This window comes from Phaethon aethereus, assembly GCF_964289735.1.
Source record: "Phaethon aethereus genome assembly, chromosome: 19".
Taxonomy (NCBI): domain Eukaryota; kingdom Metazoa; phylum Chordata; class Aves; order Phaethontiformes; family Phaethontidae; genus Phaethon; species Phaethon aethereus.
In genome coordinates this window covers 2,850,046-2,922,134 of record NC_138595.1, presented here as the reverse complement: position 1 = coordinate 2,922,134, position 72,089 = coordinate 2,850,046, and the positions used below count along the sequence as shown (strand labels likewise).

The 72,089-nt window shown below is 39.2% G+C and overlaps 2 protein-coding genes across 4 annotated transcripts in view; both read right to left on the bottom strand.

Moving 5' to 3' along the window:
• Positions 1-32,597, bottom strand: part of BCAS3 (BCAS3 microtubule associated cell migration factor) — a gene marked incomplete at both ends in the record, with an annotated part of 366,916 nt that extends 334,319 nt beyond the window's left edge. For all 3 annotated transcript variants that reach the window (XM_082008615.1, XM_082008616.1, XM_082008617.1), the window contains 6 exons: positions 6,057-6,129; positions 15,508-15,589; positions 25,546-25,652; positions 27,584-27,659; positions 29,606-29,660; positions 32,527-32,597. In XM_082008615.1, the coding sequence (XP_081864741.1) occupies positions 6,057-6,129; positions 15,508-15,589; positions 25,546-25,652; positions 27,584-27,659; positions 29,606-29,660; positions 32,527-32,597 (464 nt within the window). The remainder of the gene's footprint in view (positions 1-6,056; positions 6,130-15,507; positions 15,590-25,545; positions 25,653-27,583; positions 27,660-29,605; positions 29,661-32,526) is intronic.
• A 4,731-nt stretch (positions 32,598-37,328) lies between these two features.
• PPM1D (protein phosphatase, Mg2+/Mn2+ dependent 1D) lies at positions 37,329-64,066 on the bottom strand (the record flags this gene model as incomplete). Its single annotated transcript, XM_082008521.1, has 6 exons — positions 37,329-37,883; positions 42,825-43,067; positions 43,842-44,032; positions 54,395-54,519; positions 56,999-57,227; positions 63,634-64,066. 6 exons carry the CDS (start codon positions 64,064-64,066, stop codon positions 37,329-37,331), a joined length of 1,776 nt encoding a protein of 591 aa, XP_081864647.1.
• Between the last annotated feature and the right edge of the window lie 8,023 nt (positions 64,067-72,089).

Sequence of the window (72,089 nt, the reverse complement as noted above, 5' to 3'; positions counted from 1 at the left end):
AGGAGATCTTCAAGATTTTTTTTCCCCATCTCCTGTTAATGAATCATTCAGCAGAAGATGAGATACTGCTATCCAGAAACATGGTTGCTGGGACAAATCCCTTACAGGATTTCTACCTTCTTTGTTTTACTGTTAAAAGTGGGATGGACAACAGAATAAACCATTATAGCAAGCGAGTGAGACCAGAGTTCATAGCTAACGAGCTTTAACAGCAAAACTAAAGAAAATCAACCCTCTGTGCTCATTCTTACCTTCATGCTACAACTGACTACGTTCTCAGTTGCACCTTGCAATTTTGCATGCAAATGTTCATAAACCAGGTCACTTAAATAATCTGTAACATTAAAAAATAAAATTGGAGCATTATTTTTTACTTGGATTATTTCTGTCATCTCCTTTACTGTATGGTTCTACAACCAGATGAAGTGACACAGCCCAGGGATGCAGAAAACAGCAGCGCAGGGGCAGCAGCACAAGCAGACGAGTTGAGCAGGAATTTTCAGTTGTCTTTGCTGCTAGTCAGTGAATCACAGAACTGGTTTAAAGCCTACTCTGCTGTAAGCCCACAGCAGGACTGATACAATCCTTCAGCTAGACTGGTATGCATTTCATTACAAGAATTTTGTCCCCTGTGTATGATAAACTGCTTAGCTAATGAGAAAAACAACAAGAAAAACAAAAGAAAATATCTTTAGAATAGAACCTAAGTTTGGTAACTTATAATTAAGCATGATGGGGCAAACACTTGAGTCATCAGAACACTTGGCATTTGAGGAAAGGTAGATACTACGGTTTAAAGTATTTAAAACGTTCTGTACTCAGGAGAGGTGGTTTCATAGATGAGACACTGCAATTACTCATCCGTCCTCCCTGCCCCCTTCTCCCCTTCCTGCACCTACACACACACTTTTTTTTTCCCTCTTGGCATGGTCACTTCTATTTTGTTAGCTGTCTTGTTACCTGTATCACCTACTGAAGGGCAGATTTGCAATCACTCTCAAAATCATGATTCCTTTCTTAATAACCTAATATAAAACAAAATTACACTGGTCAATTTCCCCTTAAACTTCTCCATTAGATAAAATGAATCATTTACTTAAATTAAAGATATCGGTATGCTTTACACTTCAGCAGAACGAAAAGCATGTTGCGTGTATTTTGGACCTCTCTGGTGTATTTGAAGGTGTTCTACAGATACTGTAACTTCCAAACTATGGTTTCAACAACCCATATGGGGAAAACAGGAATGTATTTCCATTTAACCTAACTGGTCTTATCTAGTCATCTTTAAACTGAGTAGCTCCGAACAGCATACGCTGACTAGTTCTGCCATGCAGTTTTGTGGCTACCACTACTACTTTTTTTGACGGGGGAAAAAATTCTCTATTCACTTTACAGATTACTAACTTTGATGTTTTACCATGTAAAAATTCATTAATATGTACCAAAACCCATCAATTCATTTTGTGTATGTATAAGGATTTGTTTATCTTATCACCAAGAATGGTAAGATAAGTAAGCATGCCTCTACAAAACTCCACAAAAACAAAATTTATACAGATGTTCTTTCTTTTTTGGTTTTCCCTTAATTTGCAAATCATGTAATCTAAGACTGAAGTTGACTGAACCAACATCTCAACCAGCATAGTAGTATCAGCCAAAAAACACAATCTGTTTCCCATTTATGTGTCAAGACTGCATCCTTTTTGGGGGCTGAGAAAACTATTGTTTTGAAAAGATTATATAGTGAAACCATGCTAGACCTTTCAGTCATTTTACTAGATGGAAAATTTTACTTTTAAAATACAAAAATGTGTGTACCAAAAGCTAGTCAGAAACTCCGATACAAGACAGAAGTTTAGAAAAAACAAATTTCATCTTCTCTGGTAAAATACTCATTGTGGGGAATACAAGGATTGAGATTAGTGGCAAATTGCTTTCTACAGAACTTTTACATAAAGCAACTGCCAGAAATTAATTTCAAAGTGCAAACTTTAAAATTTTAGATACACTAAAATAAATTTTTTCAAAGGAAGTTCTAACCATGACTGTTGCAAAGAAATTAAGATTTAGAAGTAACAAATATTAAACTGAATGTTAAGACCTTAATACTGATATTCAAAGGAACTTAAGTTTTATCAGCATATATCACAATGACCACGTGTATTAAGTTACATTACAAAAGAGATGCAACCCACATGCCAAGTTATCGAGAAGCTGACTTCTAAGTTAATACATTGTTAAATCTAAATACTAAAACTGAACAAGATACTTTTAGACCTGTCAAAACCCTGTAATTCAATTACAGGATCTCTGGGGTAAACTACTGTATTTCTAAGTTACCAAAGAGATCTTTCACTGTCTAAGTGACAATGAAAAAAAAAAAATCGGGATTGAAAAAAAAAAAACGGGATTGAAACATAAACCTAGACATTGATTTTAGGCAAACATTATTTTGCATGAAGTACTTTTATACCCATCTTTGTTTCATAATGAAGGAAAGAAGTCCTAGCATATTAACACAGACAAAATTATTCATTAATTCCATTCCATTAAAGTACATGGCACATTACAGGGATAGAAAAAATACTTAAGTTATATTAATATAAGTGACATTCTTGAAGGTATTAATTCATTACTACTTGAAAATTCTTCGGATTCATGATTGACAAATGCTGTACATTAGAAAGAGTACTATTTTATCATATTTCCCTCATTATAGTGTATTTACGTTGCAGTTAAAGGAAAAGAGAAGAATTTCCTGATGGTAACCACTAATGCAGACTAGTGGTCAGAACCAGGAAATCCCAGCTCCTAACTTGAACGTGTCAATATCTCATTGATATAGTCCTAAAAGATAACATACCATTAAATGTCAGTGCAGTAGATCTAGATAAAAACTATATTCTATCAGATTTGTTTTACTTTAATGGTTTAGCAGCTTTAACACTTAAAACTTGCTCATGTAATTTTTGTACATGCTGAACTCAAATTCCTCTCAGAATTTTATGCATTTGAACGTATGTACGAGTCCATAAAATCAGAAAAGGTGTCAACCCATTTGTAACCTCTAGCATGCAAAACTGTTTACACACAGTATCAACAGCTCTAACATATGTGTTTTCTTAAGGTCAAGAACAGCATGCGATAATTTACAGCAACTCTTAAACTGTAATGAAGAGTTAATAATCTACTGAGGTTTTATCACAAGTCAGGTGTAAAATGCATTTATTCTTCACCTTCCATCCAAAAAGTTAACAACTTCAAAGCACTTTCCAGAAGAGCTACTGAAAATGGATTCTATATAAAGGATTGCCATGGAAAAGAATTTAAATTGGAGTATTGCCTCCAGGTATAGCAGGGTTCAAAATATTCTTCAACAATAAGTCATGGTGCCAGCCACCAACTCTTCCAAAATGTTAAACATGTCCCTTATTTATTAATAACAGGTAACAACAAAAACTTATTTGGAAACGTCAAAATTAGCAGGGATGTTCCAGGCAAAGAGTAACAATAGTTACAAATCTGAGCAGAGCAACCAGAAGTCAGAAGTTCTGAAGAACTGCTAGGGAGAATCCAAAGGATGATCATGGCTGAAGAGGTCAAACTTTTTCCCCCCAGAATCACTCTCCTTGGTAAATGTTTCTGACAAATTTTAGACAATAACCTGGGTAACATTTGAATGGGAGCAAGCCAGAGGACTGTTGGAAGTAGCAGAATCACTTTAGGAGGTCACACACTTCTCCTTTAAGAAAGAAACAACCTGGTGTCCTAGTGAAGAGGAGGATAAGGGGGGGGGGGCGTTGCTGGGAGAATTGCTTTGGACATTGGCCCCATTGTCAGAACCATGTTCAATCTCATTCAGTTTATATTAAAGAACAACGATGTACTTTAATGTATCAGCATCACAGATTGTGTGCTGGAAGACTCGGATTTCACTTCTGGATCTGCTTTGGACTAGTTGCCTTTGAGAAAATCATTCAGTCTTTTAGACACTCTGTTTAACTTTCTGTTGAATGGGAAATATTTTAGTGTTGGTGCTACATCATTTCACTGATTATTTTACCTGCCATTGCAGTAGACAGACTAGGCATCCTGTTCCCTGCGCGTTTTCAGTAGTGCGCTGACAGCTGCAGTATTTCATGCCATAGCCAGCATAATCTCCCAAGTAGGTGAGGAGATGACTATAGTGAAAATGTGCTTTGGAATAAATCCTCTACAATAAATGTAGTATTTTCTTCAGATATATGATTAAACAAGGTGTTTTATCTGTCCACAACCAGGAAATGATGTTGAGCACAAAACCAAGCACAAAACCTCAAGTGAAGAACAGAACTAAAACTGCAGTTCAGGTTTAGAGGCCATTCGTGACACAGCTATTTTAGTGTTCTACACAAATTCTTCGTTATGCATAACAATCATTTTAGAAATGTAATCAAACGATCCATGAATGTAACAGAAGAAAAAATCAAGTGCGACACTTGAGCCCATTTAAAAGGAGTGCGACTCCAGTTGAGGGCAAACTATCAAAGAACTCTTAATCTGAGAGTTATTGGCAAAACAGGTAATTTGCAGGGACTTTTAAAAAAATAACTTGCAATGAACAGTAAATGTAGAAAAGTTTTTCAGAATTTTCGATTGAAGATTTACCACCATGAGCATACTGTTTCTTTATTAAATGGGTAAACAAGAGCCCGTAGCACAGTTTCCTTTTTTTAATGATGTGTTAGTCTTCTGGTCACAGCAGAAAGCCTGACTTAAAATCTTCTGTTGCAGATATTTATCTAGTGGTAAGTAATAACAGAAACCTATCCATTCATTTTAAAAACATATGAGCTTTTTTTCTTTTGTAGAGAAGCAGAAACTACTAATAATCTTTGAATTATTTCCCATTAACTGAGGAATACAGTAACAGTGAAAATAACAATCCTTATTATTTGTTCATTTCTCAGATACCTCATCTCTAAAGCAAAGGTATGAAGAAAAGTTTTTTCCATCCAACATATCCTTTACGTATATAAATACAGTCTTTGGATTAAGACAGAAAGTCCTACAAGCACAGTATTTGCATCACTGGTTAAATGCACTCTTATTTAGGAAAAGTTATTCATGAGATTACATAACATTACGGGAGGAGGAAGGAGAAAACTCACTATCAACAGTTTTGCAAGTTGTAAACACATCAATAGAGAGACATTTCACTTCTCTACCCTGCATGGTTTTTGTTTTAAACATTTAAGACAGGTAACATTAATATTCTACTTTAACACAGTAATAATAGAGACACGTATACAGAGACTTGATAGACTTCCTCCACACCCCGAGTGATTAAATTCTTAATTGAAAAAGGTATGGCACAGAATTAGTCTTACTACCATAAGAAGATTTACTTCAACTGTTTAGTCTTTGAATCGCTGTGTAGAGGATTACCCTTGAAAAGCAAATATTTTCCTGTAGTTATACATATAAATTCTTTACATCATCTGAATCCACATTATCAAACAGACATAAAATATCTTGAGGCCCACTTTTGTAAGAGGAATGATACAACAATACTGTCCCGGGAGCACAAGACAAGACTATTAACTTATTTTTCTAACTCAAAGAAGTAGATTTAACATATATTTTGCTAAAAGTGAGTGGCTGTAACAGTGAAACTGCTTGGTGCTTCTAATTCATTTGGTATATGACTGCTGCTTGAAAGCATCTTTTAATTACGTTTTAAGACACAGATATTACTTTAGACACTTCTCAATAATAATTCTGACCAGGATTAATATCAGAAAAGGCTAATCATAAAATTGTGATTACACTGAGAACAAAATAAAGTCAAAATACTTCTTCATCTATTTTATATCAAGAGTGTCTATTTTTTATTCCTTCTAAAAAGATTAAGTCATAGGTGCTGACACACTGAAAAAAAAAACTTTAAAAGCACGTCACAGTGTTATCCTAGTAGCAAAAAATGAATAGAGCTTTAAAGATGTAATCTACTGGGGTTTTTAAGATGATATTACAATCTTATATAAGACTTCATTCACGAAAAATATTCTTACCCAGACGATCCAATGCTTTTGCACACGCCAAGAAGAGGCCGCTTCTCAGAAAAATTATCACATTTCTGAGCACCTAATAAGATGGAAAGCAGAAAAGAAAAAGCAAATCACTACGTACCGTTTGTGTTACTTTTCAAAGTACAGGTGTGCATATTGCAGGGGCCCAATATATTGGAAGGATATTGAATATATAATACAAAACTCACAGCCTGTACAAGATTAGTGATAGAAATACAAATAGCAGACAGAGTCAGTGGACGCTGGAAAAACTGTTCTCGAAAGAGACGGCAATGAGTAACAAAACAAGTAGCAAAATCTGGCCAGGATTCTGGAGTTATTGTCTCTTCATTTCAGTTGGGGTTAAGGATTCTGTAACTGTAACAAGTAACACTTGCTCATTTTTCATTGTTTTATAAAAGTTGTCTGTAATAAGGCTGTCACCAGCTCTGCGTGGGTTTCACACATTGGTTTCCAATTTATTCTACTGAGGTAGAAGTGGAATATAAGAGTGTTAACCATAAGAACATAGCGTAAGAGCAGCCACTCTCTTTAGCACATGACAAGCTGGGCTGCCAGCGTTTGCCCAAAGCACAGCCATGCTTACAGCCCATGCCTCGTGCCTAAGAAAATACAAGATTAAATTCAAAACAGCCTTCAGTAAGTTCCGCCACCAAGCGACTTAAGCCTTTAAGAACGCAACCTCCAACAGCTGCCAGCAAGACTCAGGCTGTGCCTGCTGTTCACTCAAAGTGAAAACACGACCCTAACAACAGATCCAATCGCCTTTTAGGATTAGCTTCACCAGGTAACACCAGCGTAGCCCCACAGGCAGAGTATGGCATGGGCTTGTCCTCTGCTCTACTTCAGCTGCGGAGACAGTCCTGCCGGCCCTGGGATCCATGCATGCCGCCACCGCTGGCACCAGAGCCAGGCAACTGAAACCAGACTGCAGTCACACCTTCACTCCGGAGGTGTTAAATATGCCACACTTCTTAAAATGGCATTGTAAAAGTTTTGAAAACTTTACCTTATTGCTACGTAAACAGAAATAAAACTAAAATTGGGTCAAAAAACAAAAATAAAATCTCTTCTACTTGTGAACAATGTTTACTAAATTCAAGGCATGTTTCTACCCAACATATATAACACAATAACAGCCAACAACACCACTACTAAATTCACTCCATTTTCTCTCAACCTTTGCCTTTTTAAGTATCTATCTATAGGTATGCATGTGTGATGAATAATGGAATTTTTTTTTCTTTCTTCCATCATACACCAAACCCTTTGATCTATAAAGAATATTAGTGATATAGTCTGTTCAAAATCTAATTCACAAATACTGGTGTACTGCACTAAATCAATTATTCAGAAAGGCACAACAATTAACAATATACATTTTCACATAACAGTCTCTGTTAATTATTAATAACTCAGGTACATGCAATTAATTTGTAACAAAAACTGTTCAGTACTCTCATCTGTACAAGGATAAGTCTTCCCTCCTACACATTTGGGTATTTACAAAGTCAAATGGGTCACATCAATAACTTCACCATCAACAATAGCTTTACAAGTAACTTAGAACAGCCAAATGTATTTTCCTTTTATTCCTTTTATTTCAAGGGCTTTTATGAGTCATACCTGTACTGTATGTACTGACCTGTAAATTGATAAATGAAACATATAGTCTTCTTAAGAATCTGGCAACCAATTTGTTTGCTTCAGTACAAGTAACAGATGAACCCATTTGTTTCTGTTCACTTAGCTAGTCTCTCAGCATTAAGGGTGAAATGCTGACTACCAGGAGTTCTGACATTGATTTAAGTGGAGCCAGGATTTTACCTTAAGTATTTAATTATACTTTTTTCTTTTTTTAAACTAGGATATATTATAGACATGAATTCATGTGTTTCTTTTGGTCTAGTTGTAAGTCTAACGACAAGGAAGGGGGAGCAAGGGGAAGAAAGGTGGTGGGGAGTGCAACTGCACAAAATCAAAAGGAATACCAGTGTTAAATACCTACAATACAGATCTGCAAAATTTGTACAATAGGTGCTTAACTTCTGATTTCAGTCTGTAATGACCGAGGCACTCATTTAAAAAAAAAAAAAATCTACTTCAAGTATACACTTTCAGAATGTAAATATTAATACTGTAGAAAAGGATCATTATTTTGAGGACTCTGCAGAGCATTAAATCAGGTTAATAGCAGTCCCATTCATGAGATTGCAAAAAGCGACATGTGTTGTTCTCCGCAATGCTTAATGGAGTCAGCAACCCTTTCTAGTTCAGCAGTGGGTTTTAATCTTCCAAGTTACGGTGGATTAATTTTTATTTGTGAAATTGTGTTTATTTGCATGTGCGATATACTGACGTTGTACACACCTGCTCCAAACACAGTGTTTAACAAAATGCAGCAGGATGATTGAAATGAAAAACAGCTAGCTAAATCCCTCAAATGCAAAAAGTATTGAAATCCTGTTGCAAAGTCTTTTTCTTAAACTCCTTTTATTCTAAATCCTTTTAATTCTGTCATATAACACTACAGCATTTATAAAAAGCTGAAAATCCTGACAAATCACACAATTAAAGTAATGAAAACTGTCCTTCCTGCCAACAAGGCACCACCTTATATACAGCTCCATTTAGCTAAATGATACATGTTTTGGTTTGGGTTTTTTTTTTTTAAATCTAACTTCAGTTAGTATACTTAAAACTGAAAACAAATATCTGTGGCTAAATTAAATTTCATACAAATCAACATTTAGAACTTTATGAAGTCAAAAGGTTATCCACACATAAGCTCAAAGCAGCTTATGTACTGTACTTCTGCTGAAGCTGTGAATAGATATCTCTTGGGCCTACTAAGGCCTCTGAATAACGCCAATAATACTGGTAACAACAACAGCAGCACATCTCTTTGAAGAATAAAAATGAAATCCCAGTGATTTTCACAGGAACTCAAAAGCTACTCAAAACTATGAAAAGTATCCTCGTTTCCCTTGAGTAAGAAATGCACTGTATAAATGTTAAATTCTGACCTATTTAGCACGAGCATATATGCATGATGGAGTATATTCTTCTGGTATGTAATTCCACTGATCAAGTTCCATCACAGCCATTTAATAATGCAGTGCATCTCCTGGTCAACTAAACCCCTCTTATTTCTATCTGTTACTTGAAAATTATGTTGTATTTGTGGTCCTGCCCCACATCAGTGTAGTAGCTGACCAGTATTTGGAATGGTTGGTGTTCACTACATACGGTTTTCACTCCTTATTTTGCTTTGTCCTTTCAGGGGAAAAACAAAAGAAACAAAAAAAACCCCACACAACACAAAAAAAATCTTTCTTTACATTTCTTAATCACTACCATTTTGTGTCTGCTTTCTTATTGAACACAAATGCAAAAAGCGTATGTGCTACTTGAAACAGGAGTGAAAAGGCTCGGGTCAGTCCTAAATATAGCGTGCGAATTCTTTCCTCAGCTTCAGGGTAGCATCTATAAATGCTCCATCTCCTGCACAGATAAGCTCTAACTGCATTACTCAATACCACACTTGATCAATGGCGCTGCAACTGCTGTCCTCATCCCAGACCTTCACGTCCTCCTTTAGGATTAACGTTCTAGTCCATGAGCATCTCCCTAACTCCGAGCATCTCCCTAACTCACAGCATCTCCCAGACCGAAGTCACCCTCCAATACCTGCATCATCGCCATACCCGTTTCTTACATTCCCCTAAAGCTATCACCCTAGAACGCCCTCCAACTCCAGCTGATTCCCATATCTACTGCGTTCTCAGCCCACTCCACCCTCCCGTTCCTGAAATAAGACAGCAATGTTGCAAGATGCAATGATGGCTGGAGAACATTATCTTGCATGTTTATAGGAAGTTGTTTTTGCTTCTGCACAGCACCATAGTTTTATTCTCCGATAACTATGTAGCTTCTATATGAAAAAAATGAAACTACGCCTTTAAACATTTGCTAGAAAACAACGTTCCTAGAGTCACACATCAATTGAAGACAGAAATATTTTATTTTGATTGAATCTTGTTCAAAAAACTTAGAAAGACAGTATAGTGGTTGAATATATACAAAATTCACATCTGCCTTCCTTTAGAAGGAAAGCAACCTAAGTATTATAGTTCTTTTAAGTATACCTGCACATAGAGCTGTGTCAGCTTTGAGGTTCAAATTTTATTTTACCAAAATCAAAGATGTAAGCAATAAAGTACAGAGATAAATCTGCTGCAAAATTTAAACTTTTAACAGTTTTACATTGCAAAACTACTCTGTGTCCCAATTAAGTTTAGCTTTTCATGTTAACTCCAGCTTTCAACCTTCATCCATAAGGTTCCCTTGGTTCATAGTTGTTTTAAACATAGTACCTCTGATTTCTTTCTTTTATTTCCTTTCTTATTTGCTTTTTTTTCTTATCAGTCTAGTATGATGGAAGTTTGAGGTGTAATAGTCTAAAGCATTGACGTGATGTGGCCAGAATTGAAATGGTGGCATACCGGTCAGTGCACACAGCTTCAAAGAAATTAGTATTTTAAAATGTCATGCTCCAAAATTCTTCCCTATAGTATCTATAAAAGGCTTACTTGCTATGATTGAGAATTCTGTTCTGTAATTTCTATAATCCACACACATTAACATTCATTATACCTTAACAACCCACATAACAGTTACAAAACACCAAAACTTCAATGCACACCTGACCCACTTACACCAATCCAAATCTAGCTACCAACTGCTACTGCTTGTTCAGCTTGTAGGGCTAGTTCCTCTACTACACATACTATGTAATTATTTTGGCCTTCAGGGACTTAAAACCACTAAGCCACCCAAGTGGTTGAATATATACAAAATTCACATCTGCCTTCCTTTAGAAGGAAAGCAACCTAAGTATTATAGTTCTTTTAAGTATACCTGCACATAGAGCTGTGTCAGCTTTGAGGTTCAAATTTTATTTTACCAAAATCAAAGATGTAAGCAATAAAGTACAGAGATAAATCTGCTGCAAAATTTAAACTTTTAACAGTTTTACATTGCAAAACTACTCTGTGTCCCAATTAAGTTTAGCTTTTCATGTTAACTCCAGCTTTCAACCTTCATCCATAAGGTTCCCTTGGTTCATAGTTGTTTTAAACATAGTACCTCTGATTTCTTTCTTTTATTTCCTTTCTTATTTGCTTTTTTTTCTTATCAGTCAATTTGACTAAGCAGCTGAATTCACTGAGAGATGTAGGACTATTATATCATCTTTTCTGCAAGAAGCATAATCTAGAAAATAGCAATAAATTAATTCAGTTCACTGGAGGAATTTATTTTCATAATGTTGAGACATGGAAATACGTTTTACAGACAATAATTGATCTAAACTTCAACACACAAGCCTGTCATCATGTACCCTTTAGCCATGAATTACCACACATAATGCTATTCCTGTAGCTATTCCTAGTTGCTTGATTGACTTTTAAACTATGCAGGCGTAATAAATGGGATAGCACAAGGCAGAAAGCAGGTATTTGGCCAGGGTTTTGTAAAATAACCTGGGATAAGTAATGAAAAATGGGAGATTGTAGCACTAATTCATTTCAGAAAGCAGCAATATTCTGATTTTGTAGGAAAAAGAATAGCAAAGCTACCTGAAGTAAATGCATTATTCCCTTAGCTCTGATTTCAGCAGTATATATGCAATGCACCTCAAAATGAAGTCAAAACACAACTTTTAAAAAATACTAGAAGAGTTCTGAATCTGTTTTATTAGTGACTTCATAGGTCAAAGAACATACAACTACTACAGAAAACCTAAATAAGTAATATTTTTAATGTTTCCATAAATATGATGGAAATGCTAGTCAAAAGAGAAAAAGCACAGGACAAATGTAGGAATATCCAAGACAGAATACTTAATAAAACTCAGTATCATTTCAATTCTACAAGTATGTATTCATGTAGTCAGTTACCTCAGAAAAACTAGAAAGGCATCATGGAGAGGAAGTGGTGAAAAATTAGAAAACATGTTGAACAAAGAATATGAATAATTAGGGTAGTGTGGCTAGAGCTGCTAGGTGTTGTGTGAGGCGAAGCCTAATACAAAGTAACCTGAGTAGCAGTGAGGACATGACAAATTTGAATCCTATAAAATGTAGGAAGGAGTTAATACACCCTGATTTTTGCTTAGTTCTCTCACTATCATTAGCTACAATGATGTTACCAACTGCAGTTTCCTCTTCACAAAGATGGTAGCTAAATTTAACTGGTAGAGTTCCAGCTTTGTTTTGTATCTATCACTTAATATATTCTCCCTTCTAATAATCACGAAGTCACATCAATTTTTCTTCAAACACATCTTTGTATGCTTGTTTTATCTCAAGAGGCAGAGAAATCCTGAGCCCAGCAAACCAGGCACCTGTATACATATAAATAAGTACTAAACTCAATCACAGCATACAAATTTGAAAGCGAAGAACTAGGTGAGTTAGAAAGCCGTGCCAACCAGATGGCTCAGCAGATAATGCAGCATGTGGCACGCCAAGTGCCAGGACTTCGTATTCTTGTTTCTAAGACTGACAGCATCCAGAGATGTTCTCATATTCTGAATATTAGCTATGAAACTTCATCTCCTCTCTTAAGCCCAAAATTTGGTCACAGTCTAAACCTTCAGTCTCCAAAAAAGGCCATTTATATTGCAAGCTGTAGACAATAATTAAAAGCCGTATCTACAGTTGAAGGCATCGGCAGATATTGTCTGTCCGCAGAGAAGAGTAAGTGTCTAAATTTTTCAGTGTCGTTCACAGAAATCACTCGATTCTTTACAGACATCTTACCCAGGCTGCAGATCAACCATGCCACAGACACAGGGACATCAAAGCGCTGCAGTGCTGGGCCAGGTCAGGTCTTGCCTGCTTTGTTAGCCCAGACAAAACCCTGCACGAACACTGCAGTATAGCTGCCAGGTCAGAACAGTTCCAGGAGCCATTTAACTGCTCTAGCATGGCACAGAGCCCGAACTAATAAACCTCACCGGATCCGAGTTGGCAGCGTGCGAGGCCAGCTCCAGATACCGCACCACGTTCCTGCTACCAGGACCACTTACAACCTGCTAAATCAGATTTGAGGAGGCCTCCTTTGCAAAAAGGCTGCATGAAATAAGTCTGTATGAAATAACCCTTTTGAAACAATGCTTTATTATGTACTGAAGCACATGACACAGCAGAAGATCTAACATCAAAGGACTCTAAGTATTTTAACAAAATAGTTGACAAACTATTAAGTTCTGCTACTGTAAAGTCACCAAGTTAAAACCATGAGCTTTCCTTTCACACCTGGGAATGAGCTTCTTATCACAAACCAAAATCTGTTTCTAGGAACGTGCCAAATCCATCCACCAAGAGAGTCCTATTTTCAATAATTCCCTTTTTACAGCTTTACAGTAAAATAGTGTTTGAGCCTACTGATGGTAATCAGCTTCTCCTTTACAAATTCCCTTTTATTTTGTTCAGAATCATTAAAGCTCATGTGTTAGTTATCTAAGGCCTCTTATTACAGCTTTACTTTTATCTGATTCCAGATACTGGTCAATGATACATTCATGTACTTTTAATCAAAGATTTATTTAAACCAAGCCATGTAAAAAGAGACCAAAACATGTTTTTAAAAGGTTTGGCTTAATTTAATATGAGTTAATTTCAATAGTTTTCTAATGTAACAACTATCATTGTCAGATGCTAAATATATGCAATTTAGAGAGAGAAAGAGAGTAACTGCTTGAAGAAATTCATAAGCAGTGTAACCTACTAGATTGAAAAATCAGAAAATGCTTGTGAATTATTTTGCTTTAAATTACTTTAACCTATAATAGAATCACATTTACTCATATTTTGTATACTCCTCTGCTCAGGACATCACTGAGACAATACGTGTCCATTAAATCTTTAACTTTCTTCATTCACTTTCACTGTAATTTTTAATATTAATTCTTTACTATTTATTATAGTAATAGAATTATAATGTGTATTTTATATAATATATCAATTATTATAATTTACTATTTTTGTAATTGAAAGTTACACAATTAGATCTTAGGCTATATTTTTTTAGTTCACTAATTAATTCATAATATACGAGTAAAATTTGTAATCCAGCAGAATCCCAAAAAAAACTTGGTCATACCAGAAGTACATTCTTTTCATCCACAAAGTAAAACATGGCAATCAATTTAAACTAGAAACACTACTCAGCAGCTGTGCAAAATACCTTGCCCAGTTGAAGTTACAGGGAGAGTGGATAAGCAAAACATTGCCAAAACCAAAAACGAGCCAGGACACCAACAGACCTTAGGCCTTTGAGAAGTCTACAATCAGATTTTGCGTTTAGATTGAACGCTGCCATTTTTTAAAGGGATTTGCTTGTTTATGCATAGTTGCTTAAGTTTTGCAGCAAGCCCTTCCAGGGGGTTAACTCAGAATTTCTGAAACAACCCTGTTGAACAAACTAAGCAGCTTGTTTCAGAACTTGATACAAAACAGTATTTAAGCGCTAAAAAAGAAAAGGTGCCTATCAGCACTCAAGGCATCATGATAAAAGTTCAACCACTAAAAAGATCAAACTGTTTGAATAACATTTACCTAAAATAAGCAGAAAGGGAACAAATCAGAAGGTAGTACCACCGCAAAGAATAAATTCCACTTTTTCCTTCCTTTTATTGAAGTGGAAAAGCAGCCTATTTTAAAAACAACATAAAAAGCTGCAATTGCTAAACTTAATGCATGCACTAGTAGACTATTTAGATAATTTCACAGCCTAGAAAATTATTAATAAAATAAAATATTTAAATAATGAAAAAAGGATATTTTCTCTTTGTACAAACTATATTACTTAGATCAACTACTTCTTGCATTATCTTACTTACATTGTTTCAGTTTCAGCTCCTGAATGGGTAACAAAAAAAAAGACATACTATCCTTCTTCTAAAGAGTTTAGAAGGGCATCACATTATGATTAGACTTCACAATGCATATAACAAGAGTTTTTAATAAATGTTAATAATTTCTAGATCTACTGCTATGAGCCACTGCCTTGCTATAAAAAAGCAATTTCAATATAATTTAACAGTAATAAAATATTAATAATAAATATTTCTAAATAGAATCGTTAGCATCTCTGGTTTGATCTCTGAGCACAGATACACTTAGATATCCTCTAAGCTAAACAGGAAGCTGCATCAAAACTAAAATCTGAAGATGAAACTGGAGAAAGCACTGGATTACTGAGTAGGAGGAAAAAAGTAGTAAGTAATACTTGTAGAAAGCTATTACGAAGCTGACAGTTTAAAATGCATGGAAAAATCTACATATCGGGTTATAGCAATGATTTGGACAAAGATCTGTAAAAAAAGAGTTATGTTTAATTATGAACCATATAAATATATACTTACTGATTTGTGGAGCTGGTAAAATCCGTGCAGCTCGAACTGGACCATGGCGGACAGAAAAGAGTTCCTGAGCTTCACCACTGATCTGCAAAAAAAGAAAGTTGGTAAGACATTATCATTCTAACCAACCACCCACAATTTCTCCAAATGAGAATATCTTAAAGTCTTGAATAACACAAACTATAGCAACAAAGATGGCCTGCCTCTAGAAACGCGGGCCTTAGACTGCGCGAATGAGTTACTAACACTATCTACTATTAATGACTATACAGGTCTTAAAAGAAACAAGACTTGAAAGTTGACCGCTGATTAAAATTAGCAAAAAATTCAAGGAATATGAAGCACAGGCATTTATTCTACACAGCACATTTTAAAAAAAAAAAAAGCTAACTAACCGATGATCAAGAGTGGCAAACATTGGCGGTAAAAGATCAGAGAATTTGATATAGCGGTACATTCCACATTCTCCAGGTGTGAAAATTATGTTTAAAAATAGGGAGTCAAACTAATTAAGTTTGTCACTAATGGTAATCTTGAAAAAAGATTAAATCCAGAGCAGTTAAGAATTTCCAGACTTCCTTTAAATCGTCAGTCAGAATGCGTTTTCATAACTGCCTGGTAACGGATCCATACGCTGGTTTTGGCTGGGATAGAGTTAATTCTCTTCACAGTAGCTGGTACGGGGCTGTGTTTTGGATTTGTGCTGAAAGCAGTGTCCATAATAGAGAGATGTTTTTGTTATCGCTGAGCAGGGCTTACACGGAGCCAAGGCCTTTTCTGCTCCTCACGCCGCCCCACCAGCGAGAGGCTGGGGGGGCACAGGAGGCTGGGAGGGGGCACAGCCGGGCAGCTGCCCCCAGGGATATTCCGCGCCGCGTGCGGCGTGCTCAGCGTGTAACAGCTGGGGGAAGAAGGAAGGGGGGGACGTTCAGAGTTATGCCATTTGTCTTCCCAAATAACCATTACGCACGTCGGAGCCCGGCTTTCCTGGAGATGGCTGATCACCTGCCTGCTGGTGGGAAGCGGTGAATCAATTCCTTGTTTCGCTTTGCTCACATGCACGGCTTTTGCTTTATCTATTAAACTGTCTTTATCTCAACCCACGAGTTTTCCCACTTTTCCTCTTCCAATTCTCTCCCCCATCCCATCGGCAGCGAGTGAGTGAGCGGCTGCATGGGGCTTAGCTGCCAGCTGGGGTTAAACCACGACAATCCAATATGGAATGTCAAACCAGGAAAATGGCAAACACTATGAAGCTCATTTCCAAATAACCAACAACTTAAAACAGATGTAATGAGACTAAAAATGTAGTACGTCGGCATACAGTTTTGCCAAACAAGCAGTTTACAGTATCAGAAGTGAACGCGTTTTGGAACAAGTTTCTGATGAATCAATAAACTATAAATCCAAGTTAGTTTTTGAAGTGTCATTTTATAGTTGTTCCCATTTCTTTCTGCACTTCAGATCACACGTTCAAAAAGTTGAAATACTACTACTGTTTGACTAACAAATCATAAGTATACTACTTCAGACTCTTAGCTTCCTTCCAATCTTAACCCCGAGCCTCATTATTTATTATCACTGCTTTAGATAACGTGGGCAGAACGAAACCTACCCCACTGAAGCACAAGTCTTTCATAAGGTTACTTTGAAAACACTGGTTACTATAGATGTAGCCCATCATTCTGTAAACAGTAAGTAAACCCAGAATGTAGTGAACTACTGCTTTTCCATATTATGCCTCAATAACATTCAAGCTACACAAATTTGGGGAAATAACATTCTTAGCCATTTTAGTTTTGCAGACAGCTACTAGTTCCACATTGGTATGAATCAACATTACTATCAATGATGTGATCAGAATTATTCCTGATGGACACAACAGTTTTAAAACTGTAATCAATATGAGAATTAATCCCTTAGTCTACCCTGCTCTTATTTTATTAGGCAGATGTTCTAATCACAGCGGATTCTCCTCTTCCAGCTAGCAGCAGCATCTGAACAACAGACAACACTGTAATACTCCAGCTCTTGCAAAACAAGTTGAATTCTCCCTGTGGGACAGCTAGAGGCCTCTGCTCTGAAGAGCTTGCTGACCAGATTCTATACAAGACAAAAGAATGATGATCAGAAATCAACTCAGTAAAGGTTTGCCGATTGTTTTTAACAGATCACGAGTGGAGGACGGGGGCGGGGGAAGCACACAGATAACATCTGCATCCAGAAAAGACAGCTTAGAAAAGTAGAGCACAGCAGCACAGCTAAGCAGAAAATGAGAAAAACTAAAGAAAGAGAGAGTAATAAAGAGATTAAAAGAGATGAGGACTGCAGCACGTTTTCTATCCATCGGAACACACCAGCTCTGTGAAAAGGGAAAGGAGGAAATGGAGAAGAAGAAAAATATAAGGCTTTGGAACTATTATTATTGGCAATTAAAGATTTTTTCCCCAAAATCATGAAAATGCTGTTTCATATGTGTATGCACGTCAATGTCTATGAATGAAAACAAGAGGGAAAAGAACTAACATAACAAAAGTATGGAAGAAGTGATTCACATAAAATAATCCAACCCAATTCAGTCACCTCCTTTTTAACTATGCCAGCACATCAGCTCTAACTCCAATCTACTTCAAATAAAGTTACAGTCCCAAAAGTAAGATACACTAAGAAGGCCAAACCTTCTTAATGCAGTTTCTGCTCTTAAATATACTGAACTCCAGAGAGCATGTTTATTTAGCCTGTGATGCCAAGACCTTGTTGAGCTTAAAGCTGAGATTTCCAAAGAAAAGCCTAAAATGTACAAACACAAATGAAGTTTATTTGTAATTCAGCACCTAACCTGAAAATCCCAGCCCAGCTCTTTTCATCCATATAATGCTTTTACTTTTTAATAATTAATATTCATTACTTGAAAGATAACTATTTTATCATTCATACTGGGGGAAGTTACAGAAAGAAAGGTTAAATGGACTAACCAAAGCCAGAGCATCAGACAAAGACAAGATTATAGGTAGTTAGCTCCTGTTTTGAGACCACTGTAACATGTAATATTGTAGTGCAACGTGTCCTTTCCTCTCAGTCTGTGTAGGATTTTTTTTTCCCTGGAAAAGTGAAACTGTGTAGAACTAAGAAAAAAAGCAAGTAAATATTCAGATAACTTCAGCCATCTGTACAGCTCATGTACTTAGCAGGTTATATGTTGGTAACTCCTGGGAGCCAAAAAAGGAGCAAATTTTAAGATACACCTCCACTGCAGATTTTGTAATGAAAATACAAGATCCCACGCAACCACTGGCATCTCATTTGTAAAGAAAAAGTCAAATTCAGTAAAAAGCACCAAAAAGTACCAAAATGTTTACAATAAATGTGGACATGACTCTACAACATGGATCAGATAAAAACACCAATACTTAATAGAATCATAGCACCATAAACTAACAGGCTTTTTAAGGGTTGGTTGGTTTTTTGTTTTTTTTTTTTAAGTTGTATGTCCTTAACTGTTCTATAGAAACATGAAATCACAGAATACATTGGACTTTGTTGTATACCCTGAATTAGTGAGAGCTTGGTTGTTCCTCTAGTTTGCTTGGCATTGAAAAATGCATCAGGGCTTCAGAGTTCAAGATTTGCTTTTGCTTATAATTAGCTGTTTTTTAAACACTACGACCAGTAGAAGCTTCTGCTATTTGCAGTCATAAAATTCTGAATTAACTGTGGTTAATGTTAATGTCCTTCATTTATCTATATAAAACATAAAACTTTATTACCGTTGCTGAGGCCACATGCATCAATTTTGACTGAAAGCACCATCTTCAAGGCAGAGAGATTATGTAGTCTGATCTTCCTGCCAGTTCAGACCTTATCTCACTCCTGAGACAGCCAACATAGACAGCCAATCTTTCCTGTGAATGGGACACTTATGCCACTAGGAACTAAAGGGGAACAAGGAACTAAGCCCAGCCCCATTGCTAAACGGCTAACAACTTTGTCACTGCCAGTTTGGGTGAGATGTGGGCTGGCAAGTAAAAGGCTCCACATCCCATTACCAGTCCCTTGAGCTACACAGTCTCATAAGCATAGACAAAATATAAATAGACTTCATGAACTGAAAACAGAGCATTAAATTCTTCAAAAAGCACCTGTGAAGAAACTGGGCCTGTGGCTGCCATTTTGGATTTGATCCAGCTAAGTAGCGAGTCCCTGTGGCAGCTTTCAAAGCTCTTAGAAGTTTTTCTTTCCCATTCCAAAAGCCAAGAATATTTCCAAACAAGTTTCAAGAATTGAATATTAAGCTATAAAAGCAGCTTCAGGTACTCATTCTGTGAAAGAGTGAATCCAAAATGACGGCTCCAAGCTGGTCTGGTAGAACATTTCAGCTTTCCCAGTGCCTGGTATCAAACCACAAGCCCCAGACCTACATGGAAGGCTGCAAGCAAAGAACACGCCAATTCAAAACCCGGCCCCCAATGAAGTCTTCACCGCTTTCTCCCAACAATGACAGATTGAAAGAGGAAGAACTCTTCTCTCCTCCTCAAGACTTAAGACGTCTTGAGCTACTACTTAAAACATGACAGACCAGAAATCTGGAGCACTGGTTAATTTTTGATGACAGAGTTTTATTGTTTGGAGCATACCAGTTTGCACCCATTAAAAAAAAAACAGAACAAAGGAAGTTTTGTTCACACTAAGGATAACTAATAGTTTCCAACCAGAGAAAATGGTTTTCACATGATGGGGGGGGGGGGGGGGGAAGAGTCAAACGTACACCAAACTGAAACAAAGTTCAAAACTCAATGCTTAAACTACTGTGCAACTATATGAAAGCAAACTGCTTGTATAATAAAAAACTGTCACAGAGCACAGGGAAGATATCAGGGGTTTTTTTTAATATCCTGATGTATGTTTTGAATGATATCGGTATCGTGATATGTTGCTATAATATGGCAATAAGCAATTGGCAGATACTGCCACAAACGTTGGGTTAAAGACTACTACCAGTCATTTCACTACTGAGAGAGTAAGGAAGGACTGTAAGTAAAATGGCAAATTTTATCACTTCAGTTTAGAAATTCAGTCTGCTTTTTCATTCACAACAAATCTCTGTAATTATCTAGAGATTCTAAGAATTTAGATGCTCACAGAATGTTACAGATGCCTACTCTAGTGACTGAATTAAGTACGAAATTGCACCTAGCATTTAAAATTATAACAATGCTAATTGAATTTAAAAAACAATGAAAGCTTCGAAATGGTTTTGGTTACAGTTTCCTCAACATTCTCACTTTATTTGTCATACATTTTGAGGAGTTTTAGCATGATCAGGCTGCAGGCTCCCTGTAAAATTTTCATTTGGTGAGAGTTCTGCATTGTTCTTAATCACTTCATTTCTATAAAAAGACAAGAATGACACAGACCATACTGGAAGGAGGCAGAATATGGGTGAAAACACCCTTCACGAGTCTTCGTTTTAGCTTTGACCCCATCTAAGGAGACATACATGAGACACCGTTTGAACTGTTCTGATACCTCTCATCACAGCCTTTTCAAAGGTTGTTGCACATGTGCCTTTTTTCCAACTGGTGCAGGGTATGATATGATTAAAAAAAACCTTCCAGCAGTTCTGCAGTAACTTAATGAGTGTAAAAACAGAAAATTTCTTACATACTGACAGCATCTGCAGTGTAAAAAACAAAAGCCCCAGAAAATTATTTGCATAGATGCTTTATAAAGTACTTAGACATTTTTCAGGGTTACTAGGTTGGGTCATTACGACATTTTTCTGAGTGGCTAATACAAGCCTTAACAGCGGTACCCTCTATCAGGAGGAGGTCTGGACAGAGGAAGGAGAGCAGCTTACTAGGTGATCAGTGACCAGTCCTTTTCCCAGCTCTAGAAGAGGAAGAATTACCAAGGGACTAAGACCACATCGAAACGCCGGCAGACAGGGCTTTTGATGAACAGTTGAGAAGACAACATGGAACTGGCATGTCTGATTTACCATATACATCCATCTCTACATCCACATGCACACACCATCTGCTGTACAACTGCAGTTTTAACAACTTCAAAATCACAGTATTTAAAGAAATTTAAGGTCTGGCAGTGGAGAAATGGCAGTGCATGATGCCATCCTTGTCCAACGAGTCCTCGGCATTCCAGAGGTCTCCACACGGAAGTCACCTACCACACGGGCTGACGCATCCCATCAGTCTGTGGCAGTGTCATTATACCACAGCCTTTAAGTATTTTTCGCTAAATATACAGCTGCGCTTGTTATTAAAAGGTCCCTTTGGTAGTTCCTACTTTATTCAACTCAAGCTTGATCATTCTTTCTTAATTGTAATATGAACCATTAAATTAAGATGATTTTTCTACTTCTGAAACTTCCAGCATACAATGAAAAAAAAATTATCTGCCACAAACTCAGCCAAAATGCATTTCCCTGAACAGGAACATCTAGAACAGATACTTGGAAACCACATTAGGCAGAAACCAATTCCAATTGTATTTGAAACATGAAACTGGGAGGAAGGGAAAAACAAATTCCAAATAAAACACAGAACTACACTGCACAATTATCAAATAGGTACTTCTAGTCATATTTTTGTATATTCCCAGATTCCTCCCCACTTAGCGAGGCATATTTTAAGACCACTTTTAACCTTCCCACCCCCATTTCAAAACAAAGATCAAAGAAAAGTCATTTGGATGGACACCTTCCGCTTCTTATGCAATACAGATTTAGACACTGCACTTCAAAACCCCAGCCGTTACTTCAGCACCCAGCAGTCCAAACATTATTTCAGTCCTTTGAAGCAGCCCTAATGGTATCTTCCATTTGCAAGTAACACTTCTGTAGTCAAAGATCTTACTCCAAGGAGATGTTAATGTGAAACCACTCAGACTGCAGAGAGACACACACTCCTGGAAGCAGACTGCAAAGGTGTTTAGAAGTCAATGTAACACCATTACGGAGAGTGTCAGCTTAGAAGCTGTCATAAACACTTCATAATCACTCAGACACAAACTGGACTGCCTGCAACACATTACTTTATTAAGTGCTGAATAGAGGTTCAATTGTACGAATAAAAAGCACAATGCTACAGATAATAGCCTTAGCGAGCGGATTTTCACATAAATGTCAAATTGTTTCTTTTTCAGACTGAAAGGTTTTTAAACTATAGAGATCTGTTTTTTTCTTAATGACTGGAATAATGTTGCTTAATTACACACTAAATAGTCAGCAAGAACAAGGAGAAAGGTTTATATAATACCAGAGGACACAAAAAAGTGTTGCCAAATAAACTCTAAATATTTAAGTCAGTCACATAACTGCCAGATTTTCTTTTACTCAGAGTAAGCAAGCCAAAAAATGAGATGGAGAAACAACAATGTGGAAGAAAAATACGTTATGTTACCTCCAAGTTTGTCAGATATATAATTCTGCTCTGAAAAGATATTTAAAACGTGATCTTAAAAGACTAACAATCCGAGAAGCTCTCTAAGACCACGTTACTAACAAACGAACAATTCCAACACTAAAATTATACTAACACAAATCGCACAGGTCAAAGCTGCACCTCTCTGGGTATACAGAATATACAAATGAAGGGCTGACAAAGTGATGCAATATCTCTACAGTTGACATTCTTAAGACGGACGGTAAAATATTTCCACATTTGGCATTTTTTCCATTTCACTGGACTTTCCCCCACCCGTTAAAAATACCTCTGCAAAAAATAAACAACACTAAGAGAAACCGTCCTGCAATTTCATTTTTCTTATTTTTCCTAAAATATTAAATACTGTAAAAACCTAGGGATTGTGAAGAAGTGAAATACACTGGGGGGAAAAAAAAAAAAGACACTCTCTGTAGACTCCTGCTGAAAAAGAAGGTAACATCAGGCCTAACTTGTGGCTTATTCAGACACAAGAAGGGCAGGAGGGGCAGAAAGAAGAAAAAAAGAAAAAACCCACCCACAATCCCAAAGAAAACCCCTCTTTCCCACAAAGAAACATGGATAAACTACCTTGTACTACCTGTCTGACAGTAGCAGTAAGCACACTTACTCCATAAAAGCCTGGATAAACAAAGCAGTTTAACTTGTCATTTGTTAGTAATCTCCATCAATTATTTCATGTTTACTGCAGCGTACCATGGCATATGAGTTTAAACACAGCTAACGCGGAACAGGGTACACCAAGGTAATCTGTTCACATACCAAAGAACTGAGACTCTCTTCTTTCATTCTTGCTTTTCTTATACATGTAAGATCCCATCTCACAACGACTTTCTCAAGGGCATTGATACAGACAGCTCTGACAGAGACACTCTTTCCTTCGGACACAAAGTCACTTAGGAGGGATGCACAGAGCTCCCACCTAACCGCAAAGCAAGGGCACGTTACACACACACAGAGGAAAAAAACAATCTCTGCTAAACACAAAGCTCTTCTTATCATGGAGTGGCCAGGACAAGTCCCGACACAACTTACTTCCAAACATTTTTCAGAAAACACACGTCCATTTGGATAAGAACATTTCATCAGGATAAAGTAAGCTGTTCTATAAAAATTCTTTAGGTTTAGTCCATTTGACTACTCACAGTATCTTAACTAGTTCATCAACTTGTGCTGTAATTCCTGGTTACTGCTGCAGTCGTATTTCCTCTCTCAGCTCAGTATCTTACTGACACCTAATGTTTCTTTTCTGTAATACACTTCTAAGAAAAAAGCAAAGCCTTGCTGAACCATTTTAATAATCTGATTTGTACACAAATATAAAACTGATCAGTCTTCAAAATAGCGTACAAAACTAATTATATACTATAAACCCATTCTTAGTATTCAAAGGCATTTGGTATAAGGCAGACTTAAAACAAAACAAACCAAAAATATCCAAAGATATGTTTTGCTCTATTAAAAATAAAGCCATGAAAATTAGAATTAGACATAGTTTCCTCAGGACAGACAAGCACATAAAGTTTCCTATATCTTGGTTAAAATCTTCCTAGATTTTGGTTAAAGTCCCTAAATTTTAGTGAAAAATTACCAAATATTGAAATATAGTAACATGTACTAGGTCATACTTCATTTCTAATAAACCCTCCTTCAAATGCAGAAGCTCATTTTTCTTCTTCATCTCCAGCTAACAATACACAATCAAGAGGCGAAAAGCCAGCTCTCCCTTACTCCAGTAAAATTCAATTTAATTTAATTTTTGGTGTACAAATTAACATTATTTTCTATTATACTAAGCTTACTGGTATATAAACACATGTCCTACATAGCTAATCAAAAAGTCATAAAAAACTCCACACACATTTAAAAAAAAAAACAAAACTATTTTACAAAGTGAAAGAACTCCATCCTCTCTACATTATTTTGAAGGACAAGGTGTTATGAGCAATTTTTTTTTTAAGTTAAGAATTTTATGACCTACTGTATTAAACTTTATTCTATAGTTTCAAGAAATTTGGGGGGAATTCCCCAAATTAAGACCATGTGCTCATAAACCACTCTGAAACACAAACTGCAGGGTGCGTGTATGACAGCATGAAATCAAACCCATATGCACACATAGACTTTAATAAAATTAAAATTGCAAATCATGTACATGACAAACATGTGATTGTAAAATACTATTAATACTGTCATACTTGTGTTCCTGGGACAAACAAATTCTTTTCATATTTTTCCTCCCTTACTCCTTTCTGTAAGTTAAAAACATATCTGTCCTTTCTGAGACACAAACTATTCCATAATGTCAAACACACTCCCAATTCAATTCTGAAAATTTACTTAACAGAAATAATTTGTAAAGAGACCTCAAATCTGAAGGTACATGAATTCAAGTGTTTGATGTATACTCAGTATTAATCTTAAGATAAGCATATTACATACAAACCATATGACCTTGATGGTAAATGTTGGCTCTTTCCACTTCAATAGGAAAAATGAAAAGTAAAATATTAAAGTAATAACACAACATTACAAATAAAAAAGCCTCTGGGCACAGAAGTGAAGTACAGAGTTCACTTACAGGTATGCTCCAGACTTGCATTCCATCACTGTATCCAATCATTAGCAGTAACGGTGGTTCATTCCCAGTACTATGTATTTCATGAAACTCCATATTCCTTGATGTATCTAAATTGGGTTTAAATATCAAAGCCATTATTAACAGGTTAGGATCAACTATGGCTGGTGTCAGTTATACTAGATGGTGTTTTCTCAGTGCATGTTTCTGTTGTCATAAGTAAAAGCAAGCAAAGTGGTTTAATTTTTTCTGCTGGAACAACACTGAAATATATTCTTTTAGGCAAACTTAACAGATTTGTTAAAGTTTCCCAGAGAGGTTAGAAAGCATTGAAATTTAAAATGATAGAGAAAAATTTTCCAGATTACAATGTGGCTTGTCACTACATACCCCAAAAACTTCTTTAATTCTTTCCCCAATGATTAATAAAACATGGCAAACTTTTCAAAGAGAGAAAAATTTGCAGAGGATCAACAGAATAAACAGTAACAAAAACAGAAATTACAAATGCACAGAATGGTCAAAACTATTTCTAGATCCTATGTAATTAATCTTTATACCAACCTTACCAAAAGAAGAAAAGTGCTACAGGACATAATAATCAAAAATATTAAGGTTTTCTTGTGTAAAGCCCTCTAAAACTACATTTTCAGCCACGACAGAATGAACAAATCTCACTGCAGGCATGTAAGCATCAAAGACAAGAGAGGAAATCTTTAGGATGGTGAAAGAGGACTTATTCAGGCCCAATCAGATTAGGCTGCATAAAAGTAAATTTAAACAGAATATGAAGAATTCTGAAGAATATTCTGAAGAGTTTTTGTTATACTGTAGAAAAGAACCTAAAGAGGGAATGCCTGAGATTTTTTAAAAATAAACATACAAGGGAAAAAACCCACAAGCCAACAAACCTTAACTAGCCTAAAGCTGGACATAATGCCATATACAGGTTGATAGGTCTTTTCTCCTTCTAATAACCCTGAATTTATGAACTGCCAGCCTCTGTGCCATTTCAACAGCTGGAAAACATATAATCTTCTCTATTAACCTCTTGGAAAAGCTGAAAATTCCCCATCACAGCGCCGGCTATGGTTGCTATTACTTCATCTCAGACCAGAATGAGCCTTTACCGTAGAGCTCTAGACAAGAAAATAAGAGGGCAGACAAGAAACAGCAATTTGCTGAAAGACTTAAATCTAGTGTTCTCCAAAAGGCGAGTCCCTTAGTTCCCCAGCTACAAGCAGTACACATACCACACACCACAAGCAACTCCAAGATGTTCCACTGTCCTGGTTTCAGCTGGGACAGGCTTAATTCAGGATGTAACTACCTGGTAGCAGCATTCAACCATCTCTCATTCACTCCCTAACCCTCCTTATTCAAAAAAAGGTAACTAGGATAGACATGTAGAACAGCCCAGATCTTAAGTGGGAATCCACTTGATATTCTTAGGAAAAGCTTGTAACAATCACCATTTTCTCTTTAAAAGGTTGGAGATCTGTTTTCTGCACTAAGTCAGTAGTCTTTGCTGATGATTTATTAAGATACACTGAAAGTGATAAACAAGTTATATTTTAAGAATATTTTGTGGCTTTGCTCTATTATTTCCCGAAAGACATCATGGAATCTCCTCCTCATTTTACACGACTGCTCTTCCTTTCTAGATTACTCTGAATTTTATCACACCACTGAAAATATATCTGGGACCTGGACTGGATTCCTAGCTAGATAAAAAACAGTAGATAAAATAAATTCAGTTCTACACGTGTTTTTCAACTACCCTAAGGAAAGAAATGGATTTTTTTGTTTTATTTGCCCCTTTTCCTAAGCAAGAGTTAGCTTGCCTTTAGATGAAGTCACAAGGCGTATTTGTTCTATTTAGTAGACACTGAAAAAAAGCACAGTTATTCACTTAGAATTTAGTCTTACCTAGAACAGGGAAATTAAGTACTTAACTTTGAGTCAACAGTGTTTATTGATAAAGCCGACTGAAATTATTGGACATGGATGCAAAAATAAGTGAGAGAAAATGAAGCCATACCATTTAAATCTGCATTTTCAAATCTGACCCAAATGATCTTCTCCTTTTCTTCTGCTGGTGGGGTACCACTGTAGGCCTGCACAAAAAGCAAAAGGGTTGAAATAAGAAAGCTTTTTTCCTCCCTCTGTAGACCATAGGAAGGAATGTAAGTGAAAAACAGAGATACATGTATCTCACCGTCACCAATATTCCTGGGAGGTTTTGTTTTAAAAATTAATGGTTCCATGACCAACATATACCTTATGAAATATAACTCAAAAAGCGTAACATCACTTACCAACGTAGAAATGACAAGACATACATGACAGTAAGTCTTCTGGAGCAGGTCAAAAATGTCACATGACCTACAGCAATTTCGTCAAGCCAAAATACAGTGGCTTCTACAACCTTTAACTTCAGCAGTTGTACGCTACTTCAAAAAGCAATGTTAGAAGTTCTCCTGTGAGGCATTTTTTCTTTTTAAATTCTCTTTAATTCACTTAAAAGCTTTGTAAGCAAGATTGAGGAAAGAAAGAGACCTTTACTACATAGTTTATTTTACTGACATGTTTTAGTTATATTTGTGACATCTTTAATATAGCCATTTAAAAGAGAATGAACTGTAATTCCTGTAGAACAGATCCATGTTTCAGTTCTGTGTTCTACAGATTCCCATAAAAAGATGAGATACAAAAAGAAACTGTGAAGGAGACTTGCAGTGTTTCCAAACTGCAAGTTTTACAGTTCTCAGGAGAAACTGTGGTAGTAAGAACGTGAGCTACAGTAGAACTACCATCACTTCCAAATGAATTATAACAAAATACAGTGCAGTATTTTGGATCAAATATGAAAAGAGCTTGTATAATCACTTTATACATGCCAGAAAAGCAATAACGTGAACTAAAAATACAAATTCAAAAAATAAGTGTGGGTATTACTTTTCAAAACAAATCACATTCCATGCTTCCAAGGCAAACTGATTTGTAAAATAAAACACAGACTGTATCTTTTAACTACAGAGGGGAAAAAATGGGGGCGTGTGTGGAATGCAGCAATCCTTTAAATTAAAGTTTTACTATTTTTAATTTTGACCACGAGTCCAAAATGCATTTCACAAATTGATACTAGTGAGGGGAATTTTTTTTATATTATTATTGAGAAAATTAATGACTAACCAACTAGGATAATCCTTCAAATAAGAGCCAAGAGAGTTTCCTGAGGCTACAGACAATGAGCTGCAATGCTCCTCCGCTTTCCCGAAGAGTAACAAAACAGAATTAGTTTCCCTCTGCTACTGAGAGGCCCATGAGCAATACAGAAGCGACCGTTCCAGTTTCATGCTGCTGCTACCTGTAAAAACTATGACTAAGAGCAGACATAGGCGTCATAGTTATTCTCCAGAGAAGAAAATCTCAGAAATTAAAAAAAATAAATACATTTTTTTTAAACAGCCGAGTTTTGCAACACCCAGCGTACCGGAGAGGCAGAGCTCCACAGTCCCCCAGCAGCCAGGACATTCTGAGGCTGGTTAAGGAAACAAGATAAAAAAAGAGGGAGTAAAGGAGGCAAAAGAAACCTCCTCCTTTTCAGCCAGTGATAAAAGCTAAGGTGACACGAGGTGTCTACTAAGTTGTTCTAACACCAATCCAGCCAGGGTTCTTACACAGGTTTCCAACGACTACCCAGAAAAAACATATTTGTAAGACTTGGAGCAAGTATCATATGAGGGCAGTCTCCCCAACTATTCTGTTGTCAAAGTTATCGTAGGAAAAGGGTGCGATCTTCTTCCCGCTATTTATACTTGAATTCTTCAACCTCTATGCAGCTAAGATTTTCATTTTAGTTATTACCTGTCATCGCAAATCCGTGGGCCCAATCTTCAGAAAGCATGCAGTCTATGCTTTCAAAAACCTGGTCTCAAGGTTCACATTTAAAAAAAAACCAAAAATTTGGGTTTTGTTTTTCAGTGCTAGTTCGGTCCACCTAACACATGCTTCAAGTGCTTTACACACCGAAAAAATAGTTTTAAAGATCTACACTTACCTGTGGCACAACATCTTGAAGAAAGGTAACAACACTTTCCATGTACGACTGTTCCCTTGAAAATAGAAGGAGAATTTTAACTATCACTGAAGTTCAGAAATGGTCATGAATATATTAAATAAGACGTATCACCAGAGAAAACGTGTACAATCTTTAGCGCAAAGGAAAATACAAAGTATGCAATGCAGTTACTTAATACGCTGCCAAACATTCTGATCATATAAATAGCGGCCTAAAAGTCTGTAAAAAGCTAAGTGATACCTGCTTATGAAATAACTGCTTGAGGGTAAAGTACAAAATGGAACAGTCAAGAAACAAACCATGTTCTCCACATCAGAGTGGCTGACTGAAGCAGAACAGGCATTTGGAAATTTTTTTTTCAGTATTTTTCTACTTGATTTGGCTATTACAACATGAAGATGAGGACTTAAGCTAAGGGCTGGAGCTCTCCTTGGGAGCCAAGTAAACTTTAAGACCTCACATGCATTATGTACAATGATGGAGTAAGTGGTAGCGCTTGGGGGAAGGAGATGGACCAAAACCCTAACTGAGAACAGTAAGGAGAGGTATTTTCAGGTAAGATTTCATAGCTTGGGAAGCTTATTCCTTCATGGAAGTTCATTAGCAGCTATGATTTAGAATAGTATATAGTGCAAGATAGACTTGTTCCGGTAGATTTAAACTAATGCTTTTATTAGCTTATCCCTGCATGAGCAGTGAGGCTCTTGTGTAACTGCTGAGCAACGTACAATGTGGGTTGACAGAGGTGTTGAAACTACGCAAAAATTTGTGCTTTCTGTAATGAGTAATACTAAAACACGCTGGCAACAAGAACTATCTTCATAAAGTCTGAGACAATTTAAAAAACAAACAAACAAACAAACAAACACCTTTAGGTAACAGCTTTGGCAGTCCCCAAACTATATTGGTAGTAATTTTTCCTGTGCTAACTCAAGATTTCTAATAGCAACAAAGAAAAGTCATAAACTAGGAAATCTAGACTCTGAATGTCCAAAGGTACATATACTTCCTTCCTGCTTTCTGAAACTGTGCTGTGTAAGATTCTTTTAATAGAACTTGGAGTATTTACTATTTGAGAACTAAGTACTCTGCCCTATACACAGCATTCCAAAAGATACTTCAAGTCAAATGCTGCAACCCCTCGATCAGCTTAACTGGTTGACTCCTCTCTGAAAACAAAGAAGTCTAAAGCATAAAGTTTTACATTTTAGCAAGCTTGTTCCAACTCATGACAAAACTAGATTTTGTCCAGTGACCCAAGGATTACTGCATCAAAGTTCATCTCACTGCTTTAAGCTGAGGCCTTATAAATGAGCTGTGGTTTCTAGTGCTGGTTCTTCTTTGATTTATGTAGGTCACCAAAACTGTCTTTGTATACCTGCAGAGCCCTTTATTACCTAGCAATAATACTTGTCTACAGGTATAGTATTAAATACAGTGTTTGAAGTTCTCACGTGAATGCCTACCGGCAAGAGTCATACTGCCTTCATTTTTCAGCTCATCAAATGAGGACTTTTTTTTTCCCCTTCCCCCAAGTACATCTTGAAACAAAGTTGATGTTTGGGGAATGTTTTATTCAGTGTATGTACCAAGAAGGTATCTTTAAAGTGCTTAAAAACAACCAAAACAACAACATAACCCACAACAACAACAACAACAACAAAAAAAGTCTTCAATTAGTAAGAATCTAGGAGCTCAACGTAAGCATTGGAATGCCACTACATGCTGCTCAACATACAGAATCTCTCATCAAAAGGACTGATATTTTTGAGGTGAAAAGATTTTTGAGGCTCAAGAACAAGCCACCAAATTTAATAAAACAAAAGAACAGAAAATTTCATACTGACAGTGGTTTTCTACTATTGGATTCTTAAAGCGTATTTTGAAGAAAAGGTTATTACAAACAAAAAAGCATTTGTTGATGAACTCTGCAACCTAAAATAATGCTTATTCTATCACATGTCTGGAAGACAAACCATTAACACAACTTTGTGTTACAATGATCGGTTTCATGTGCTCCCTAGTAAAAAATAAAGTGAATCTTGATGTTGAAATACACAGCTATCTCCCGTGGCAAACTAATAGCTGCTGAAACTGATAGTACAAGTGAACATTTCAATACAGTGCCATTTTGCATCAACAATTCAGCAGTATAAACATCCCCATGAAAAAAGAAAAACTGCTACAAAAAACCTTTAACAGAGACAAGACCATAGATCTTCTGTCTTACTAAGCTCTTTTCCCATGAAAGTATTTTCATGTGAACACAATGAAAATAAGGATGCCCAAGCAAATAAATGGTCTCTTATGCACTCTGACTGGAGAGAGGTAGCTTCTTCCTTTGTTCTTGGTTTTGTTCTCCTAAGCAAAAAAAAAAAAAAAAAAAAAAAAAGAATCCACAATTCTACTTACTGAAGGACTTTAATGACAGGCTTATGTTGTATTATATCCAGCCCTGTGACAAGGTATTATTAAAAAGAACAGCAAGAATGGAACAGGCTACGCATGCCTCTATACATCCTATGTTCCTTCTAGCCTAAGGAAGAAGTTTGCAATCATTGATCTACAGCTAGCGTAGTGTTTGTACAGCAAACAAAGTTGTGTAAACAAACAGCAAAACACTGCAATTTCTTCATCTTTAAAATGTACAGCTTTGAAGGTTTTGGTGTATAAGCGAAAAGCATCCCATTTAGAGGGATAGTTTGACCTGCAAAGTCCTAGGAGACAGGAATGCAACACCTGCTTACTTTATTTTATTGGAAAATACTCAATGCAACAAAACTGTACTGTCAACACAAGCTGTCACAGCTGGCTTTGAAAGAAAATTCAAGCTAGGTTCTTCTTCTACAAGAAAATAATGAATATTTCAAATAAGGGCTACTCTTCTAGAACGTGCTTACGTGACAGCTTGCGGACGAACCACCACTCCTCCAGTACAGCGACTGGGGCGGCGCGGAGATTCTGTAGCCATTGTTTCTTTGCAGACACCTGTAAGAAAAACAGTTCTTTTTAATAATAATTTTTATCAGGATTATTTATTGCACTAGTTCTTCTCATATTCTTCAGGATGATAAAAACCTTTCTTCTCTTGAAGAAGGAAACTTAACTTATACAAACCTCTAAAGGGACTATGCCCCTATATAACATTTAAAAAAACCAAAAACCCCCAAACAAATAACTTCTTTTTTCAGTATCTCAATCACTACAAATCCTGCAATGTATGTGAGAGGAAAAACAGAACACAGACCTGCATGATAAAGTGGAAAATTTTCTTCAAAGTATGTATTAAAGATAGTGGTATGGGTACAATTATCATCACCATTATATAAGACCATTATTTACTAATGAGCTGTTGTCTTAGAAAATAATTATATAAAAATAACGTACAATCACAATAGCAGCATATTGTGCTCATGAAAGTCTGTAAGTGAACGCAAAAAGCGTGATGGAACACATTCTACTTTATTATGTCAGCTTTTTGCGTCATCCTCAAGTATTTCCTTCACACTTCAGTTCTCTGTGTGAAAACTCAGCGTAACATTCCCAAAGGCAAAAAATCACTTGAGGAGCATCACAGATCCCAGCCACCCCTCCAGCCCACCAACGCAGCCGCTCCAATGTCCCCTCTGCCGCCCCAAGGCAAGAACCAGTACATAAAGCGGGAGAAAAAAATGATGCCACATTGGGGATTTAGCTGTACAGCATCATTTCGTGCTTGGGCAGTCTTAGTGAGGACCATCTCATTAAGTGAGGCGAGGATAAACACCTGGTCCCACACAAATTAATAACAACACGTTCAGCACCACAACGGAAGTTTGACACACGCGCCAAGCAACCTTAGAAGAAAAAACGGCGCATCCAGGATAAAACATCCCTCCATCTTATGCCTCAATCCAGCGGGACACCTTGCGCCAGCCGCCACCTGCACCGCAACTCCAGCACCTCAGAAGTTGCGACACCGGGGCTTGGCCGGGCGGGACCCTCCCGCGGGCGGGAGCGCCGGCCCCAGAAAGGAGGCGGCCGGGAAGCGCTGGGCACCCTCAGCCACCCAGTATTGAGCAACTCCAGCACAAAATCCTCCAACCAGACCGGCCTCTCCCCCGACTGCCGTCCCGTCAATCAGGCCGCGGCCATTCCGGGGAGGTGCCGGGACCCGCCGGCCGCCCCTCTCCGCACGCCCCGCACCCTCCCGCCGGTCACCGCCTCGGGCCCCCGCCCGCCGGCCAGCCCCTGCCCTGCCCGCCGGTCCCCGCCCTCCCGCAGCGCCCCGGCCCCTGCCCGGCCTCGCATCCCCACACCCACCTCAGAGCCGGCCACAGCGCTACCCCAAGAGCCCGGCCCCGCCCCTGACCTCGTCCAGCGCGCCCCGGCCCGGCCCAGTCCTGGCCTCAGGCTGTGGGCCTCGTCCCCCTCACCTGCGCCTCTCCCCTCCGCCCGGCTCCTCACTGACAGTGTTTGGGTCCCCCACGGGGAATGACACCCAGAGCACCGCGCGCTGCTAGCCAATCAGACGGCTCCGAAGGCGGGCTGCTCCCCGCTGCCGACCAACCCGCGTCCCGCTCTCCAGCAGTGGGAGGGGCTCGGCAGACACAGAGGGCGGCTGCGCGCCAAGCTCGGTTGAGACAGCGAAAGGCAGCCGGCGCTGCCCCCCCCCAGCTTTGTTTACATCGGGATCTCGCGAGAGCCGCCGCGCCAGTCCCGCGCACGTGGGCGGAGGCGGAGCCACCGGCCAGTGCGTCAGGCTCCGCGACGCCAATTGGCGGGGAAGGCACCGCCCACGCGAGGCGTTCGCGAAGTTGTTTACCTTCCGTGCGGCCGTGCGTGATGACGCAGCGGCGGGGGCGGAGCGCTGGACGGGGCGGGGCGTTGTTTGCGGCGGGGGCGAAGGGAGGGAGCGGCCTGCGCCCCGCCGCGCGCCGCGGGGAGGCCAGAGCCGCCGGGCAGCGACACCGCGCGGGGCCGGGGGCCCGGGCCGCCCCTCGGCGGGCAGCGCGGGGGCTTCAGGAGCAGCGCCTGCCCGGCGGGAGCGCTTGCCGCCGCCGGCTGCCGAGAGGGGGCAGCGGGTTTCACTTCGCGGTGGCTTTTTCGGCAGCGCTGCGCCGCGCAGAGCGGGGCTTACGGGTGTCCGGCGCGGCACGGGTCCTGGGCGTGACGCACTTTGCTCTAGCCCAGTGACCGCTTCCGTAGGCAGCGCGTCACACGGGGCCGGCTTTCCCTCGGTGAGCTTGGGCCTCAGGCTCGTGGTTGCGGACAGCGGGCACCTCAAAGCGGGGTTGGGCGACCAGTTTGGGGAGTCGGCCCCCACTTCGGTAGCCACAAGTCATCATCGAAGTATCAAAGGAAAAACGGGCACAGCACGCTTCCTCACAAAGCCCCCGCCAGCAGCGAAGGGTAACCTCCCTGCGCGCCCCTCGCCCGGAAGAAAACGTCCAACAAGGGCGTCCGGGCTGGGCCGCGGCCCCATAGCAGAGCTGTCCTCGGGGAAAAGGAGGAGCGCGAGAGGCTTTTCGGACTTTTTCCTCTGTTTTTGGAAAGTGCAGCAGGGTAACGCAGGTCACGCGTGCTTCCAGCATCCTGTCAATGAGGCAGAACTGGGTTTCCGCACAAGCTGGAGCTTATTTCAGGGGGAAAAAAAAGCTGGCGTAACTGGAGACTGGATTTTACCGAAAGGAGAGAGTGTTCACACATTAGCTGTAAATTCCCACAAGTCCCCATCTCGGCTTTGATAATTAATTTCAGAGAAGACAAATAGTAGGTGCGCAAAGCCTACGCAGGCATAAACGGCTGCCAGTTTCTATCAGCAAGTTTGTCTGCTGCAGAGGAGCTTGGGATGTTCAGTGCTTGCCATCCTTCAGCAGCTTTGCCAGGCAAAACTGTAGGTTTTGTCTCGTTTATTAGAAGTGCAAAAAGCCCCTGTCTGCCCCTGCAGCTGGACAAGCCCACGTCTAGCACTGCTGTGAAGAAAGATGGGAGAACAAGGCACATATTTACAAAGGCAGCAGAATTTGACGAAAACTTAAATTTTGCTTCTATATATAGCAAAAAACCTGGGAACTGTGCTGTAGCCTTTTTTTGTGTGTTTTTACATTATAAGCAGCAATACAGCTACTCATCTAAGTAAAATCTTACACTTGCAGCTTTATTGTGACCAGTCATCTTTAAAAGGTTGAAGGTCGTGAGGTTAAACTGAAGACAGACAATTATCTTAGGCTGGTGCTAGGCAAGTATATATAGCTGCTGTTAGCCTCTGTATACTTCCCCCTCCATATGTGGTGTACACACCATTTCAACATCGCTCATAGCAAAACTTGACTGTTAACTGCAAGTTCCATCCCATATACACAGAAATAGTTTTAAAGGATCCGATTTGGACAGACCGTTACTTCCCTCTTGTAAGACAGTGCTGCATTCACAGGGTGGATGAAAGAGAATTATACATTTTCAGAAAGCATACGATTCCCCCTAGGATTTCTGTAACCATGGTAACATATATAGATAGCAGGCCTGATTTCAACCCATGTTTTATTGTTCCAGTGGTAAAGAATTAGATCCTATAAATACCACCCTAGCCATTGGAATAAAATACTGGCCTTTTGCTTCCTCATTAAAAAAAAAAAAGCAGGTTACATATTGCTACAGTTGAACAAACATTCATATAAAGTGCCAAGATCAGTTCCATAACAAAATGCCATGGGATGCTTGCTTCAGAAGCTGTGTAGCCACAGTGAAGAAGGGGAAAGTATTAGATTTTGGTAAAGCCAAAGTAAATATGTGCTCAACAGAACTTATACTTGAAATAAAAAAAAAGCACCCCCATCAATTTTCATGTGTTTTATTTAGGTGAACATACACGTGGTCCACATAGTGAAAATAGTCATAAAATAATTTAAGAACTTACGTTGAAAGGTATTAGCAGCACCATCAGTATTGGAATAGCAGAAAATTCATGCCTCCGTAGGGCATACATTTATGCCTGGATAAAAATGCCATCATTTATAACAGGGGATGGGAATGGCTTTATAGGATGCTTTTGGGAGTTGGAGTTTTAAAACACACACTTCTTTGCTAAATACTTTGACGATTAATGTTACAAAAGATACAACTAAGTAAGATACTGCATAGTATTTTAATTAACAGAAAGAAATCGACATTGAGCTGTATAAAGCAAGACTCAACATCTCTGCTTCCACGTACATTTCATTTCTGAGTAGAGAAATCTAAAATTTAAAAACAAAATATAGACCTAGTGTATTCTCTAAAAGACACACTTTAGGTGGAACGTATAGTACTACGAAAATACATATCTTCCATTCTGTTTAATAATTTACTTTAGTTAAAAAGTTGTGAAATTCTCATCACAAGAAGCGTATACAAATTCATGACTTTAGTAAATTAACAAAAAGGATTACTTTTTTTTTTTTTAAAACAAGGGTTAGCCCCGCTGTAACAATTATACAAGGAAGAAAGGAGACTACATTTATATGAAGGAATACAAATTTACACACATTTTACAGTGACTTATACCCTACACATCTACAAAATTCACAGTTATAATACAAGCAAGTACAAGGCTGGGATAAAGCTGTTTGATACCAAAAAAAGTTTCTACTTAAAAAAAAGATAAACAGGAAGAGTTTCAGACTTCTGCACCAACTTTAAAATTCTAATCAGACCAAAATACACTTCCTTACACAGATGCCCTTCAGCAAACGCAGACTGCTTTCCTGGGCGGGTGGAAGAGCGAGTTGCTGAGCTTCTTCTGGCCCCGCAGGCTGCGGCGCATGGTCAGCTTGTTTGAGTTTTTGCGCTGTGGGGTTGTGGACATGCTTTCTGGTTGGACACTAATGCTGCGACTCAGGCCACGCCTTGGCTTCTTCATAGCTGGGCCAGAGTTGGATTCTTCCAATGTCCTTTTAAAGTTTGCTGTGGGCGTCCTCTCTGCATCTTGGGCTTTTGTTTGGCCATTAGGAGACACCTTGAAGCCTTTTTGGTCCGTGCCTGAATTTGTGGAGTTGGAAGGGGAGAGACTGACTGACAAACCGTTACTGTAGGATTCATGTATCCTCAAAGCCAACGCTTTGCTGCACTTCTCCTCCTGTGGGCCTGAATCCTTCAGGGTTGCTCCTGATGAAGGTAAGTTGCTTTTGGCAATCTCGTTTGGCAGCTCTAAGTATTTTTCTGAGATCATGTTGCTATGCATGAGGGGAGGAATAGGCTCAGAAGCGTTCAGTCGTGGCCATGGATCATCTTCTAAAAGCTGAGGGAAAAGAAAAAAGTATTTAGGCATAAATACAGTTATTTCACCCGCATTATCCTTTAAGTGTAGAGACAGCGCGTGACAGAGCTTCTCAAAACCTTATCAGAGACAGAAAAATCCTACTCCAAAACAGAGTTATCTTTTCTCCACGTCGAGAAGTGGAAACAGATTCAGACTGCGGATCTGAACTTGGTACTTTGCACGCACCAACTTTATAAAAGCATTTTTATCAGTCATCCAACCTGTGTCTCGTAACGGCAGGCATGTAATCTTTTCATTCAGAGGGCCGCTCAGGCTTACTCAGCCTGTGTACCTTCCTTTTTGCCTGCTGTGAAATGCTGAGGAATCTGCATGCATCTGCTGTTAATTTAGGAAGCCATGTAGAAAGCAGAGCCTGCAATCTCTGCCCTATGATTTTCATCAGTAGCCTTTTCCAACACACAGACATGACTTCCCTCCTTCAGATAGGAAGGTGATTTAGGTGCCTATACTGCCTTCTGAAGATTTTATACATCATCAGATGGCCAAGCACTACTAAGAGCAAACAGCAGAAAAAGCCTCCTGACCTTTGTTACATTTAGAACTCTTAGTTACTGCATAACCAGCTTATCAGGGAGACCGACAAGCTCTTCATCGTAGGTGTCCCGACTGCACACAGAAAGGTGCAGCATCGGACAAAGCTATTCTAAAAACAGAGTTACTGTTTGCTGTGCAAAGTAACATGCTTTGTCGCCTAGTTTTATGCTCTATGACTTGGAAAGAAAGCAACTCCATTCCTCACAGCACATCTGTCCACTCTTTCTGAAGCAGAGTCATTCAGTTCGTTGAAAAGCTGCTGCTTAATAAGGTATCCTGAGAACCAGGGACTTTCTAAACTCTAACCTTACCTTCAGCCACCCAATTTCTCGTGCAGCCTTTGATAAGTATTTTTGCCTCATTCTCAGTTTTACCGACAGGAAAATGGGGACAATACTTGCTTTTACTCTCCACAGGGGGATTATGAAAATGAGTATTTATGCAGTGCCCTGAAGATAGGAATTATGACCTTATTAAAGATTTAATTGTGAAGAAATCCCTCGTTACTCAGCGAGTCCTTCAAAAGTAAATTTCAAGGCCATATTACTCTACATACCATCAACGTTAAGGCAAGTGACAATGACTTTTAAGAACATAAGATGCTGAAAACTCAAATGCACATGCAGCTCTATCAGAGTAAGTCAATGTAGTATCTCAGATTAATAAATAGATGCTTTTGAAGTCACAACCCAGAACAACTTCAGTTCACCTTCAAGAAGACATCCATGACTGCTCAGCACTTATGAAAAAAAATCTAATACTAAAGTTTAATAAAATGCACTCTGAAAGAGAAAATAATTAGAATTGTTTCTAGCATCTCGATTTGGTTTTCCACTCCCCTCTACTTCCCTGTTGCTCCCCATGTGTAGATAAAACCATTTAGATAATATTCTTTTACTACATATAGCAGCACAAGAGGGAAGACCTTTATGGATGGTATTTTAGAGGTTATTCTTCAACTCGGTTCTTGCAGAACCCATAAGAGAGCTAGATGACACACAGAGAACAGCTCTGGCAACGTTACTTAATCTGCTCAATTTCATTTTTGAAATTGTGTCTCCAGCCACGACTTAGGTTTTATGTTTTTATTGTGCAAAATGCTTAACACTGTGGCTCTTCCGGCCAACATCTTTTGCTTGGTACGAATAGCTGACATTGGATAAGGCTTTGGAAAGCCAAGTGAAGTCAGAGGATGGATGGCTAAAGAGTGATGTTAACAGAACAAGAAAAATAAAACATGAATCACCAATTTAATTTCTCAACAATCTAATCAATCAAATTTTATAACTGGCCTCAGGAATACCTGAATTAATTTGGTATTAGTAATTGTTGCCAGAAGGCTATGCAATTAAGAAATACTTCTGTTTAATGGAGAAACTTTGATTTGGTCTCTATTTCCAAATTAATTGTTCTGGAAGGTAGCAGCTGTTTAGAGTCAAGGCTATCCGTGCTTCTTTCAGTTCTCTGAAGATAACAGGCAAGTATCCTCTCCATTGCCACTTCTTTTTTTTGCTGACCTATCCTCTCTGGGCTATAATCATTCCACAACCTCCAGGAGTTTAGACTGCTCTGGGGAACCACCTCTCACTTCTTTACAGAAACTGTGATGATCCCTTTTCAGTAAAATTCAACAGTAATTTTGTAAGAAAATTAATTACCTACCGACTTCAGATCATATTTTTACCTGCAGCTTCTGTATAAAGGTATTTATGTATTGTTTTGCGAATATTGTCATCTATTGCCATACTTTCTTTTGTGCGAACAACAAAATGGGGCTTTTCCCTCCTATAAGGTTGACAGTATCACTAGGATCACAAAGGAGCATGAAATAAGGGCATTTCCTGAATCTCTCAAAAGTTACCACCATCAGAAAAAAATTCCAAAATCCATATCCCAACACAGTTGTGTGGCTGTACTTCCTAAGAAAACCGGCACCTTGCAATAAGGCTACCGTTTAATGTCTAAGGCAAGGCATAAGAAACCATGTATTTGACTGTTTTTGGGAGAGTCCCAAATGCCTGAACTATGTTTCATGTCATTTTAATTTTTAAGAAAACACAGAGCCAGCAGCACTCCTGCACACACTGCATTTTACCCAGAAGGCTCCCATGAAGTCAGACAGCTATATAAATGAAAACCCTACAGTCCAGCCATTTCATAACCAAAGTTTATGGAAATACATTTTTCCTTCCATTGTGGCTCTTACCTAACTGATAAAGCTCTTTGTACTGGGGAAAAAGATAGTATTACTCAGGATGGTGTAGTTACCAAATATACTTACAGGTAACCACACAAAGCTCTTGTTTTTGCAAACATACATGGAGACACAACTGCGAAGACATTTCATTTATTACGATCTGCCTGGAGACATTTGGGTTTTTTGCATCTCAAAATTATTCTGACAGTACAGTAGTCTTTTCCTGCCTCTTTTCAGCTTCCTTCTCACACTTCTTCTGATATTTACAGGTACTCTGTGAGCACAGCTGGATGCTTGTTATTAAAGCAGAAACCTGTATTACATTAGTACCTTTAATAAAAAAAGGTACTGAGGAAATAGGATCTACATTTTCAAGTTGGGGACACCAATTCTATTTTTAATCCAAGAGGAGAAAAGCTTTTGCATTAAAATAGAACTAATTTATACATATATTATCAATGAAGACCTATAGCCAGTCAAAATTTTCTTTTGGGCTCTGCACATTAAGCAAAAAAATAAAGTAAGGCCTTATCTACACGGCAAACACCAAAATTGTCAGTTGTTTTGGTCTCTTAACTCTTTGTGACCACTTGCTGCAATTTATCTAGATTCACACATCACAGATCACAGAATCTACTTAGATAGGGAGGGGGAATCTTAAGGAAAAAAAAAATTTCACTAAGTCCTTATCCAGAAATGCTACTTCCTAGATATTTTGCAGTCAACACAGCTCAATGTTTATTCAACAACTACTTACAATAGGTTACACACAAACATATGGTACAGCTTAAAAGTTTAAGAGTATTTAGAACTCAAATAGTTTTTCTCTACTCAAGATTTTGCTAGATTTTAAGCTCTTTTCTTTGCTACAGCGGATGGAAGGGAAGGAGACAGAAAGGCTGAGCCTGCCATTTTATTAGCAGCTTGTTTCTACCAAGGGAATGTTAAAGACTCCCTTTCTAATTTTTGCTTTCTTTTTATTTTGCCCAAAGGACAGTTATCCAAAGATACTGCAAAACTTCAAAGGACAGTTACTTAAATCAGGAGCAGCTGGTAATTACTGAAACAAACATCTACTCATAACTACACTCCAGTTCTTAGAAGAAAAAAGCTTCTGAACAGCTCTGCTTTATGTTAATGGTTAAAACCTCTAACCTGAAGAAAGGCCTTGTATTATAATGTCTTTTCCTCTAACAAAAAGCAATAAAACTACCAGAGGAAGACAGTAAGATCTCCCAATCCAGAAAGAAAATGTTCTTTACAACAATGTGTGTTTGAATACATTAACTATGGGTTAACCCCCCCCAAACAAACAAAAAAAAAACCCCAACACCAGAACCAAACCAAACCACACCAAGATTAAGAATGCATCCACAAGCAGCCTTCAATTTATCAGCTGTGCAAGCTACACAAGTACATGGCAAGGCAGGAGAAGAAACTGTAGCCCAACACTAATCTCTAAGGGGATGTATTGGGTTTTTTTTCTTCTTTATACCTCGGATCCTCCCAGTCTGATTCCACTCTTTCCATAGCCTACTTCTGATTTTGTGTGGGATCCTGGAAAACTTGCTTTTAAGAAACAGTGCATTTAAAGTTGTGTGAACTATATGCATGAAGTTATCATAATCATTTCTTCTACATTAAGGAGGGAATACTGATCAAAAACTACTTAAATTATCAGGATTTTAAGAGTTATGAAAACATTGTATCCCTAAATTCCATAATTCTGAGGAGTTCATACTTCAATATTCTGCCTTCAGTGTTCCAAAGTCTTTTACGAAAGAGTGAAGATGTTGTCTATTGCTCCAAAGCTTCATACATGGAAGTATTGAGGATATAGCCAGGTAATTGCTGTCACGTTACTGTCCTACAACTGAATTATATTATGTAGCCATACATACTGCCCAGTCCACTGCAGTTAAAAAACCCCTCACACACCACCACAAAAAAGCAACATTAAATAGTAGTTTAAGTTGACAGGCCAGTAGTTTCTAAAAGCATTACTTCAATCACTGGCAATGGTCTCACTACACCATTGCCCCATCCTACACATCACAGTAAGCTGCCTAAAAAGAAATTACTACTAGGGGAAGAAAAGGGAGATTAGTACGTATTTAGTGGGCTCCACACTCAAGTGGAACATTTAGAACACCAAAAAAAACCGTTACCTTGACAGGTGGGGTACAGCAGCGGGAGGGTGTCATGACATTCATATCAGGGCTGCTATAGCAGGGACTCTCTGCCAAGTTGAGATACAATTCTTCTTCATTTTCCAAGTTGCTTTTGCTGTCCTGCAATGGTGAGATGCAGATGACGATGGCACTAGTGTTATCTGCACGAAGCATGCGTTGCCTCCACCGGCCTAGTGCTCTGTTCACCAGCATTTTGGCACAAGACTGTCGGTGCTCTCCCTTTATGTTAGAACAAAGGGACAGACAGAGAAAGCGATCAGGTCCACTTTACTTTATAAATGGAAGATGGACAGTTTTTGTGGCACAGCCTGAGGTATATATTCCTATAAATAACGTGATAAAGTTCTTTGGTTCAGAAAGACAAGAGGAAATATTATTTGAAACACACCTTTCTTTATATATATATATATATATGAGTGCTTTAAACCATAAAACTGATGCAATGACTTGCATAAATCGTTTGGTTGTAACACATCCTATGGTCTTTCCAAAAGTCTCTCAAGGGGTTTACAGACTATTTACTATCTGATGCTCAGATGCGTCACTATATAAATTCTCAACTGTTTTGTAAAATAAGCCAGAGAAGAATTTAATCCAAACTTTGTACAAGTCATGTAAAAACCAATAAACAATCGCCTGTATTGTAACATGTGTCTTAATGCAAAATAAATTTCATTTTCAGGCAATATTTTATACAACTTCCTTAGAGAAGGATCATGTTACCTTCTTTATTATTCACAGATACCATTCTGGTAGTCAAACTTCCCAAAAACGACAACCAAATAATTTAAACGATGTTAACATGCATGGTATTTGACAGTATATGCAAGCACAGTATCAGCCACATTTAACAACTTCTGTGTTGTGGCAAAACTATGAATATGCCTAAAAAACAACGCCATCCTCAGGTACTTCTCACACATGCCGGACTAAGCCATTTTTAGAGGAAAAAAGTATTAAATTTCTGCAGTGACTTATAGCCACTGCTCTCACCATGAAGTATTTTTTCTCCTCGTGATCCTGGCACATGGAGATAGCATCTTGAGGTGGGATCATGTTCCACAGTCCATCACTGCCAAGGATAATATATTTGTGCTTCTGGGGATCAATTGTGTGCACACTAGTGTCAGGTTCAGGAGACACAACAAATTCACCACTGTAGAAGTCGTAGCTCCAAAGATCACCTAGCAAAGAAGAAAATGTTTTTGAATTGTTACATTACACATAAAAATACAAATCTCGGAAACTACAGAAAAATGTTCCCATGAAAACAATTACCACCAGTCTCAAGTCACCAACAGTAACACAAAGTAATTTCAGCACACTGTTCTGCTGCTGTCACTTTCCAATCATATTTTATTTGAAGTGCTACATATGAACAAAACACATTCAAACCAGCCTATGTTTATAGGAGATCTTCTACTTTCTTAAAACTAACCTTTTCAGAAGAAGGGGAAATGTAACAGATTAATACCTAGAAAACAGTGAAACCTCAATATCCAAACTAAAACCTACCTGAACAACTAAAGATCTTTTTAAATGGAAGTAAAGCCTTACTTCATTGAACCCACACCAAACTTGCAAAAATAAGGAGACAAATCCTTACCTCTTGTACAGGGCATCATGGTACAGTTTATAGAACTAGGTTAGGGTTTGCGGGGCGGGGAGGATCATATCATACCCTTTTTCTTCCCAACATCATGTACAGCAATCTGCATCACGATGGCATGCTGTCCCACACATCCTAACAAAGCCCACTCATAGAAGGAAGAAAAAAAAAAAAAAACCACCACACAAAACCCCCCCCACGAAACCAAACTAAAAACCCCACCTTTTCACATTCAAAGTGCTAAACTGCGTTTAAAAAAAAAAAAAAGAGCATCTCCACAACCACCTGAGCAACATGGAAACACACGGTTACGTCTTGCTGTGTAGGGATTTGTGCATGCAGGTGCCACGGAGAAGGAGCAAAGGAAGAGGGCAAAGGAGGAGACACTGAAGCCTATCCCCTACTAATTTCTCTTTCCCATTCCTCCTCCTTCCACAGCATCAGCATCACTTTCAAAGCCATGCAGAGCATCTTTCCAGCTGAACACCATGTGCCAAATTTTGTAGTTGGAAAGAAGCCACGGGAACACAAGTAGTGTCTGGGTTCCAGCAGGCAAGCAGAAAATGAGCGCTAAAGCCTCTCCCCTGGAAGGCCTCATGCAGTGAACCTTTCTATTTTTAAATCTTTCTTGCCATGCGAATGAGTTTGGGGTCACCTCACCAGTAACAAAGGCCTGAGCTGAACCCGAACAACACATTTGAATCAAAACTCAAGTGCTTCATCCAAACTATCCTCAGGTAAAAACCGCTCCAATAGAAAAATGTATTTCCGTATCGATTTATTTCAATTTCATTTATTGGGTATACTTGAAAAAATAACTTTAGAAAAAGTTGAGCCTTTAAATCAAGAATGATATTATGTTGCACTACTACCTTCTCTTCTATTTTATGTTCATAAATAGCTTCCTATAGTGATAAGCAACTAAAAGTAAGATTATTATTTGCAAGCATTGGCTAGATTTTTCTGTGCAGAACACACGGCTTTAAAAGTAGAAATTAATTAAAATGTCACTGTTGAAAAGCATACAGAAGCTTAAGAACTCCAGGTTAAGAGTAAGGTTTTGTCAGGTTTTTTCCTTTGCTTTTTGCTGGCTTCAGAAAGCATGCCTGTAGCCTTCTTCCGCATCCATCACCACCCTTTTAAAGATAATAAGTAAGCTTTTTGTCTTCCTACTTCCTTCCATTAGCTTTGCCTTAAGCTATCAACCAGTTGAAAAGACTTTTCCAGATTCAGGAAAGGGAATACTTCAACTCAATTACTCCACTCCACCATAGCAAGCATGGATGGTCCATCCTCATTAAAGCACCAATTCACCTTCATTGCAGCAGCAGCAGACAGAAACACATGCTTCTAATAAGTGCTAATTAAAAGCGAAGCCTGCTTCTATAGAGGTGCGCTCTCCCTCCGCAGACTCACAACAAAGCAAGCCAGCTGGCAACAAGATCAAAATAAATTTTGTAACAGAAAAGCTGAGCTCCAGCACAGCAATTATTGTGTATGAATTGCCACAAGAAGTCTTCATGCACCGAGTTCTTCACATCGTGCCTGTCACGGACACGGCAGGTAAAACAAGAGCTTGGAATTCTATAACCACCAGATCTTGGAATCGGTGGCAGCATCAGTTTCCAAAACACGTAATATTTTATGCTTTTATTTGCTAGTTTGTTCATACTCATTTAGAAGAAATTACAAATGTTATTAGCGGAATAATTTTTTATTAAAAAAACAGTTCTGTATGATAAAAATAACCTGATGCTATTTAATTTTGGTTCATCTACATACATGTCATCATGCCCATCTGCTGCTCCTCCTGAGAAAACAGCCTAATAATAATCACACCAATTTCAGAGAATCTTCCTCCAAGAGGAAGGCAGCTCCTCGTGGGGATAATTGGGAATATCACATTGGTTATAAAAGGGGACTCCCAACTCCAACTTGCTGAAGGGCACACACATATGCCAGGAACACACACAACAAATCCACACCTCACAAATCACAGGCCAAACCCCTAAACAGGAGCCCAACCTTCCTAGTTGCCACGGAAAGCCTTCCAACCTGTGTCTCTCCTCCCCAATGAGCTGCCCTTCTGAAGGCCACGGTGGAAGGTAGCACCGAGGTTTAGGCTTGACACTGGGATTAATAGCTGGCATTCCATGATTTGCATTAGAACAGCTGCCAGACTATCTGATAATAGTAGTCCACATCTTTGACCAAATCCATATGCAAATATGCAACTAAGCCACAACTCTACAGTTCTGTCATCATTCTTAACTGGGGGCAGGAAGCAGAGAGAGAGAAAATTAGATACCACAGGAGGAAAGTCGTTTTCGCTGAAAGCAAATGGTGAAGAGGAGCTAGACTAGTTCAAGGACTCACAGCTTTGAAGACTTAAGTTTATTAAACATGCATTTTTTGGCAAAATGCGTTCTTTCAAATAACCTCCTGTAGCATCATCTCTGTTAAAGCAGCATTCCAAGTTTGCTGTAAATGTACATTGAGAACTGAATCTCCACGAGTTTTAAATTCAACTGTACTCATCATCTAGTCAAGCTCAAAAATCTCTACGAAATACACAATAACTTATTTACAAAGTTATACGATGGAAGAACATCAAAGCACCATCGGGTACTAAGACCAACTCCAGACAAGTCTGGAGCTACTGAAAGCTAAATGGAGCTCTAGATGTCACCAACTGAAGGGGGAAAAAAAAAAAGTAAAGCTTTTCTTCTTTGACCCAGGAAAAATTCCACAAAATAAATATATTTGAAGCCTGAGGCATATAGAAAAATCCAGATTCTTCCTTCCTCAGGCAACAACCAGTACTTGCAACTGTCCTAAAGAAAAGGGAAAATGGCCTTCAGTGTTAATCTTTCGTCAATCTATTCCCATAAACCCACAAACTCGGACTAATCAAGCAAGCAAGTGATCCTTGGTAGAACTGTACCGCATAAAGAGTACTTCACTTAAAGAATAATTGTCACAGGTCCTTCAACTCCAAGCTAGCAAAGACCAACTCATGTCACTAGGGTGAAGTACTATTTCCCCCCCCCCCCTCAAAGGGCAGAGCACCACAGATTAAGTCAATGCTTTTTAGAGCTGCTGCATAGATAGAATACTCATGTCAGCTGTATGCCTTTGGCCAGCAGGAGAGCACAGCATCCACAGCGGCTGAGGAATATATGACAAACTTAGGAAGAGCCACTTTACATGTCACCCTCTGTTAAAATTCTGGGAAGGAAAAACTTAGAGAAAAGTAATCCAGAAAACAGAGTACACCTTTCCCAAGACTTTCAAAGCGCTCTGAAATCTTTAATTCTGTCCCAAAGCAAGCAGACAGATATGTGACCCTTTAGCAGACTAGGAAGCCAAGATAGCAAGATGATGCGATATGTCAAAGGCTAGTGTTACAGAACTGGAATGCCAGGCTCCCAGACTTCACTTTGTGAGCCATACTATTTTTGTTCTGAATTAAAAACCAAACACTTAAAAACCTTAACAGTCTTGCTCTCTAAAAACTTACAGGCCAGGAACATTTCTTTTGCTGTGAGGCTTGCATATTTCTTTTCCAAAAGAAAAAAATGGTATTAATGTAGTTCCTTCCCTATCTTCCAGAAAAGTCATACCTATTTCTCAGTCATGACTCAGACCAGAATAATATACAGACATCTACACAAAAATGACATTGCATCTTACAAAATGAAGATTAGATGTTTGAAATCATATACTAAAGGAGCAGGAAACTAATTTATCTACCTTTAAGAATACATCAAAATATGTAATCTCTTATCTGTTTGCTATTACCTTTTAAAATACAATGAAAAAAACCCACACTTGTAACTCAGCTGCTGCCCAGAAAGTAATTGAAGTTACAAAGAAAAACACCCATCATATAAGTAGACTGGACTGGATTAAGCCCAAAGCCTTCTTATAACAAAAGTATGTCCAGAAGTCACATAAATCAAGTCTTTCATTTATGTTTCTGGAGCATGCCGTTTTGAATACAAAAATATCTTTTGGTTTTAATAAAGAAAAGAAAAGTTTATTTTTATAAGTCAGTCCAAAACAAAAACTCAATTTGATTAATCCCAGATCTTTTTAAATCAAAGTTTTATCTAAAAGGTCTGTTAGTACAAAGAGAAGACTTGCAGAACTTCCTTTTTTCACTGCCAGTGAGGCAGCACTTCTTGGAAGTGAGACAAGTCTCATCAAGGATACAGACAAGTAACCACTTAAATCCATTCGGGCTGAGCTGGGGTGGAAAACGTTTTCACCAAAACTCATGGCAACCTAGACCTACAGCCACAAGAGGGCATCTTTACAGCAGTCTAAAGATGAATGCAACGCAATGTCCCGTTCATACAACCCAGGAATGATTCAAGACAGTTCAGGCTGAGGGATGGGGACAGAACTGACGGTAGCAGCAAGCAGATGAGTTATACAGAAGCACCTGAGGCTTTAAAACTTTCACTAGTCCTTTAAGAGTACTTTTTTAGGAGCTTTTTTTACATACTATTTCAGTCAAACCTGTTGAAAGAATGCCACCCTTAACACTGTAGAAAAGGAAAGCACAGGCAAGAGAACAGTATTACAACAGCAAATTAAACAAATAATTGCGTTTAAAATGAATGGTGAATTAAAAGCTGCTCCTAAGGCAGTCTTCACCATGGCTGCTCATCTGTGCTTGTATGTTAGCAAAATCACAGGCAGGAGAGAAAAAAGGTGTCTGTCTAGGGCTATGCCAGAGCATACTGCATGAGAAAAGCCTGCAAGAACTAGTATGCAAAGGTAGAGTTTAACAGTTAAAATGCCATGCAGAAAGCTACTCACAATTGCTGGCCTTGAATTAAGTCCTTCAAATGAACACTACAGTGGAATTTAAAGCTTCAAAAGACAATCCTCGACAGCATTTGCTTAGCTGAAGACAAGGAGTAAAACAGAGGAATGCACTGACCAAACCTGAATAAAGTTCTACTTTTAGGAAAAAAGTTTTATTATTGCTTTTCTACATTGCTAAAGAAGAGAGACCTAAAGAGGCATGCACAGAGACCTCCAGTCTGCCAAAGGGCGGGGTGGGAGCCTCAAACTTTCTCATTTGAGCTACACGGATCCCCACATACCTTCACATGATCTGTATAACACACAGAGCTGCAAAGTAAAGTACATACTCTGCTTTTTGTACCGGCGTACATATGTATTTTGTCTTGGGGGTGAAGAAAATTATACAAGCTAGAACAAGACATCCCTAGGACAAGATTAGAATCCCAAATGCATCTCAAGTTTGTCTGGTTTTATATAGATAAAATAAAAAGCAATTATCAATAAAACCTGGGAAATGCTGCGCAGTACCTAAATACAACTTACTAGCTTATGCAAGTCAATGTGACTGATCTTCACAGCAGGGCCGACAAAGGAACAGGCAAGAAGAACCAAGAAGCAGACACTATGTAGCAACTGTGCCCATTCTATTTGGTAACTTTTTAAAGTTAAATACATGTAAAAAAAACTAAAACGTTATACCAAAATCTACTTAGATCATTTAAGGTCAGCCATATCCTCTTCCCTAGGGTTTCATGGTATGCACGTTCAGAGAGCTTCACAAAACAATTCTGGCGTCCAGTAAGTTTGTCTGGAAAACAGCTTCCAGACCACTGTCAGAGCCAACATTCTTGTAGCAGCTATACATTGAGCGTTCACTGCTTTGGTACGTAACTCTGTTTAGGGGTCAGCAGGAAATTCATGTTCTTACAAAACATCAAACCTGCATGGTAGAGGGACACCCCATCTAAACTATGGGGATGAGTTTATTGTATTTCTACAGAAAAAACAGGGAAAAGATCCTTCATGTTGCCACATGAAGGAGTGGTTTAACTAGCGGGTTCTTGGTTCACATTTCATCATTCAGTAATTTTATTTAAAACAAAAACACACCACCCACCAAACAGCTACAATACTGCAAGGCAATCCCTTACTACATAACCCTTTTGACAGCTGCAGATCTTGGCTCTATGTTAGTTCCCAAGAAAAGAGGAAGAAGAGGAGGAGGGGGAAAAAAGTCCCTAAGAGATTTACTAGATTTAGACCTGAACTAATTTACCAACAAGAGAGATCCTACATGATTTAAAAAACAATCAAGACCCATTTCTGCCATCACACCACACATTACCAGTCAACTTGATCAGGCTGGGGGACAGCTGGGGATATGAACTTAAATAGCAACTTAAGAAAACTACAATGAATTTAAGTTACACTTACAGTCAACCTACAAAGCTCAGTGATTAATCACACCACTTGTCTGCTTGTTTCTACATTCCGCTCTTGTTTCAAGTTATACCATAAGGTATTCAGAGCTCATACTGTAGCTTTTCTATACTTCCCTTACTTTGTATACCATCTTTGAGAACTACACACATGGCCAGATTTTACTTCAAAATTAGTTGCCAAAGATCAAAACCCTTTGTTCCATTCTTCCACAACAGGTTCAACACATGGGAACACAACACACATCATCTTGTACACTTACAGCCTTGTGCTTGTCATTCCAGAGGCAGGTCTAAGTTAACATATTTAGACAGATGTTATAGCCAAAATGTAAGCCTTCCGCAAGCAGGTATCTGGCTATCACGTTATACACAGAGCAGGTTATCACCCCTCTCAGTGTTCTTTCCCCAAGATACACATGTAAGCATGCTCACAGGAGCCTACAATGCCTCCCCCAGTGCCACATGGAGTCACCGTCTCCACAGGGAGACAAGAACTAACACATAATGCAATGACACACACAGACTCTTCAAAACACACAAGCAAGGTACATGATGCCTTGTTGCCCCTGAGCATCTGCTCTACAGTATCCAGCAATCTGCACACTCATAGCCTTGCCATATGAAAGGGGATTCAAGTAATTTGAGGTACCTCACACCTGTTTTAGGGACAGGCATATAAAACAGACAGTTACCATGAAACTATGGGTATCAGTAAACTCACTGCAGTGATTACACTCTAAAGAAACAAAATGCTCTTCTGATCAGAATGGGTAGCAAGTTCTGAGGTGAGCAGTTCTGAGACTGCACGGGATTCATAAGTATCTATTACAAGGCAAATTGGTATAAAGAAAGATGTTTGCATTGCCCAGAAAAGGACAGCAGAAATAGCTATGCTTAAAATGCAGAATATTCCGTTACAGTTTAAAATATTTCATTAGAAGACTTAGAACCTGTATACAGTAAAAGCAGCAAACAGATAATTTACAGTGTGAAGCCTAAATATTTCTGACTTGTTATGGAGCTATAAATAAATTAAACATTACTTAAATGCAGTCACTACTGTCATGAGAAGCAGTGGTAATAAAAAGTGCATACCACAAATGCTTATTTTAGGGCAGAAAGACACTGTAGACAATCAAAACAGTACAGGGAATGTCAACAGAATTAATCTGGCCAGAAGGACTTCAATTGCACCAGTATCCTTTCTGCTGTTCAAACATTTGACCAATGCAGTACTTTTCTACAGCACTTTACCCCTGCTATTTCTAAAATCTCTTCTGTATTCCTCACAATGAGTGCTAGACTTAAGGACTGGAGGAGGGATGACACTACATGAACATATTTTAAAGTGTTGTAAGATAAGGACAAACTTAAAAAAAAAATAATCTATATTCTAAATTTTAGTGGTTTTAATCTGATATTCTTCACACTTTAAAGAAGATAAATTCATAACTCTAGGTTTCTCTCTACAGCGCAGTGTAAAGAGACCCTTGCTCTCCTACTGAAAGTTATTGTCCAGTCTGGGATCTGTATGGGATTTCCATCAAGAACAACCACCGAGTTTGGACATAGCAAAAAGAATCACTGTGCTAGATCTTAGTGGGACTGACTAGAGTATTGGTAACCAGTACATGTCAACACTGACAGTTATTACTCCGCTTGGAGAGGCTCCAATGCAGCAGTACTGTGCCAACCAGGGTAGCAATCTGGGAGCCAGCCAAGAGGTCGAGCAGGCCTCAATAGCATGAATGCAAATGGCTTTAGTTGTGGTAGGTCTTTTGTAAGCAGCATGAGGGGCATGCTGGCCTCAGAAAGAAGTTAAATCCTGTTTCCAAACTGTGAGCGTCTGTGCACCATCTGGGTCCTACAGAGCGAAGCAGCTGTGTTCCTTTTTCCAGGAGGTTTGTCATACCTCCCGAGAAGAGGATGTGAAGGGGCTACGGAGGCTGCTTGAGCAGGCAAACACCAAAACAGTCACATTGTAAACCTGTTTCTCCATAATTTGAAGACACCAGAGCCCTCTCTTAAGCTTTCAAATCTGCTAACTTTTGAAACCAAGAACCGTTAAAAGATAGGCATTCTCATTTCTTGGACATGAAACTCTCCAGTAATCCTCCTCATCCACGTAACGGGAAGAATGCAATAGGGGGCTAACAGATGCATCATTCCTGGAATTCCCATCTGCACACAAAACCCAGCCAAATCCTTTTGTTCAACTTGCTGAGAAGAATCGGATCAAAAGTCATCGAGCTATTTAGACAAACAACAAACTTGCAATCACAGGAATGAAAGATTCACCAAAATTAAGCATACATTCTTTGCAATCTCTGAAGAACATGTATCCTTTTGCAGAAAAGGGGAAGAGAGGGATATGTTGCTTAGTGGATGAAGACCTGTGTCTGCTTGTCATCTATTAACTCTGAAGGATTTCTCAAACTCTGAAGTCAGTTTTACTAATAATAAGCATCTATCTTCCCTAAAATATGACACACAAAGGCTTGTAAGATAGACAAAAATGTCCACAAAATTAATTTTTTTTAAAGGATCACGATTCAGCCACCTAGCCACCCATGACTCCTTCCTTGACATATAGCTATCTTTTACAATGTTAGTTATGACCTCAAAATTCTTCTTAGCACTGGACAAATCCATGTGAAACGGATATCGCCGCCTCTGAAATAAGACACAGCAATGCTATGGAATTATCAAGACGACCGCAGTCCCAGGAACAGACTGTCCCCATGACACACTGCCAGCTGATCTAGGAACACTGACAACACTATCACGTAACTGTCAAGCTTGCCAAGAAGAAATTAAGTCACAGGACAGTTTCCACAGGTAAAAATATGATACCACATTTCCATAAAATCAAACCTATACTGGGTATCTCTGGATAGATAATTCCTCACTGGGGCAAACAGAAGAAGGAAGGAAACAAAATGAACTGCAGAAGGTTGGAATTCTGCAATGAAATTTAAGGAAAAAACCTCACCAGAAAACACTAACACTCATGGGCAAGAGGTATCCAAAGATTAAGTTATGAAGTACTATCCAAAAACCATTCACAGCAAGTTTGCTAGGTACTGCAATATGCCTTTTTGTCCTCTGAATAAAGTGTTCCTCAAAGATAGTTTCCCATTACTAGCACTCTTGCAAAGGCAAGTTACAGATAGAACACATACTTGATATTCATTCCTTTGTTCATTCTATGCTAAGTCTTGAAAGAAAACAGATTCACCACAAAAGGAAGACCAAAGTAATTCGTAAGCTATGCAGCAAAACTCACTTTTACCACCACCTAGTAAAAAATTACAGTCCTAGTATTTCAGGAAGAAAAAGAGAAATGTCCTCCTCATCTTGGAGACACATACTGCTTTGTACATTTTCATTTTCAAGGATGGTATTTCATTTCTGTTGTAAGACTGACATTTAAAATCCTGCATGTTGTAGGGCAAGTCCTTCACTCACTAACGATACCTTCTACAGCTTTATTTGAAAAATGAAATCCATATTGTATTAAAAATACTTTAAAACGGCCCAGACTTTCAGAAGGCCCTGTAATCAAGGCAAGCTAGTAAATCCCTCTAACCTATATGTTTTGGCAAAACAGAGTATAATTCAGTTCTGGTGGCCTGTATGCAGTGGTGTCTCACTTTCCAAACACCAGCATGACTTACCAAGTGCTCTAGCAACTGCCAGGAATGGAATCTGGTCAATGACAGTGCTGCGGCGCACAGGGCCATTGTGAGTCAGACGAGGTCTCTTCCAAACGACACGATTCACGCCAGACTTGTTGATCACACTAAAACCATCAGAAAGAGATAGGGGTTAAAAAGGAATGGAAATGAAAGCATGAAAATCAGTTTCAATGACACAAACACAGTTAAATATGCAAATATGGAGTCAATAATGACACCGTCCTCAGGGAAGTCCACAGCACAATTAAGTATTTCAAAACACACGGTATCACTTAGATAGTTTCATTCCACATTAAGCCAAAGGGAAAAGTGAGAGATGAAGGGCAGAAAAGAAAAAGCAGGGGAATGAAGACCTGGAAGAAATTCTGGCTGGCTGCAACAACCAGAGTTGCAAGAGTATCTTTTAATCTGTCAGGGAAAAAGCAAAACTGAATTTGCTTTCCTCACTTGAGGACCATCAACATCAACTCACTCGGGTGGAAATATCACCTAGTTCCTCCTTCAGTTTTCTTCATCTGCCAAAGTTCAGCAGTAAAGAACAGCACAGTACAGTGGAAAAAGAAAAGAGAAAGGAACAGCCTTCTGGAAGAACTTCCTTACTGGTGCACCAACATGAGGCAGAAATAAAAGCAGAATTGTTCATAGTTGCTATCTGCTGAAAGCAGGAGATAGGAAGAAACAGCTCTGCATTTGAATGTTAACACCTGCTCTAAGGCACTGAGCACCAATTTTAGGTCTCACTGATGGCATCAGAAGGGTCAAAGGAGAAGCTACAGAGCAAGTAAATGGGGCAAGCTGTTACGGGTCAGGGGAGGCAGCGAAAGAAAAAGAGTACTAGCCACCAAGCAAAAAAGGTAACGGAGCAAAAAAAACTAGCAAAGCTTGGTCCCAACCAAGTTAAGAACTAGATACTTAAAAGCTAACTTTTATCCAAGGAACAGCCATTGGTAATTAGAAACTGAGAAGCTCTGGAACAGCCTCAAGATTCCTCATACTGAAGCTATTCAAGATGCACTTCCTGAGACTTCAAAGGCCTTAACAACAAGGGCATGTTGAGCTCCATCCTTTTGCATGCACAGTGCAGCAAAGTCACAAACACCACATCCTAAAACCGATCTCATCCATTGGTACAACTGACGACCACACAAAGCTAACGTCAGTCATTACCTGCAAGAAGATCTCATCCCACACTCAGAGACTGTTACTACGAAAATACCATTTTTAATGAAAGATCCAGTTATGCTCTCCTGTTAACTTTTCCCAACTCGCTCTCATCCAAGAGAAGACATTAGTAAGTGCAGTTGCACCATTCCACCTCATTTGTACCATTTGCCTCACAGTAGCCTACAACAGTCAGCCTGGGGTGGGGAGGGAAGGAGCACCAGTAAAAATAAGGATTTCTTTTTAAAAAAAATTTTTTTTAAACCATTGCTGCTTATACAAAGTTCCAGGGAATGCTTCTTCGAAGTTTCAGAGACTTTCAATCTCCAAGATACAGAACTTAGAAACCCATACATTCACAAGTACTAACCGAGCAAAACTTCAAGTTACCCTTTCTGACAAGCTACCATCCCTAATACAGCTAACTGATCAACTTCCGCCTGCTAGAAGTACAAATATCTGAACGTTAATGAGCTGACAGAGTTCTTGGCTGAATGATGTCAACAGGAAAACCTTCAGTATTTCTGCCTCTGAACAGCTAAGAGAAGGAAACTCTGCCCATCCATCTGGTGCGGTACTGTAGAACGACAGAACAGAGAGCTCCTGTGAAGCTACGCCAAATGCCAGCCCTGAGGTTTGTCTCAAAACATTAGTGCCATCTGATAAACCTGCCTGCTTTCCTCCTCAGTCACAGGGAACACACATCAGCCACAACTTGGAAATGTTCTAACATCTGCCAGCTCCAGACAGTGAAGAAATTGCTAATGTAAAGACACGCATTAAAATGCGGTATTCTAACATTTTAAGCATATATTTAAAACACAGAAAATACACTATCTTGTTTCAAAACTAAGATTTTTTTTTTTTTTTTTTTTAATGTTCCTTAAGCAGGAGCTTTCAAGAGCCTACTCAACAGCTGCCATTGTCACCTCAGGAACAATGCAAAATAAATGAGAAATTATAGAATATTTTGTGTCAGAACTGCTGTGTTTCCACCATTTGACAAAAGAGGTATTCCAGAGCTCGTATCATTATCTATATGGAAAGGCAATTTTTCCCCCCTCAGATTTGAATGAAAAATAGGTCAAATATCAGTATCTCCACTTTCAAAGTTTTCAGTGAACGTTTAGAATTCTAACTACACCTCAGGTGCATGGTAATCCAAGGAAATTAAAATTTTGTTTATACCATAAACCACCAGCAAAAACCATAGCAGTGTAACAACGCATCACTATAACTTATTCCCCATTGAGCTAGAAAAAAAAAACAGAGCATAGATAGGGAAGGAATATAAATAGAGTACGAGATTCATCAGCTTGCTTGCTCCCCACCAAAACAAGCAAGCTTAAGCCTAATTCAGTTAGAAAGACACAAATAGCACCCAGAGATCAAACCTGAAGTAAAAAGCAGAGAGACGGTTACCTTCCCCCAAGGCCTTCAATTCTCTCCCTTTCTTTGGGAAGTTCCGGCTTGTGGTCCTGTGTCACCTCCACAGCTCTCACAAAATCATCTTTGGGGTCATCCTGGACTCCGAGCACCACTCCTGAATCACCAACATGAGCAACATACATCTTTGACCCACGGATAATTACCACGCTGGCAGTAGTTCCTGACGTGCTTGGGAGACCTGTCATGGTCTTCGGCCACTCTGCTGCAATGGGAAAAAAGGCAAATAACAATAACTTGGCTTTTAATTCTGTGGAACTGGTAATGTTTCAAAGATCAAGATGAAGGGCGTGTCACAGAGGCTTGTGTAACGTTACAATACAGTGTGTGCTTAACTATAGTATGGCCAGGCAAACCAGTGCCCTCAGGTCCCCTCCACTTTCATAACATCACTCCCCTAGCTACAGCTTAACTTGACACATATATATATAAAGCAGTATCAAGGTACCAAGACAGGATTCAAAAAAGGTCTCCTCTGGTTTACTATGCCAACGTCATTAGAAGAATATGGGTGAAGATGTGATCCTTGAGTGTTGAACAGGATCAATCAAGCATTAATATCTACTGTTCACTTCCCTGTCTGAAGAGGTAGAAACGTTAATAAATTAGGTCATTCTGTCCAGGCATTTGACAAGCAATCAGGTTTTCTGGACATTCCTGATCCCCTCAGAAGGAAAGAAAATGCTGTTTTACTTTTATATGCTGAACAACATTTTAAGTTCAATAATATCTCAACTGTTTTATTCACATTTCCTTTTGGAGGATTGAATAGTGTAGACTATTTAAATATGCTATCCATAACCCAACATCAAATCTCCTGCAGAAGATATTCCTTGAATTCAGAACAAAAAAATACCTATACCAGCTGAACTACATGGTTAGAGAAATCTTCTCTCTCAACTGCTTTGCTCTCAAAACACTTGCATTAATTTTGTATTACACTCCCTGTTTATGTCCAATGCAAATTTCTTTCATGCCTTTTCTTGTCTATTTTTGTGTCTACACACCTAAGTTCATCTTCTTCCGAAACTCCACAAAATGACTGAGACGACACCCCAATTAAGAAATATTAGCCATACCAGTCCTCCTTCCTAATTCAGCACCTCAGAAAACAGAACTCAAGTTCCCAGTTATCGCTTGACTTCAACTGTCAACAGCAACCTCATGTTTCTTCTTCACTGCACTTACTCACGTCTTCAGACAAACTCAGAAGGGAGACTCACCTCCTTGTCACATTCTATCTTCTGCACTTCACAAGTCACACTCATACAGTAAAACATAAAAATTCCACTGTGATACACATTCTGTTTGCCAGACTGCCAAAATACTATGTTATTTATTTTCCTATGGCACAAAAAACATAAAAGGAAAAAAAAAGAAAAAAAAGGGAACACAACTAGACCTTCCCTTCTGTGAAAATAGGTATTTTAAACTTCAAAAGTGTTAAGCACAAGCAAAAGATTGGGAACTTCAGTTCTAGTGCCACTGAACGATGTTCGTATGCCCAAGGCAAGAAAGAGAATACATGGAAGATGCACTGAAGGAGAAGCAGAATTATATAGACAGTCTAATGATAAAAGCTGCATTTCCTCATTGTTAGCTACCAAGACATCCCACATAATTTAAACATTTAAGTTCTACCACAGAGTTCTAGCTTTGTGTTCTGAACACTAAAACACACTGTCTCCCTAGGAGTAGCTTTATTTCAAGAACATAAACATTCCATCAGCTTATTGCAAGTACTTCGTCTGGCAATTTTAACTGTGGATATTAAATCTAACACGTTCCAAACGGAAAGCAAATGAGGGAGGAAGCCAAGTGGTAATGAGGACTTCAACCATACACTTAACAGAAAACAAGCTGCAACTAATGAGTTTCTGTCAGTGTAACACCACCTCAACAGCAATAAAATGTATTAGAGAGTCAAATCAGTCTTTATGGGAATGAAGAGCATAGAGAGTGAAATCACCCACTGAGGAAAAAAAGAATGATACAGCAGCCTCAGATTTTAGGCTCTAACAGAACCAGAAATTAGATCTGCCTATCATCAAGGGATTTTAGTTTATGCCTTGCTCCTGTTTAGAGATAAGTATTATATATAGCATAGCATATTACTTTCTTTAGAGACTGTGTCTCATCAGAAGTTAACTGTCAAAACTCCTGCATTTTCTTCTAAGCTCAAGTATTAAAATTGAAGTCATTTACCCAACTCCTCCATACATCAGGAGCACGTTTTTATCAATCTTGTAACTTAAGCAATAGGACCTCTTCCTAAAACAATTTTTCCCTCTACTTGAAAAGCACTACCATTCACTCAGTTTTGTAACATTGAGTTTGTAAACTGAACTGGTTTTGTAGCTGGCATATCAGCCAGCAAATTGAAATTGTCACCTGCTGCCTAGGATAGGAAGTATAAAGTGTTTGGCTTCATGAAATTTGACTTAGTTGCATCTTTTCTTTCCCTTTATTCACTTGAAAAAAATTGAAAAGGAAAAAAAAAAGACATTTTAGTGCAAACTATATGGAACACCTAAACACACACACATACAGGACACTATCATCAAGAAAGTTTTCCTCCTTGCTGAATTCTTTTCCTACGTACTACCATGACCCAGCAAAACTCACCAAATGCTATTTTTAAAGCCTATTCTTGTTATCTTGTTTTTTTTTGTATTTAGATGCAAGACAAAATATTGACTTAAAAAAAAAAAAAGCCCTATATTTCTTTTATAAGATACCACAGTAGTCTGAATGATCAGGTGCGATCAAAAGGCATTTTCTCCTCTAATAAATTAACTGAGAATACATACTAATTAACAGTAAGAGTAACAGGCATTAAACTCTTCCTTTGGTAGAAACAACAGCTCCAGTTGCCATTCTTATTTAAATGCACACATTAACACTTCTTTGCCTACTGGCCACACCAGCTCCAAAAGAAACACAACCTTTTTCTTAAGCACACAACTGGCATTAATAACATCCCTTCAAAGTAACAATATTAAACACCATCCACTATTGAGTTCAGAACTTCAGTAAGTTCAGAGCAAATTGTTGCCCATTTTTCATACCACAAATTGACAGATTAAAAGAAATGCTGAAATTATAAGCGAAGCTCTCAAAATAAAAATCAGACTTCAAAAGATATACAGGAAATGTCCATGGATAACATATCACTTCTACAACTTTAGCAACAGAGAAATACCTCCAGGTAGCCCTCTGGGAAAACGACGTTAGTCAAAGTTTCCTTATGGGCCTGTATCCCCAATTCCGCATTTAATGCCATGAATTGTTAAGCTATATACGAGGAACATCAATACATCCCAGGAGAGACACGACTCCACCACAGCTAGGGAGCTTTAGATCTGAAAATCACATTGTTTTTGAAACAGTGCAGTGCACACACTGAACCAGCTGATGCAAAGGGAGAGTAAGAGGTAAACACACATCTACGGCTAGCACGGTACTACCAACTCTGCCTGTTATAAACTCTCACAATACCTGCCCACAAAATACCACTTTTCCCAGCTTAACAGATGCACTTCCCACTCTTCCAAGAAAAAAAGAAAAAAATAAAAGAGAATGCATTTTAGGTGTTGCAGCTATCTGAAGCTATCAAATTTATAATCCAGTTTGTTCCTTACAACACTAGACAATTTCAAGAGACAAATCCATGCATCATTCCAGGACTGTAATTTGTTTATACACAACTTGCAATTACTTTTTTCACCCTTGTCCTGTTGGAGGGACTGGAGAGAGGGGTAGGAATTGGTTTAAAACAAACAACCCATTCCAAGCTGTATACATTACACCAAAATATGGATCCTACACCTGGGTACCACATCTGTAACAGAAAAAAAAAAAAAACACTCTGCCACTGTCTAAAAAGCAAATTGAGCAAATTCTTACAATCTGAGAATAATCCTGAAATTATGACTTTGCAACGAAAATTAAAAAAAACCTTGTCATTCCACAAGCGATGAAAATATTATTTGACTTTTATAGTTCCCATTAAATTTAACAGGAAGAGTTATAACCAAAGCAAAAGTATGCAACCCTTTCGAAATTGTAACTAGTAATGCTGAAAAGTGTTTTTAATAGTATCTAACTATTAGATACTAATAGTTAGTAGAGCTAAATACAACATTTAAAAACAAGCTCTTGGCTACATGAATAATGAATTACCAAAGGAACATAAACATATGTTTACAGCAATCCTCAGTGCTAAGTCACATCAAAATCTGGGACCTCCTGAGTATGCTGCTTCTAAAAACACCTTTCCTACCACTGACAATTGTAGAAACAGGCTTCAAATAAGAACTTTTACTCCAGAAGCTCTTTAGCATACAGATAATTTTATTACTATATAATTCGTCAAAAAATTACCAGCAATGAGAAAGGGCTATTTTTCTGTTTTAATTTTTCTGGTACTCTCATCATCAATATGTTTCTTGTTTATCACAGGAGATGGCCGCTGGGATGACCCCACAGCTTCCAAGAACTAGCAGAGCAGCTGAATACAAGCTTCTCTTCTGATGGCCATCAACTGGAAGTGATAAAGACTCCATCCTTTACACAAAAAAATCCATTCTCCCACCCCCATGTCAAGGTACAAAGTACCCAGTCTCCCTTTCATCTCCATAGTGTCACCAATGCATGGTTAAAGATCTGGTCTACATACAATGATATGCAAGGTTATTTACTATAAGTAAAGTTTGCACCGGGATTCCCTAACACAGTATGAGAAGTTATAAACTAGATACAGTAATGCTTTTGTCCCGTAAAACTCTAGCGGTTATGCACACGCAGCAGAAATCAGTAAGACCAAACACAGTATGTAGAAGTTTACTATACAGCCTGCCTAAAACTGTCATCAAATGCTTACAGCCAGAGCTATGTTGTTTCTCACAACAATTTAAATTGGCTCCGCAACCAAAGTACTATTTGCTATACACTCATTACTAAAATCGTATTTCCTGCATTCTGTCACTTCACTCCGCCTCTCTCCATTTTGTATTCACGCATAGTGACAAATAACAGACCAGGGATACTACAACTAGACAACTATACTCCTTATCTTTCTCCCCCATGCCATCTTCCCCTCAGCCTGCAGCCCAGGAGCTCATGAGCCACTCACCACCATGTAACCTTGCCATTCCTTCCCCCGTAACTTTTCAAACAGCTGGCATTTTCACAACTTCTCTATTTTGCTATTCAAGAAAAAGGAAAAAGAAAATTAAACTGTTTTGACACTATACTTCCTCCCTCGAATCACTTCGCTGAAACCCCGTGGTGCTCTAAGTGCAATTCTTGCTTTTCACGTTTGCCTCCCCAAGCCCAACTGCCGTCTATATTTTTGATCCAACTCTACTGCGTTCCCCACCTGTCTTCATATGCTGTTCACAGCTCTTGAATTTTCTCTTTCTGGGTCTTCTGAATACATAAATGCATACACAATACATACATGTTCTACACATTATATATAAACAACCACCATACTCTAAACAAAGCCATAACCTTCACCTTACCAAGAAAAAAATAAAAGCCTTTCAAAAACTCAATTCCGCAGTCTCACTACATCTCAGGGAGAAGGAACAGTACAAGAATGGTTACTGTCACCTGCTTTGTCACTATCCTCTCCTTTACCCTTACCTGTTTAGGACCTCAACTTCTATCCTACTGCAGTTAAACAACCAATCTACATAATGTTCAGGAAACTAAGTGTGTTTCCTGTTTTGGCAGGTACCCTGCATATTCCCTGATGCTCAGATGACGAGTGAGCGACTACCCTTTATGAAACAGGCACATTTTGAATCCTTCCATCAGGACTCGATAGAAACAGTTGGAATAAAGGCACAGGTAAACAACACTGTCCCAGCCCACTTAAGGTTGCTAAAATTACTTTTTTTTTTCCTCCTTGCCGTGATACTCTGGACAAGGGAAATCTAAGGGGGAGTTCCATGCAATTCCCGAAGGCATCAAGATGAACACTTCCTAATAAACCGAATTTGGAGATACGACTTGCAATACCCTGGCAACAAACTTCAGCTCTAGTCACACCATCTTCAGCTGCATAGCACAACTGCCCTACAGCATGCCCTCACCCTCTGCTTCTATCTTTTCTCCCATAGTTTGCTCTCCAGTTTTTCTTGTTTTACCGAAATTACTTGACATCTCAAGTCACATCCCGCTTCCTCCTCTCCTCCCGATTCCCCGCACGCAGATGGTAGCGATGCTACCAGCAGCGCGGGTGCCCGCTCCTAAGCGGAGATGGAGGGCGGCTTGCAAGCACGGTGCGGGGGCTGGGGGGAAGGCGGCGAACGCGGGACGTCCCGCGCCCAGGGGATAACAGCAATGCGGGGAAAGGGAGCGATCGGCGCCTCGAGGCGGTGTCGGGGGCCGGCCGGTGGGCAGGGGGATTTGCTGTCCCCTCTCGTTCTCACGGCAGGGCCGGGCAGAAAGGAGAAGAGGAAGCCCAGGGAGAGGCACGGCCCGGCGGAAAGGCCGCGGGCCGGCAGCGCTACCTGCTCCCCCGGCGGGGACGGAGGCGGGAGGGGACGGGGGGGCCCGGCGGAGAGGGAGCGGCTGGAAGGCGCCAGTCGCCTCTAACTTACGCAGCTTTTTCCACATGGCCCGGTGGCAAGCGATGAAGCCCTTGCGCAGGGCCGCGCACACCTCGGCCGGCTCGGCCGAGCCGAAGCCCTTCTGCTTCTTGATGAAGCCCCAGAGGTTCTCCCGGGCGAACTGGGCCGCCTCCCGGCCGCCGTGCCCGTCGCACACGGCGAAGAAGGCCACGGAGCGGCGCGGGCGCCGGCCGGAGCCGGGGCCGGCCGGCAGCGCTCCCTCCTCCGGCGCCCGCGGGCTCCCCCCCCTCCGCCGGCCGCTCTCGGCGAGGGGCTCGGCGGCACGCGGGCCTTTGTGCGGGGGACCGCGCTCCGCCTCGGCCGGCGGCTCGGGCTCCACCACGATCTGGGTCACGTCCTCCATGTATTTCCTGCCGCCCTGGTCGGAGTACACGCTCACCCCCAGCGAGTACGGCCCCTCCATGGGGGGGGAGGAGGGGAGGCTCGGCGCGGCGGCGCCCGCCGCTCCCCGCCCGCGATGGCTCCCCGCCCGCCGGCGCGGACTATTGTTGCTGTCCGCGGCGCCGCTCGGGCATGTCCGCGGCGCCGCGCCGCCCGCCTCCGCCAGCCCCCGCTGCAACGGCGGGCGCTCCGCGCCGCAGCGCCCCCTGCCGCGCCCCCGCCTCGCCAGGCCCCCCGCAGCGGCGGAAGGGGCGGCCGGGCGCGGCCACCACGGCGCCCCCTGCCGCCGGCCGGCGGGCACGCAGGCAGCTCCAGCCGCAGGAGCCGAGCTGGGGCGGCTGCGCTGCTGCTCCGGGCCGCGCGCACGCTCCGACTAGCTGTGAGTGGAGTGCCCGCTACTAACTCGAAGCGTGGGAGCGGGACTCCCCACGTTACTCCAGGCCCTCACCCCTCTTTCACTGCTCCTGGCCTGAAAGCCCTGCTTGTCCCGCTTGGACAATGAGGATTCCCACCGGGGATTTCCCTGGAATGAGGCACCCTGCGGGACATGCTGATGCAGCATTTACGCTTAGGACCATAAAACTTTTAAGACTTTCCCTGCGTGCTGGAGGGTTTTGTGCCTTTCATTTTTATAGCTGAAATTCTAGACATCGCTTTATTTGCTGTCGAGTACCACTTTCAACTCCCAGAGCCCCTTCCTGCTACAAGCTGAAAGCAGCTAAAACCATTACTGAATTTTGCAAAAATACTTCCACTGTCAGTAAAATGGAGATAATTGTTTGGCTTCAGTACTGCAAGTACTTTGGATTTCCTTCCGTTAACCACATTAAAGACAACACTGTTTAAAAATAAGAAATATATCAACAAAGCTCTGAATTTGTAGAGCTCCTAGGGATTTAAAAACCTGTTACAAACATTAATTAATTAATCCACACTAATCCACCAAGATAACTGCCCCTTCCTATTTTGCAGGTGGTTTTCTACCATAAGATCAATCATCAGCTCATCAGCCAAATACAGAGTTGAGAAATCCTGCTTTAAAAATCTGTCCACTTTCATAACAGAGTATTTTATACCAGTACATTTGCCACATATACAATGAAATGTGGACTTTAAAGGTGCGTAAAGGAGACAAAGACTAATTTGAGCTTTATACAATCCAAACCACCACAAACTATCCCCATTTCCCTTCTAATTAACATAAAAGCACAGCCTGTCAAATGCCAGGCCTGCAGCAGATCCACTGCCATCCACATCAGAGCACACATAAAAAGGGGTAAATAGATTTTTTTCACTTACTTTTTAATACAAAGTAGCCAGAAAACAAGGAAACTAACTTGAAACTACTGACAAAAAGAAAATGACAAAATAATTTTGTCAGATCTATGTCATCGTAGGGACAACTAAAGTCTATTACTTCCAAAAAGTACAATACCCCTATTTCATAGATGAATCAATGTAGCCAGAGATGTTACAAAAGGTTTAGCACCATTCAGTATAGCTAATGCTTTCCTAAACAATTTAGAAAGGAAAAATCATAGGCTACTCCAGGAACAGAAACAGGCAGATTGATTCCTCTGCCTGTGCTTTACATAAACTTATTCTAGGTAGTTGGGTATTTGTAAAGAAGTTAAGGAAACAAAGGCAGGAAAAAAAAACACACCACGGTTTTGATGGAAGAAACCCCTCTTCAAACTCTAAGATATTTCTGTGTCTTCTTTTTATGTCCAAGTACACTTTTGCCTTTCCAAGTGGAATAAAGTGCCAATTTCTGTCAATACTAACTTTTACAATCAAGACAACAGCACCATACATAAGTCATACCTACATTCACAAATTTAATTAAATTACAATACATTAAAGATGTTTTTGCACGCAACAACTACATTCACAAAACCACCGTCGGAAACCAAAAGCGCTTCAAGATTTAGAGGGCACACAACCAGCAGATCCTCCAGCAACTAAAACCATATTTCCTAATTTTCTCCTGAAGTTCTTTAGCTCACGAGAAACTTCAATTCAACTAAACCAGATGCTTGCAGAAATAGCAACATGTATATAAAAGCTGAAGATGGAGGGAGAAAAACTTTTAATAAAGATGAAGTTTGACGGAGAGTACCACTGCAGTTTCCACACTCCAGGACCTAAGTAATAGGCAATAGCTGCAAGGCAATTTTGCATTTTTTTCATGCACCTCTTGCTCATATATAAAAATGGGGAGTGCTTTTCTTGGTTTTATACTTAAAGGAACGAAATGCTAAGCAGAAACTGCTCATGGTCCCCCAGATATTTCAGACCCAGAAGTTAGATTAAACAGCCCATCAGAATGATAAGATTTTTTTATATAAGAAGCGTTACAATCATTTAATGTAAAATGTTTCTAAAACAAATGCAGTCAGATATTTACTTGACTTTGATGATAGCTTATTCTCATTTTGTCTATCTGTTATTGAAATAAATCCATTTCAGAGTGGCTGTACAGGCATTATTATTATTGCTTGGTCTGGTTCAACTAATTGAAACCATTTCACAAAATTAAAGGCCACAATTTTTTTCATGGATAAAAAGATTTTACTTTTTTTTTTTAACTGTAGTTTAAAAAGAATTCTCAAATAGGCTTAAAATAAATTAAATTACACTTCGAAAAAAGAATGACCCCAACTTTAGCCAAAATAGATTAAGCAGCTGTAGTTTTAAATCCAGATGAATCTGTTAGGTTAGCTGACATCAGAAGAAAAGTGTCATGACTTCCATGAATTATTTTACTTTCTAATGTTCGCTAACACATTGCGCAGTCTGTTAGATATAATCATCAGCAATCTCACGGAGGTACCTTGGAAGATTACCTATCCACAAGCTCAAAGACTGAAAAGCAAAAAGAAATACACAAAGGGGAACAAGATGCACAAGGTCAGGTGCCATCAGGTGCCTGGAGCTCAAATACTGCAGAAAGGAGAGGTACATTGTAGGAGAGACAGAAGAAAGCCTCGTGTATCAATGCACTACAGTGCTCCTCAAGTGACACCTCCTGTGAATCTGAAATTAAACATTTTATAGGTCTACACTTAACCAAGCGAATAAACAAGTCTACCTTCTCAGCAGGAGTGTCAGGGAAAACAGCTCACAGAGATACTAACATTTTTCACAGCACTACTCCTGCCCCTCAGCTGCATAAGTCAATAAAAAGAACTGAGACAGGTACATTCAACTTCATCTTAATTCCACATCACAAGCCAGTGCTGCATGGCCAGCATCCTGCCCTGTCTTTTCTAGTAGCATGCTTTATTTAAAGTTATACAAAGTTATATTTCGTAAAAGCCATGTTGGATTTTGTCAGACAGATGAAAAATACAAAATTATCAATAGCTCAGATCCATAAAAAGCTCATAGCTTGGGCACAAACTTATTAATCACAGAACAGCAGAAAGCAGTGCTGCCCATCTGGCTTTGGCAAACCTACATTCTTAAGGCCTTCTTCATGTGTAAAGCACCCCAGCTGGCTTTGGTGACTAACCTTCACATCTTATTGCTTCCAGCCACATAATCTTTCTCTTTCCTCCAGCCCTTAAGTAAGCTTCAACCAGCCAAGCTGATGGTGACCAAAGTTTATTATACCTCTTACAGCTCTTGTATAGCCCATGTGAAATGTGTCAGTCATCTCAGCAATAGTCTCAGATAAAGCATGAGAATCTCACGTAAAAGAAGAAAATCACACTGAACAACATCCACATTTTTAAAGGTTTTTCCCCAGCCAATGAAGGAGTGCAGGACCTGACCATCCAAGGACTTAACACCCCCCAGATCTGACAGAGTACAATCTCAGTTTCTTCATATTCCCTGAGGTATGACCATAATGGCATTGCTTTAACATTTCATCCAGAATGTTACTACTGAACTGCTATATATGAAGAACACAAAAATGAAAATGTATTTATCTGGGTTGCAGTAAACATGAAAGGAAAAAAACCCACAGCATTAAAAAAAGATCTGACAAGTTCATGTGAATGCTCTACATTTAGCTCTTGTTTTAGAGCAACAGCCTGCTATGTTGGCTCCTCTACAGTTTAATGATTTCCTGTTAAGAATTTAAAATTAGAAGCCTCCAACAACTTCCCCATAAACTATTTTCAAGGTTCCTTTAATATCCACATCAAGGAGATATAGTAGGTTCATATGTTACCCATGTCAGTTCACTTCCTTCCCACTTCAAAATAAGCACGTTGCAGGAAAATTCAGCAGGTTTTTTATTGTTTTCTTAGAACCCTTTTTCCCCACTAACTACGTCCAGCTATACTAATTAAAAAATAAAACTGTTCACATATACAACCTCATAATTAAACCATGACAAAACAAGAACCGCTAGTCTAATCTTAAAAGCCTAAACCATGCCAGATTATGATCCAAATCCAAATTTTCCATTGATGAGTTAGCCTGAATCTTCAGCTACATTCATAATGAACTTCATCTATGTTAACACAGCAATTTCACAAACACATTTTTGCTCTTTGACAAGTACCTTACCTCTAATGAAGACATGCAAACAATAGTCTTGCACTGGCAGCACATGAAACAGATTCCATCTTTTTCATCCAGGCTTTCTAGAACTATATTCCTGCAGAACAGACACATTATTTACTTAGTACTTTTCACTTATACATCTAAAACTATATAGCACTGTTTTTTCTTTTGGCTTGGAAATGATATAATAATTGCAGCCGTTATACTATTACACCACATTTACAAAATTATTTGAGGTAGGCATATAAAAGGCAGAGCATCTGCAGGCATCCCATGTCAGTTCCTCACTGGGTCAATGAAAGGACTCTCAAACGCACCACCCTTCTGACAAAAATCAGCATCTACACCTATCCACCAAAAATGCTCATTATGTGAACACTTTCTAATTAATTTCAGTTAAAAATGAGTCGGGTGAAATGGCAGTTGACTTCCTGACCTAAGAACACAGCAGTGAAAAAAAATGCACAGAGGCAATCCTGCTGCTTCTTGCATGAGCTCTAACAAATGTACAGGTCCTAAGGCTGAAATACAAATCTGCACACGCAACTGAAAAAAACCAAAACACACCTTTTCAGCTTTCAGCCTAGCCACAGAGTCAAAGATTGTAAGACAAAGACAACACTATTACTTTCTGCAGTAATTTGCAGACAAAATTGACTTGCAGTCACGAAACTGTGGTTTCACATACAGGTTTGGAAAAGCGCACATGAACAACCTCCTCTAGCAGAGGTGAATTTCAGCAATTCACTGTTGTCCAGAAATAGTAACTTGGTACCACTATCTGGTTGGGATTTTTTTTTTTTTTTTTTTTTTGAGGGTTTTTGTGGTGCAGAACAACATCAGGCTCCATCCACATTTTATTGAAATTACACAACCATTTTTCTTTGCAGATGTAAAATCTCTTCAAATGAACTTCTTCAACAGAGGGAATTTTGACAACCAAGAGGTTGTTTGATCTCTAGGGGCAGCTTTTATAATAGAAGACTATGATTAGATTTTTTTTATACATTTACCCATTATTAGGCTTGTCTGCAACCCCATCGACTACAACGATGCACAGATGTAGAGTCATTCCACTCCATACGCTTTACATGTGAGTTGTTCAGATACCCAGATGCATCTTCAAAAGCTAAGATTACAGCAGACAGACTGAATGCGTTTGCCTAAACAACATACATTACCATTTTGCTTTCAGACACAGGCAGTATTTGTAAATGTCCTTTAAATGTTTCCCTATATAAAAAAGACAAAAGAAAAGTGAAAGATATCAACAAAGATAAGAATATCCATCAGAACCTCTGCCAACAAGTACTGGAGTCAGAAAGATTTTCTAACATCTGCAACTGTTAATGAGTAATTGCATTAAAATAATTTACGGATGTGAAAAGCACATCACTGAATGGAGCCATTTTGCATTTAAGTTCCCAATACAGCTTAAGGGAAAAAAATCCATTCAACAAACAGGATACCTCTTAAGCTTAAAAGTATTCAGAGAACTAACCAATTATTTAGCAAAACAGATTTTTCTAAGTCTGTTTTGCTACCATGTTACTTTGAATGGTTACGTACTATCTCAACATTAAACACACATACACTGAATCGAGGACTCTGCCAACTCACTAATAATGCCCTTAAGGACAAAGTATGTGTCTATGATAGAAGATGACCAAATTGTTCAATACATAAATATATCAAGCCATACAATACTAATAAGTTACAAATGCTACTATATCTAAATTTTATTTCTACCTAGAGATTAAATAACTTCTGCCATAAACATTATTCCTCATGCTCTACCAAAATGAGTTACAGACTGAATATATAAAATACTCCAGAGAAGGTTTATACCATGTCCTTCTTTCATACACGTTTATTTCTTCTCCTTGAATATTTGCACTATAGTTTTGTCTACAAAAAGTTACAATACAGTAAAAGGTGCAGCCTAGCTATTTTTTTAAGACATGGTAACTTACCAAGAAGATAAAGTCCACTGCCACAGTTCTGTCTTGAAAAGTATGTTTACCCTAACCATTATTTTCAGAAATCTTACTAGATACTTTATTTTAAATCAAAATAAAGAATATTATAAGTTAAAGAGTTACCTTTTTCTACATATTATTAATACCTTTTCCTTCAACACACTGGAAAGCTGCCTTATCTCTCCCCTCCTAATAGGCCTCCAACACTAACCTTTCCAAACTAACTCTCCAGAAAGTAACTGAAGTAAACAGCCTCTGCATCTTGGGGGACTAATTGCCAATAGAAACCATCTGTCTTTCTTCAACCAAAAAAAATCCACACCGTCTCAGAAAATAACAGAAAAACCTGAAGCCAATAATAGGCAGAAGCAAAAGGAGGACAAAGCAATCTTCCATGCTCTGTTTATGTCACATTCCTTTCTTCCCACCCCATAACATTTCTTTCTGCAAGTAAAGGACAAAGAATAATGTCTTCTCACAACATGGGGGGAGGGAGGAATAGCAACAATTTAGGATTATTAAAAACAGTCCCCAATGTGAAATGGCAGAAGTTCTGCCTCCTATAATCTTTTTAATATGAAAGAACAAACAATAAGTCACAGTAGCAGCCCTACATTAGCTAAGAAAACCAAAATAAGACTTGACAGAAAGAGAAATATTTCCTAGTATAGTTAGTGCATCTAGGTTTTGGGTTTTTTCCATCCATGCGTATGATAAAAAGTTTGAAAAATTAAAAATACTTAACTCTGAATAAAAGTTTAGTTCAAGACCATGCTAGAGCAAAGTTGAGTGATATTAACTTAGTGCAATATCAAAATCTACACCAAGTATTCATCTCGGAGTCCTTGCCTGCATTGCACTGGGATGGCTAAATCACTGGCTACACAGCACGAGTCTGTTTTAGACCAAATGATCTTAATTGCCTCTGCCTAAAAATCTACCATCTGTGTCCAAGAACTATCCAATATGTTCCTAGTGGTGTGTGCAAGCCCCACATGGAAAGCAAATTAGGAAGAAAAACAAGCCTCAAACAGCTTGATAAAGGTAATGAGATATTGACAAAATATAGTGCCATTTCCATGAGTGGTCACAGGGTTAATTTACTCAGGGGAAAGGGTGTTTTTACCACATGGCAGCCAACGAGGAAGGCCAGACGAGGCAGGTGCACTTCAGGTATGTTAGCAAACCCCCTTAGGGTGTGTTGATCCTGGATGGACACCAGGTGCCCACCAAAGCAGCTCTATCACTCCCCTCCTCAGCTGGACAAGAGAGAGAAAACATAATGAAAGCCTCATGGGTCGAGATAAGGACAGGGCAAAACAGACTCAACTTGGGGATATTAGTTTAATATATTACCAATCAAATCAGAGAAGGATAATGAGAAATAAAACCAAATCCTAAAACATATTCCCCCCACCCCTCCCTTCTTCCCGGGCTTAGTTTTACTCCCTATTTTCTCTCCTTCCTCGCCCGGAGCAGCACAGGGGGAGGGGGAATGGGGGTTGCAGTCAGTTCATCACATGTTGTCTCTGCTGCTCCTTCCTCCTC